The sequence below is a fragment of the Lactuca sativa genome, chromosome 9 (genome assembly GCF_002870075.4).
Source record: "Lactuca sativa cultivar Salinas chromosome 9, Lsat_Salinas_v11, whole genome shotgun sequence".
NCBI lineage: Eukaryota > Viridiplantae > Streptophyta > Magnoliopsida > Asterales > Asteraceae > Lactuca > Lactuca sativa.
Window position 1 is genome coordinate 87,237,540 of NC_056631.2, and position 60,948 is coordinate 87,298,487.

The window sequence follows — 60,948 nt, forward strand, 5'->3', positions numbered from 1 at the left end:
CTCATGTCAGTCACCTAACTGACTACTGTGTATCTGATTTACATCTTATGTCAATCACCTAACAGACTACTGTGTATCTGATTTACATCTTATGTCATTCACCTAACAGACTACTGTACATCTTATGTCATTCACCTAATAGACTACTGTGTATCTGATTTACATCTTATGTCAGCCACCTGGCAAACCATTATGTATCTGATTTACATCTTATGTCATTCACCTAACAGACTACTGTGTATCTGATTTACATCTTATGTCAGCCACCTGGCAAACCATTATGTATCTGATTTACATCTTATGTCATTCACCTAACAGACTACTGTGTATCTGATTTACATCTTATGTCATTCACCTAACAGACTACTGTGTATCTGATTTACATCTTATGTGAACTAACATGCCACTAAATATCTTATTTACATTAATTGGAAAAAGAAGGTAATTTACATTAATGTACCTTATCATCAGAGCTTGCAATTTCTCCACCCCAAGCTTCTGCATCTTTCTCCTTTGATTCATTTCCCTTTGGCTTAGTTTCCTTAGCTTTAAGGTACTCTTTTGGTGGTTTAGTAGATATAATAAACCTTTTCTTAAGAGATTCTGGTGAGGGGAATTCCTCTAAACATTCTTTTTCAGGAGTAAACAATGTGTCTCCATATATTTCATGAACCATCTACACTTTTATTCATACAAAGATTAAATTGAAATCAAGAGCATCATCACTTGAATTCTAATTTTTTTTTTTTTTAATTTTCCAACAAAATGATAAAATTACCTCTGCAACTTTAGCTTGAAGATCTGTGGTAAGGTGGTCTTCTAAAGTGATTACAACAGGGTACTCAGATGCAGAAAATGCATGATTTTTAATAGACTTTAAACATGTGCGAAGTTCAACAGGAGTTGTCAATGTCCTAAAGATCATAACAAAAACAGTTAATGAAAATAATACATTCACATCCAACATTATAAGAAAGAAATATTGTTAGTTTGTTACCCTCCATGAAGGACATCCACATCATCATTTGCTGAATTAGGCCATATATCTAACTCAATGACTCTTACACCTCTCTCCAAAGCTTGAATGATGGGAACATCACTACAGTCACTATTGAGTTGATTCCCAGTTAGATATGAGTTGTGGCCAGTGTAAATATAATAATGAGACAATGGAGCTGTCATATCTTGGTGAGCCTGAGATAAAAAGATGATCAAATATGCTTATTAACTAACTATCTTTCCCATGAAACTTGAAAGTTGATCGCAGAGGATCAAAAGATGATTTATGGTATAATGATATGTGGAATGCGTGTTTGAGCATTGATTCCATGGTAAAAGAAGCGAATACCATACTTTTACATATAAACTACTATGTTCTTATGCTGTTTATGTATTTGCAGATTTCTAGAGTATAGATTCTTTATGCAAAGAATTACTAATCATTGGATGGTTAGGTTTTAAAGCAAATTCATAAGCACAGAATGAAACTACGTTACTGCTATAACAAAGTTCTGATTTCTGAGGACTCGGGATACTCAATTAAGCAGAAGAGAAGCTAAAACTTCCATAGGAATCATTATTGAGTCGCATCATGACAATCACGGAAAAACTAGACACCAAATAATGCGTTTGAGGACTATATTCAAAGTCAATTGAGAGAAAAACAGCTCAATCTTAGAAATTCGAACAATAATCTAGCAATGTGCATAAACAAATGATGAAATAAGATGAAATTTGAATTAAAGTATGATTACCGAACCAGATGGAGATAAAACGGGATTAGAAGCGCCGAAGAGGTATTTGAAGAAGGCTTCGAGATTGAAACCCTTGCGATGGAAGATAGAAGGGGAATTCTGCGTAATAATTGTTTCAGCTTCCTCGATCGTAGCTTTGTCTTGTTTCTGAACCTCAATAAGGAAGCGTTGGAGGTGATCGGCGGTCATGAAATCGTTAGCTGAATACTTATTGAACAGGGACTTGATTCCGGTGGGAGGTTCGGCGGGGGGGATCTTGAAACGTCGTCTGAAACAGAGACATACTGTGAATGTTTGCTTGGACATGGGTGCATTGAATCACAGGGAATTGGGGAAAGGAATGGGAGATTTGGGGACGAAGGTTTTGCGTAAATGGAAAGTATATGCTAATTCTTCCGATGGGTATTGGAATTGACAGCAAAGCTATATTCCGGCAAGCTCACGAATATGGATTGTTTGGGGGTGGCACGTTGACGGTTGTGATCGTTGAAGAATGTGTCTTTCTCATTTCTCAACCGATTTTGCAGGACCCACGAATATATGTAGATACATATTTTGGTTTCGACGCATAAAATTGTTTTCGACTTTAGTAAATAATTTAGAAGTATCGTGTAGATGGGATTAAAAATGTTAAAATATACAAATATGAATCGACTAGTTTTAGAAACCACGGATGAAAAAAAAATTAGAAAGTAAAGATCACAAAAAAAAAAGGAATATGACTTGTTAAAATTAGTTTATATCTAGTTTTTTTGTTTTTTTAAGTGTTTATATATGATCATTATGACTTATTGTAGTAGCAGGTTATATCCAGTCATAATAGTCATATGTAAAAACTTTCAATAAGTTTGTTACATAGATGTATATAAAAAAATAGTTACCAGATATGAACAAAATGAAAAATAAGAGTAAATTATACGAATGGTTCCTATGGTTTGGGGAAATTTATAAAGGAGTTTGAATTATTCCTGGTCTATAGATAATGTCATTCGTATTTATCTTTTATGAGTGGTGTATATCCTTTATCTTTTAGTTTGTTATAGGTCGGATCTTAGACTATAAATCCGTCCATTATCCTCTGTATTTGACAGTAAGTGAGTTAATAAAAAAAACCCCAGTTCACTTTTTATCAGATTCTTTATGGTATCAGAGACTGGTTCGAGCCGTTAGGCTAATACAATCATGACGGGTGAAAAGACAGAGACAAGCAAGAAAGGTGAAGATGTCGTTGATGCTGATTCACCTTACTACGTCCATCCATTCGACTACCCAAAACAGATGCAAGTTAACGACATACTAAACGACAACAATTTTAATGAATGGAAGCAGGAGATGACGAATTTCCTATACGCCAAAAACAAGATTGGATTGGTCAATGGATCAATTCAGAAACCAGAATCAACATCACCCATGTACATGGCTTGGATGAGAGTCGATGCCATGGTCAAGGGATGGCTAACAACGGCCATGGAGAAGGACATTCGGACCAGTATCAGATATGCAAACACTGCGGCTGAGATCTGGAAGGACCTTGAAGAAAGATTCGAAAAAGAGGGGGCACCACGTGCCTATGAATTGAAACAATCCTTGAATGTTACCAGGCAGGATGGGGCTTCCATCTCGTCCTACTACACGAAACTGAAGGCGGTATGGGATGAGCTACAACTGGTTCTACCTATGCCTCGCTGCACCTGCAGTGGGTGTAGTTGTGCCCTTGGAAAAAGATTGAGCGAGCTTAAGGAGAAAGAAAAGATCTATGAATTTCTCATGGGTCTAGATGCCGAGTTTTCTATCATTCGTACTCAGATCCTAGCTATGAAACCCACTCCGTCTTTGACTGCAATATACCATCTCGTAGCTGAGGATGAACAGCAACGGGCTATATCTGGAGGTTCAAAAAGAATTAGCGACGAGGCAGTGGCTTTTCAAGTTGACCTCGCTGAGAAGAAAGTCACACGGGGACAAACAACTCATGCAGCAAACAAGACACTTCCAAGGGCATTCAAACAAAACAACGACAAAGCAGAAAAGTGTACTTTCTGCGGGAAGGATGGGCACAATAAAGATGGGTGTTTCAAGAAGATAGGATACCCGGATTGGTGGCCTGGAAAGAAAGACAAACCCAAACCGAAGGCAGCTTGTGTAGGGACTGGTCCGAGTCCCATACCAGGGATAACCAACGAACAATATGATCTCTTTGTGAAACACTTCAAGGAAGAATCGATTGGTGAAACAGGCCCCAAGGCTAATTTTACAGGTAGAGAAAGTACTTATGATGGATGGGTGGTTGACTCGGGCGCTACCGAACATGTCACCCACAGGGATGACTTTCTGACTAACAAAGTCATCCTTCAAAATCAAACACCTGTCACCATTCCTAATGGTGATAAGATTCCTGTCATGGGGGAGGGTGAACACACTCTTCCAGGAGGTCTTAAAATTGATGGTGTTTTGCATGTTCCAAATTTTAATTACAACTTATTATCTTTACATAAGCTTGCCAAGAAACTACATTGTGCAATAACCTTCTTTCCTGATTTCTTTGTAACGCAGAAATTAGTGACGAGGGACTTGATTGGTGTGGGTAATTGTGTTGGAGGACTTTATCGAATGGGTACAATGGAGAGGAAGGCTTTCGCTGCTACCTTTGAGGTTTGGCACAAGAGACTCGGTCATCCATCGTCCAAGAAGATATCTCATTTAGATTTTATTAAAAATGTTCCTAGTAGCAATAAAATTGAAGTGTGTGATGCTTGTTTTAAAGCTAAGCACACAAGACTCCCTTTTCCCATTAGTGAAATAAAAACTGCAAGTTGTTTTGATCTTATACATTGTGATGTGTGGGGGAAGTATAGAACCCCATCGCTTTCTAAAGCATTTTATTTTTTGACCATAGTATATGATTTTAGTAGGTCTGTATGGACTTTTCTTCTCAAACACAAGCATGAGGCAAGCACATGTCTCATAAACTTTCACAAGATGATCAAAACACAATTTGGAAAAGACATCAAACGTATAAGGTGTGACAATGGGGGTGAGTTCGTTTCACATAAAATGCATGATTTCTATGCAACAGAGGGAATAGTCTTAGAAACATCGTGTCCATACACACCCCAACAAAATGGGGTTGTGGAACGCAAACACCGACACCTACTTGAAACAGCACGTGCTCTACGGTTTCAGGGCAATCTTCCCAAAGCCTTTTGGGGAGAATGCATTTTGACAGCTACTTACGTGATAAATCGTCTTCCATCAAAGGTACTTCATGGTGTTACTCCTTATGAAGTTCTGTTCAAAAGGCCCCCAGTTTATGATCACATGAGGATTTTTGGGTGTCTAGCATATTATCGAAGTACAGAAACAGGTGGGGATAAGTTTGAGTTGCGAGGAAGACCTGGTATCTTCGTTGGGTATCCGCAGGGCACGAAGGGTTACAAAATTTATGACCTGGAATACAAGAAAATAATTGTCTCAAGAGACGTTCGGTTTGTTGAGCATGAATTTCCCATGACCCAGATACCGAATACTCAAAGATCACGAGAAGAAGATGAAGATATTTTTGTCTTCGCTGATAAGGAGGTCAACACGCATACTAATCAGCATGCAACCACCCTCGACAATCTTATCAATAATGATCACAACTCACTCTCATTGGATGACATGTTGCATGATGAAAACAGTGAGTCCTTACACGAAAATGATCATGTCAACAGTGAAGATAGCAGCACAAATAATCAACGAACAACTCGAATTCGGAGCCAACCAGCACGTTTTCAAGATTATGTTGTGCAGCTTCCCCCTTCGATAAGTCACCCACAATCCACCACTGATCATGTCTCCTCAACGGTACATCCTCTCACTAACTATGTCTCATACGATAAATTCACTACAGCTCACAAATCCTTTCTAGCTGCCATCATTACACACGATGAGCCAAATTTTTTTTCATCAGGCAGTTAAAGATGATCGATGGAAGAAGGCTATGCAAAGGGAAATAACTGCTCTTGAGGAAAATAACACTTGGGAACTCACACTATTGCCACCCGGAAAGAAAGCCATCGACTCCAAGTGGGTTTACAAGATCAAGTACAAGCCTAACGGAGAAGTAGAACGTTACAAAGCTTGTCTTGTCGCCAAGGGTTATACGCAAATGGAAGGCGTGGACTTCCATGACACCTTTGCTCCAGTGGCCAAGCTTGTCACGGTGCGAGTGTTACTCACTACAGCTGTCAAACGTGGCTGGATCATACATCAATTGGATGTTAATAACGCATTTCTGCATGGGGATTTAAATGAAGAGATTTATATGAAGATTCCACAGGGTTTCCGAAAAGAGAACGAGACACGAGTCTGTAAGCTCAAGAAATCCTTATATGGTCTAAAACAAGCTTCGAGAAATTGGTATCAAAATTTTACTACAACTCTTCAGAAGTTGGAATACCGACAGTCTCAAGTTGATCATTCTCTTTTTATTCATAAACATGGAGATGTCTTCGTTGCTGCCCTAATTTATGTGGATGATGTAATCATCGTTGGAAACAATCAAACAAAAATAGAAGACACTAAATCTAGCCTTGACACAAGTTTTAGCATTAAAGACCTTCGAGATTTAAAGTATTTCCTAGGCATCGAAGTAGCTCGTACGACCGAAGGACTGGTACTTAGCCAACGCAAATATACCATCGATATTCTCGAAGACTCAGGTTTGCTTGGCTGTCGACCCAGTCAATTTCCCATGGAACAGAACTTGAAGTTGGACAAAGGCGAAGATGAAGAAAGAGTTGATGTCAATGCGTATCGACGCCTTGTTGGCAGGCTTTTGTATCTTCAAGCAACAAGGCCCGACATCACTTATGTTGTAAACGTTCTTAGTCAGTTCGTATCTGATCCTCGACAAAACCATTGGAATGCTGCTCTGCGAGTTCTTCGATATCTCAAAGCTACCTTAGGACAAGGGATATTACTACCAAAAGGAAATGAGACAGATTTAATTGCCTATAGTGATTCAGATTGGTTAGGGTGTCCTTTCTCTCGCAGGTCACGAACTGGATATGTTTTGCTTTTGGGTGGTGCTCCAATTTCTTGGAAGTCCAATAAACAATCTGTGGTTTCCCGTTCTTCCGCTGAGGCTGAGTATCGTGCAATGGCCACCACCGTGAGTGAGATCCTCTGGACTCATTGGCTGCTGACCGAATTTGATGTTGAGTTTCATTCACCAATACCCCTTTTGTGTGACAATAATTCAGCCTGCCACATTGCACACAATCCGGTGTTTCATGAGCGCACCAAGCATGTAGAAATGGACTGCTATTTTGTACGAGAACGTGTCTTGTCCAAGGAAATTGTTCCCGTGAAGATCAACACTCAAGATCAGCTAGCTGATTTACTTACTAAACTGCTTGGTTCAGATCGTCTCAAGTTGCTATCAACCAAGCTGAGCATTCGGAACCTTCATGCGCCAGCTTGAGGGGGAGTAAAGGAGTTTGAATTATTCCTGGTCTATAGATAATGTCATTCGTATTTATCTTTTATGAGTGGTGTATATCCTTTATCTTTTAGTTTGTTATAGGTCGGATCTTAGACTATAAATCCGTTCATTATCCTCTGTATTTGACAGTAAGTGAGTTAATAAAAAAAAACCAGTTCACTTTTTATCAGATTCTTTAATTTATGCGTTTGGTTCATATTTTTTTTTTAACTCGGATGGTCTCTACTCTTTATTTTTGTTGCATGCTTGGCAAAAATCAACATAGTTTTTCAATGATCTCATTCATCCAATCATATTTGAATTCAACTTCTAAAGTAGTGTATTTTTATTTTGTAGTAGATTGTGTCATTATGTTTTGCTTGGACTTCATTCCAACAAAAATTATCATTCATTTTATAATGAAGTCAAAATTCAATTATAATTCATAATTATTAATATCTGTTTAGAAATTAACATCTTGTGTGGCTCTTTCCATAAAGATCATTTCTAAATTGATTGTCTCATATATACATTCTCTTAGTTCTTCTTAAGTACTCTTAGAATGTTTTCTTAGTCATCCAGTGACTTAACCATGTATTCAATTAGTATCCTATGAGATGCTTACAGCATGATCAAATACCATGTCATATGCATAATATGGCGTAAATGATGAATTTATTTGCCAAGCAAATAGAATATAAATCATTTCATCTAGTTCAAGCCTATGAGCTATGTACTTTTGAGGCTAACTCAAAATGGTGTCATATGACAATGCAAAGAATTCTCCAAAAGAATCTTGTGTCTTGATCCCTTTCAAGATATTGCCAATATATGTATAAGGACATGAAACTTTTAAAATTCATTTTATCTATACCTTATAGATTTTACATTCCAAGAATGTATATTCTCTTTCCTAAGTCTTTTATTTTAGAAACACTTTCTGAGTCAAGGTGAAAATGACCTTGCTTAATCAGAATGTGATTTCAAATGATTAAGTATGTCTCACTCATACAAGATTAGGAATGTCACTATGCTCCCACTAGTTCTTAGTAAACACACATGTTATATTCATTTTAATATAAAAACACACCTTGTGCTTTTATATAAAATGATGATTATAACATTTAGATGTTTTCTTTATATCCTCAAGTGGATCTCAAGCTCTACACATTTTGTTAGGATAACATGGATTAAGAAAACCTCAAGTCTAATATATATAGATATCTTCTAGTAGATGTCTATTAAGAAAAAGTGGTCTTTCTTGAAATCTATTTACTATATCTCATATTGAAAAATATGAATTTATAGTAAATTATATCCTTGTTGATCTAATCATAGTTACATGTGAAAAAGGTTTGATCACAGTCAGTGTCAAGAGTATGATGAGGACCATAGTCAATGCCATGAGTATGAGAAAATCCTTTTACTATAAGTCCTGCTTTAAATGTGTATGGTTATCCATGTAATTAATTCTTTCTAGAAGAATCATTTACTCTTTCTAGCCTTGCTATAGGGATAAATTTTAATCAAGCCCATACTTGATTCTCATACATGGATTACATCTCATTATCATGACTCTAAGTCATTTACCATATTTGAGATCTGACATAGCATCCTTATATTTAATGTATTTTCTAGAAAACATCAACAAAAGCTCATCAATGAGAGATTCCACATTTCTAAAGTCGTAGATGATTTCTACCATTAATGCGAATAATTTGTGTTTGTGAATAGCTATTATTCAATTTTAATAATCCTTGTTAAAACTAGTGCCAACTATTACTACATAAGGTTATGGTTCTTGAGTGCTTCAAGTTCCATGAACCTCCCACTTGCTTTATCATTAGAAGCTTGCTTTCTACTAACTTAGCTTCACAAGAATAAAAGAACTTATTCTTGGTGGGTTTGCATATGATAATCTAAGCCACATTTAGAGTATTACACAAATATGTATTTAGTAGATATTGGGTTTAGAAGCTTTATGTAACATCCCAAGTTTAGGAATATAAGTTCGGAATCTTATGTGAAAATAAAGGACTTGACTCGGCAAGTAGGTATCTTGACTCGTCGAGTCAGAACGGGTTTTTGGCCACGTGTTAAGTGACCAACTCGCCAAGTCGGCGGCGTGACTCGACGAGTTGGTGCTGGAAAGAGAAAACCCTAAAATTTAGGGTTTGCACCCTATTTAAAGGATCTTATGTTCTCACCTCAGCTTCTTTGTTACCCCTTGAGAGTCAGTAAACCCTAAAATTGTGTGTGAGCCATTGGTGAGAGTTTTTGAGCTTTGGAAGGTGACTCTAGTGAAGGAAACTTGTAGATCAAGAGGCTAGCATCAAGGAATTTGTGTAGATCCATAATCTACTTCATCTTGGGCACCTTTTGGAGGTAACAAGTCATTGCCTTAAGCTCTTTCCTTCTAGATCTATTCTTGGTTAATGATTTGGGGCTATTTAGCATGTTTGGGATCCCATTCGGGTTTTGGGACTAGATCTGGGGTTGCAACTTCAGATCTAGACGTATCTTGGTCCGTGGAGGCATAAAATTTCATCCTTTTAGCTTGTTTGTGAGCATTCTTGTCTTGAACCTTCTCTCTAACGTGTATTGAGCCAAATCACCTTGCATGCACGTAAAGTTGGAAAATTTACGTGTAAAACTAGACCTAGGAGTCCAGATCTATGAGTTGGAAGCAGTGGGATGGACTGAAATCATCTGAATAAGGATGACTTAAGTGAACTCGGCGAGTCTGTTCTTGGACTCGACGACTTGGGTCGCAAACCCTAACCCATCTAGTTATGATGTGGGTTAGTGAGTTGAGTGGAATCAGTGAGTTGGACAGGCTAGGGCTCGAATTGAAGGACTCGATGAGTCGAGTCGCGAATTGTGGGGTTTCTGAGTTCATGAACTCGGCGAGTCACTAGGCTGACTCGGCGAGTAGGGTCAACCAGGAAGGTTGACTTTGACCAGGACTTTGACTTTGACCAAGAGTTGACCAGTTTGACTTCCAAGGGTATTCTGATAATTTGGGCACTTATAGATATGGTTTCTTCAAAGTGTTAGGCGGTGGAGTTCGTGGCCGTGAGCAGAGGATTTGATCTTATCTCTTCAGTTCGACATTTCAAGGTGAGTTATCCTCACTATACTCAAGGGTATAAGGCACCAAGACCGGCCCTTTGATTTGTTATTTGAGATAATTACTATTGTGATATGATAGCTCGGTATCCTTGTAGATAGGATGGTTACATGCTAGTACGATCGGTTAGATTAGTATCCTGGTAGATCAGATGTTGTTATGCTAGTAACTTATAGTAGGTCTGACTATCTGTATGTTGGTAGGAGATTACCTGTTATATATGCACATGATCGATTGGTAGTGGAGGGTATTCCATCTCGAGGATGATAGAGCCCTAGTATGGTGTTTTGGTAGACTGTTATATGATTATCTGATATAGGTGCACATGTTTGTTTGATAGTATGTGGGCAATCCAACCCGATGATTATGGGCCGAGAGTATTCCATCCCGAGGATGATTGGAATTATAGTAGGGGGAATTCAAACCCGATGGTTATGGGCCGAGAGTATTCCATCCCGAGGATGACTGGACTCATAGTATGTTGGTATTCCAATGCGATGGTTGAGGGCTTGGGGTATTCCATCCCGATGGATGATTGGACCCATAATAGTTATTGTATGTGTAGGAGTGTAGGCATTCCAACCAGATGGTTGTGGGCCGGGAGTATTCCATCCCGAGGATGATTGGACTCGTCGTATGTTGGCATTCCAACCCGATGGTTGAGGGTCAGGGTATTCAAACCCGATGGTTGACTGGACCCATTGTATGTTGCTTGTTACTATGTGTGTATGGTTATGTGTGTATGGGTATTTTGGGGGTAACTCACTAAGCCTTCGAGCTTACATTTATCGGTTATTGTTTTAGGTACATCCGGAGATCGTGGCAAGGCAAAGGCATGATCGTACCGCTCCTCACTTTTTATGATTCTGTTTCTGGGATACTCTGATAATCAACTATTTAGAAACCCTTTTGTAATAACTAATGGAACTTGGGTTGCTTTTGAAAGTTTAAATTGGTTTGAAATTTTTGGGTGTTACAAGTTGGTATCAGAGCCTTGGTTTGAGTGAATTGGAGGAACATTCGTGTGACTCCAGTCTCAAATAAAGGAAAGGTTTTCAAAATGATTTCTAAAATGGTTTTCCAAAATAAGTAAAGGAGGATGAAGGGTGTACGATCAGTCGGATCCAGTAAGTAGACCCCAAAATACCATATAGTTATTTGATTTTGTGATATGATAGAACAGCATGCTAGTACTAGGCTAGGGATCTTCAAGAATTGCAAGATAGAATTGCTTGATTGTATGATGCCTGCTAGCCTAGGGTTTTCCTTATATGGAACTGACATCATTACTGTAGTTATTTAGTGTATGCATCACGGTTATACATAACTAAGATCTTATAGCCTGAGAATGTTTGATTTGACCTTATGTTCTATTCTTGTCTTATTGGGAGCTTAGGGTATGATTGGATATTCGAAAGTATATAGGACCCAACATTATGTATGGCTAGCATATACTAGTGCTACAGGGTTGGTGGAAGTTTCATGGATGGGTTGGGTTGTGTGGGACCGGTAGGTCTGAGATGAGGTATTTAGCTTTCCTCTAGTGCTACAGGGTTGGTGTATAGTTCTTTAATTATTTTCTCTACACATTAGTGAAAATATTATTAGGAATCCTTTACATATAAATAATGTTCACATATGTCAAATAAACTACATTATTTGCCTTCAAAGATCCCTTTCTTGAAGTTGGAATATGTGAATGTCATTTATATAGAAAACATAACAATGTCAAAGATGAGTTTGATTTAAAACAACTTTAAGTCAAAAGTGCTTGCATATAGAACTTAATTTTATTTATAAAAATGTTGATATTTACTTTGTAATTCTATTAAGAGATCCAGTCTCATAAATAAAAGTTAATCATTTCAGAATATGAATATTATCTTTATGAAAAACGATTAAGTAAATGAACAAACATTTGAATAAATTAATTGAGACATAAATTTAGACATGCTAAATTAAAACATACATTGCTCCAAAACAAATATTGTTTTACATTACAAGTAATTTATGTTCTAAGCATAAATAATAAACTAAACTCTGAGAGTGTAGTTCCAACTTGATTGTGCTCAGCTGGTACTCTTCAATAAACATTTGCAAGCCATTTACAAATATTAGATTAACATTTAAGTACCAAGTACCTAAGTGTTATATGAAAAAATATGAGTTCTATCTAGGAGATATTAGAGGTACTAGTCTCTTCCACACTTTCTTTCCGAATAAGAAGAGTAAATCCTCTTCCAGTGTCCAGTTTCTTCACAAAAGAAACAAGATTCATCTATGTGGGCTTTAGTAGATATTTTGGGCTTAAAGGTGTTCAGTCCATAAAACATGGGTCTCCTGGATCACACTAGGTGACTCTTTTAGCCTTGCATTATTCCAATGTTCAAACTAGCTTTAAATAAAATATCAACGTATATATTGGAATATTGCTTGACCTGTTGTATCATCAGATATATGTTTAAATTATCCAAGACTTCCTAGAAGTCATGAATAATTATTCCTAGCTTGATGTTAGAAGCATCTTAAGCATCACAGTGATGCCTTTACTAGGTATCATGTTCAAATTTAATTGCTCAAAGCAAATAGTTTAGGACTAGGACCTTTAAGTGTATACAATTTTATATCTCTTACAAGATTGTCTCTTAAGACATGAACCCATTCATTGAAGTTGTATCTAGTGAATGTTATTGTTTCATTAAGTCATTAAAGAAAATGACAATTCATGATAATGAGAATGGATTATTTAACTACAAAATTTTAACAAAATTCATTTAGTATTTTCAATATTTAATCTTCAATAATTAATACCATTTTAGTTTCCAAATACATTAATTATCAAAGTCTAGGATCCAAGTTGCAGAACAAATGAATGGTTAGGTATCCTTTATCTCATCCATTTGAATTCAACTCGGTAGATATCGATTATCAATTATATCTTGCTATATAATTCCTAAATTTATGGGATCGCTAATAACAAATTTAATTAGACATGTTTGATCTCATCTATGCATCGGATCTCTCTTGCTTAGGTATCGATTATCACAAAAGATTTCTGATCAAATCGTCCAATTTGAATAACTTGTGTAATCGTCCTATAACTTGGTTATAGAAATCGCGAAGACATTCTGGCCATCAAAAGACAACACTAAGTGGTTAGGTATCATTTATTCCACTAGTGCATACAAGATATGTGCGAGTGTTTTTCAAAAGGATTGCATAGATTTAAGGTATGTAAAAAGGGTCTTTAAATGGTTTATAATTGTAGTTTAAAAAAATATAATATCATGGTTATTACATGCATATAATAAACCATGGTATCAATTTTCAAAAGAAAATTACCTTTTTAAAGATTCTATATAAAAAGCTAGTTTTTACTTTTTATATAATTTGACGCAATTCAATTTTAATAACCGGTATTAAGTTTGAGTGCCTTTGAACCTTTTATATCTTTAATAAAACTTCATTTTATTACTTGTATATATATATATATATATATATATATATATATATATATATATATATATATATATACATACATATATATGGAGTTTGTATAACTTACAAAAATCACCATTTTAAAACTTATAATGGAATATTTCAAACTTTGCCGTTATTAACGATTTTATAAAACCGAGTTTTATTTTTAAAATAATAACTTGTTACATCTTATGTCCAATTTTGAAAAACCCAAACTCCATGTGATGTTTATTTTGTCCAAAATTATTTTAGCATGTGAAAAACTAATTTTATCAACCACACAAAATGATGCATAAAATAAACAACACAAACATGCATGAAAAGATATGTGCATAAACATAACCAACTAATGACATTTTTGTGAGCCGACACAAAAGATGCCTAGTCCATTCCTAAAGGGACATTTAAACGGATCAAAAATCTTCTTGTAATGTTGTTGTAGAAGCTCCCACTTAAGTAAATACCCATTGCTTGCAAAAGATTTGAAGATCTTCTTTAAAGGAAACATTCAGCCACATGCAACACTTTTCAGAAAAGGGTTGCAGAAAGTGTTGCATTAGGTCAACAGCACTTTAAAGAAAATGCTACTGTTGACAGCATTCATGACACTTTTCAGAATGTGTCAGGTTTCTGCTCAGCACTTTAGTAGACTTGAAAATTGTCTTTTTTGTCTTCAAAAATGGTTCAAACTTCATTTTCTTGTTACATTTTTGTACAAATAAATTATTTCTAAAAATAATCTATTACTTTACAAAAATAAACAAGAAAACTCAATATTATTCCCAAAGGAAATATACTCATGTTCCCGAAGGAATCTCAATCTCATTTTCGAAGGGAATATACTTATGTTCCTGAAGTAATCTCAATCTCATTCCCGAAGGAAAACATTGAGGCGTCATAGAGGGCTATTCTGGCGTTTTATAAGGCGTCATAGAAGGCATCATATTGGGCGTTCTAGATGCTTACCAGTCTTCCAATCCAATTTTAGTTATAAAAACACCAAACTTGCAGAAACACAAAACATGAAAGTTGTAGTAATTTTGTCGATTTTCTGAAACATCTTGACTCAAGTAAATCGAAGTTCTAGAACTTGAGATATGATCAAAACATCGAAGAGGTGTCAAATTTTCTAGCAATATGCTTCTTCACAACTTTACAAAATTTGTCCCTCATGCTTGGTAGCCTATTTTTGCTCAATTTTCTTGCATATTCCACCCAATTCCTTCAACTTTGATTGCCTACACATTTGTTTAACATTATATCAAAGTAGAGCCATTCTTGGGCTATCAAACATCAAAATAAACAAATTAGAACATATTATATTAAACCAAAATGACCCGATCAAACCTCCCTAACTTTATTCCAAACTAGTCCCAAGATTGGCCAAAAAATCACCAGTGTAGTCTTAACCTCCAATCCTAAGAAAAACTCAATGAAATCATGAATTTCGTATAATTTATCATAACGTTTCAAAGAACCACGATATATCGATTTTGTGTATCTAATTACTTATCCAGAACTTTTGAACATATTTAAAACCCTCTACTTTTTTAATCTTTTCCAACAATCAACCTCCTGAGTAATCAGTTGAACTCATTGTCAAAAGTTCTTTTCCAAGGTTCACTAACAAAGTGAGCATGACCGGTAACACTTAATGGACCAACCCATACACTCCTATTATTAAGGGGTCAGATACTGTTTCACACAGTGTCTTCCAATTAAGCTTTTCTTCATATTTGTTTTGATTGTGCATTCTTTGAGTTCTTTGATAACTTCTAGTATGGTAATGATTGAGTTACATCATATTTGATCAGATTCGTAAGATTGACATGAGCTAGAATCTTATTGAAAGTTTATTTTTTGATTAATAAAGTTTAAAGTATTCTGTTTTGTCTATGGTTTGGATTAGTTTTATAATTGCACGTACTCATTCTTTCTTTTTGACTATTCTAACACAGAGTTTAACCACAAACTCCTCGTGGACTCGACCCTTACTTGACCTAACTATCTAGTGGTTTTTGAGGTTATTTTTTATTAAGACAACCACCCCGAATACATGAGGAGTTTGCGGCGCCAAAATTTGATCGAGGTCGTTGTCTCAATAAAAAATAACTTCAAAAACCACCCGATAGCTTGGGTAAGTAAGGGTTGAATCCAAGAGGAGTTTGTGGTCAAACCTTGTGCTAAAATAGTCAAAATAAAAAAAAACAACTAATACTTTAAATTGTCATAAAATCACTTTTAATTAAGAACAAATCAAAACTATAAACTTTATCAACTATGAATTACTGAAATGAAACTCTCAATGAGAAAAGTAAGGCACTACCGGTTCAGTTATTGACAGGTTAGATTCACACACGTTCTTCCCTAAAATCCTAATTCAATTAATTAGATGCAATTCGGGTTTATTATCTTGTAACATATAATTTTGGGTACATGATATGTTCATTCAACTAGTTGTCTTACCCCCTACATCAGATTGGATTAGGAACAATTAGTGAATTGGCAATAAAGTGTCTTGCAACTACCTATTATCATATTAAGTACTTAATATCACAAGTTGTAAGGATATATGTGGATTCAACCAATTGTCTTTGTTCCTAAACTACTTGAACTTGGAACAATCGATGAATTGACTATATACTATTTTAGTTACGAAATCAAATAAATTCACACAACCCAATTTCAATTACCATTACCAAATATCATCACATGAAGCGTAAAACAACAATTGAAATTAACAGAATCAAGTAATAATCAATTGTGTTCATCCAAAAGTCTTAAACATACCCGGAAGTAACCCTAATGGTTTGGACTTCCATTGAGTTCATAAAATAAATAACTTGGAGAAAAACAATGAATTGCATACTAGAATCCAAAAACAAACTTAGAATTATCAAAAAAAAATAATTAGCCTAATGATTATCAAAGTATGAAACAAGTAAACCTTGGGGAAGAAATAATAATTTCTGGAAATGAATGGAATTGATGATGATCCACCAATTGAATGATCTTCAAACTTTACTTGATGAGGAATTCAATGAAATCTCACATTAAATCCGGATTGGAGTGATCACAAACATGTTTGGAGAATCTTTAAACGTGTTTGGAACCCTCAAATAACGAGGAAAGTTGTAGGGGAGAATTCCTCTTTTGATTAGGGTTGAATCCCCTTTAAATAAGTGCTAAAAAAAACTGATTTTCGGAGCTCTTTTCCCCTTGGGCGTCCTAGACGCCGACTAAAATGTCGGGGAGTCATAGAGGGCTATTATGGCGTTTTAGACGGCACCTTGGAAGTTGGGGCGTCATGTAGGGCGTCGTAGTGGGCGTCCTAGACGTTGACCGCTCTTCCAAGCCAATTTTAGTTATGAAAATCATCAAACTAGCAGAAACACAAAACACGAAAGTCGTTGGCAATTTTGTCTAGTTTCCGAATCATCTTGGTAAAAGGGTTAAAATTCTGTTTACTTTATATTGATTATTTGATATTTTTATTAATAACTAAAATATAAAATATAATTTTTAAGTAGTTAATGCAATATGGATTTTCGGTTTGGTTCAGTCTAAAGTTTTTGAGACCTTCAAAATTCGGTTTCGTCTCAAACCAAACCACAACCGAATTTGAATATGGTTTAGTCAGAAATTGATTTCGATTCGATTTAATTTTTGAGTTATTTGGTTCTGCACCAAATAATTCTCCTTGTTATTACTTTTCAAATGGGATGTTGATATGATTTATAGTCAAAACATTATATGAACTTTTGGAAAATCTCAAACCGACATCGTAAAAGTTTTAAACCACATTATAAAGTGTGTTTTGTGTGGTTTCATAAACGGACTTATATATCATCCTCGTAAAGCTTGTGTTTGCTTTTTTTTTTCGGATAATAACTTGTATTTGGATTTCTAGATCTATTAATAAAAGTTAGAAATTATACCTTTGGTTTCGTTGTTAAGTTGACTACGACAATCACTTATGAAAGATATCTTTTATAAGTAACTTATAACTTATTAGATCATTAATAATTGAGTTTTGTTTTTTTCAAAACAAACCATATATAATAACCACTTTTGTTTTGAAGAAAAAATAATTATAATAGAAGTTACAAATAATGACAATAGAAGTTAGTAACAAAAACCAACCCTAGATGAACCTAATGTATACAAAGAGGAACGGTGCTTACCCTCTCCATGGGATTCAACAATCAACCAATATGCTTTTGGCCCAATAATGATAAAGAGTGATTCTCTCGACTAAATAGGAGTTGGTGTTAGTTAGTCATTTCAAAATAATAATAATAATAATTTTTATATAAAATTGATAAAAACTCAACTAATTATTATTTGTTTAATGGATAGTCATCAATCTATTTAAAATCTTCAAACCATTTATTATAATTTAAAGAATGGAAAATTAAAAGTTATATATATATATATATATATATATATATATATATATATATATATATATATATATATATATATATATATATATATATATATATATAGGGTTAGGTTCATGTGTGACGGCCTAATTTTGTGAGACCGTGAGACGCATTTTTTTTTTTTTTTTTTAGTTAATTCCGAAAATAATATTTAAAAAAAGAATTTTTTGACTTTTCCATTTATTTTGCATTTTAAAATTATTTTTATAATATGTACAGTGTAATATTCTATTTAGAATATTTCATGTATTTTTCAAAAAAAATAGAATTTTTTTTTATTTTTTTTTTAGTTAATTCAAGTTCCGAAAATAATATTTAAAAAAAGAATTTTTAGATTTTTCCATTTATTTTGCATTTTAAAATTATTTTTTAGAATATGTCAGTATAATATTCTATTTAGAATATTTCACATATTTTTCAAAAAAAATGGGATTTTTTTTATTTTTTATAATTTTTTTTAGTTAATTCAAGTTCCGAAAATAATATTTAAAAAAAGAATTTTTGGATTTTTCCATTTATTTTGCATTTTAAAATTATTTTTAGATTTGGTCTCATGGTCTCACGAAATTAGAATGGTCTCAAATAAACTTGAACCTATATATATATATATATATATATATATATATATATATATATATATATATATATATGTGTGTGTGTGTGTGTGTGTATGTGGGTGTGGGTGTGTGTGTGTAGTGCGGTATGTTTGGAACTACAGATTTATAACTAGAAACTGTTAAAAGGGAGGCTCAATGAGATTAGCAAGATTGGTGACCAATCACATCATATCCCTTGCAATTAGGAGAACGTATATCTGCTTTCCATTCACCAAGAATTGACAACCAACAATAGTATTTCTTCCATATTTAGATCATTGTAATTTAGTATAAATTATGGTTTCTCTTCCTCATTGTAAGATACCTTTAAAAAAACGAATAATACAAAACAATTGGTTCCTATCAATTCTTCTCTGTTTTTTATCATGGTATCAGAGCAGGTTTGCTCATCATCTACCTCATAGCCAGCTCAAATCTCGATCCCAACTAAGTCGTCATGTCCGGAGATGACAACTCAGAACCCAGTTTATCATTACAGCTTGCCAATCTGTTAAAGAATGGCATCAATCCCCAACCTCAGAACCCAAAGCTATCCGATAATCTCCAAATAAACCTCAAACTCAATAGCCAAAACTATGCTTTATGGACTCGGATGATTCGAGTTGCCATAGGCGGAAAATCCAAGGCCCTATTATCTCACTTGACCTCTGATCCTCCAAGCCAAGACAAAGAATCTTACGAGCAATGGGAACAAGAAGATCTAATTATTTTCTCATGGCTCATCCAAAATATTGAACCTACTATTGCAGGTAACCTAACAGAGTACCCCACTGCAAAAATGTTATGGGATGCTTTAGTGGTCACATACAGTAGTGGCAGAGACAAACTTCAAACCTTCAACCTCCATGTCAAGGCTAATGACATCAAGCAAAATGACAGCACCCTTGAAGAATTTTTGTAACACCCGAGATCAGGAAGGATAAGAAAAGAAGGGAAAAACCCTAAGTGGTAGAGGGTTGACTCGTCGAGTCCAGGGAGGAACTCGGCGAGTCGGAGCGGGATCCGGGTGTAAAGCAATTGACCGACTCGGCGAGTCGGCAAGTGGACTCGGCGAGTCAGGTCTGGGTTTGGAAACCCTAATTTCGGGACTTGGTACCCTATTTAAGCATCTTATTCTCTTTCCTAGGGCTCAGTTGCGGCCCTATAGTCCAGAACCAGAAACCCTAAGCCTCCATTGTTGTTTATTCAAGCTTTCTTGCCTTTTTGGGTGATTTGAAGGAAGAAGGAAGAAGGCACACATTGGGGATTCAAGAATTGGCAGTAGATCTAGAGTTTGTGAGGTCTTCCAGAGCATTTGAAGGTAATGAGTCGTCACCTTCCCTCTTTTGCATATAGATCAACCTTTATCATGGAATTTGGGGCTTTTAGGACAAGTTCATGAACCATTTCGAGTTAGAAGCCCATATCTGAAGTTGCTACTTCAGATCTATGTGTATCTTGGCCTAGAGAATCATAAAGCATTAGTCTATGGGTTGTTTGTTGAGCCCCTTTGTCTCAAACCCTAGTTTATGGAGGGGACAAGGTCCCAGTCAGTTAGCTTCGGACTTCGGTCCGATAGAGGGGACAAGGTCCCAGTCAGTAGCTTCGGACTTCGTTCTGATGGAGGGGACAAGGTCCCAGTCAGTTAGCTTCGGACTTCGGTCCGATGGAAGGGACAAGGTCCCAGACAGTCAGCTTCGGATTTCGGTCCGATGTAGGGGACAAGGTCCCAGTCAGTCAGCTTCGGACTTCGGTCTGATGGAGGGGGCAAGGCCCCAGTATGTGCTTTATATGTTATTGCATGGTATGTGGTAGTTTGGGGGAGCTCACTAAGCTTCGTGCTTACGATTTTCAGTTTTGGTTTCAGGTACTCAGTTTTTCAAAGGAGGAGCTCGGGAAGATTGCAGTGCACACACCATAGACAGTTAGCCTGGGAATGTTTGACTCTGATAATTGTATTATGTTTTGAATCAATACTCGAGAAATTATGTTATGACTTATGATACAGTTTTTATAAACGTGATTTTAGTAATGTTTTTAAAGAAATTTTCGAGTCGTATTTTCGGGTCGTTTCAAGTTGGTATCAGAGCCTTGGTTTGAGGGATTCGGATACACTTCCGGGTGTGTCTGAACTCAAACTAAGGAAAAATAAAAAGACTTTTAAAAGGAAAATGTTTTCTAAAGAATTTTGAAAGCACTTAGAAAGAAAGAAAATTTTTAAACGAGATAAGGGTGTGGTGCATGCGATCAACCGAGCTCAAGTAAGTACTCCCAAATTACCCATACAAGTTTATTAGCTCAGTTCCAGTTTCAGTTCCAGTTTCAGTTTCAGTAGAACAGCATGCTAGTATAGGACTAAGGATCTAGGAGGATGCCTTATGTGCCTGCTATATGTGTTTTTTAGCTTGATGAGAATTGCATGCTAGTATTGAGTAGACAGCAGTAGGATAGCCTATGTAGGTTATGCCTGATAGTATGAGCTTAGCATTGTATGCTAGTGCAGTTTATTGTTATGAGAATAGTTTTGCCTGAGTATGTTTCCTTGATCCGAATGCTGCTTGCTTTGTGCTTTGTGGGAATCTGAGTGATGGGAGTTGGCCATTAGGTGAATACGTCACATCACATGTGATCAGGGTTGAATAATCTCAGAGTGTTGGATTTGACCCTACTGCGTAGCTCTCGTCTGAGTCTAACCGTTGTAGGGGCGAGTCTTTTACTTGAAGGATTATCTGAGCCTCGTCAGATGTGATGGTATTCAGGTGGTGGCTAATTGGCATTACAAGGAGGCCTTCAGCAGCTGAGGACTGTTTGGGTAGAGTCAGAAGTTCCCTAGGGCAAGCCTAGGAGGAGAGTAGCAGAGATCAGTAGTAGAGAAAAGGGGATTTGGTGGAGTTGAGGTAACTCTTGAGGAAAGTACGGATAGATGTGGAAGGTAGTAGGGGCCCATACTACTAAAAGCAGAGGATCCGTACTCGATTCAAGAGGGGCCAAGGCAAAACCAGGGAACTAGTAGAGTGTGTGAGAGATCCCTCAGCAGTAGTGTATAGACTGATCAAGAATTGTTATATTTTCAGCATGGTGATATTGCGCGAATTATCAGTTAGCAGATCAGGCATCGAGGAGGGATCTGGCTCGGGCATTAGAGCCGGACAGCTTGATGATCAGATGAGGGATTTCATTTCCGCAGAGATCACGCGCAACATCATTGATCAGACTCCAGTGATTTTCGGTTCGGTTAGGGAGGCCATTGTGGAGCTCATGGACAGTCATCTTGAGGCCTTTAAGGCCGGGACAGTTTCAGGACAGATTGGGGCTCATCTAGGTCCCGATTCTTATGGAGTTCAGGGATCCATCAGGGAGGGAGATCCCATTTCTAGTTTTTGCCATCAGGGGACAGGAGTGAGTGGGGCACCCTGTCTCCAAGAGAGACCTTTACATGATTGGATAGCTGAGGAGATTACGCGAGCCATTCGTGAGGATCTTCCCGACATGGTTGTGAGGATCACTGATAGATTGATCGCGAGGCTCCAGGATCAGACAGCTATTGTTCAGTCGACGGGCATTACCGATGGGGTAACGCAGGAGCAAGAGTCGGGCAGGGAGTCGGAAAGAAAGAGGAAAATGGATGAGACTCAGGTAACCACAGGTTCGGGTAAGAGGCTCAAGGGTACGGATTTGAGGACGAGGAACTATCAGAGCCGCAGTCGATGCGGGAAGTGCGGAAGGACGCACATGGGTGTGTGCAGGCGTAGAAGCGGTGGCGATGCTGGATGTTTCAAGTGCGGCCAGATTGGTCATTTTAGCAGAGACTGTGTTGTTACCATCGCCCAGGGACTTGACCCGATGTGTTTCCATTGCGGTCAGAGAGGCCACAAGAAGGCCCACTGTCCGAGTTTGTATACAGCCGGGCAGGTGCCAGCTCCTGCCCCTGGAACTTCGAGAGACCAACGGACTTCAGGGCCGGGCAAGGACGCCTACGGCTCGGAGCCGAGTTTTCCGGTAGATTTCAGCAGGGATTCGAGCAACACTGAGTGATGGAGGTATGTATCTTTGCTTTTCTGTCATCTATTATTGTGGTATTATTGTTATGTTGCTGCATTGTTATCAGTAAGATGGAGTGTTGAGGTATTATAATACCTGCTTGTGGTCGAGTTTTATGCCATCTGCATACCTTGGAATTCGAATGGTGGATTGGAGGTCGTTCCCTCTAGATTAGGTTACTTCGGATACAGTAACTGTAGCATGTATGTGTAAGATGCAGTAGTGCCTTACTACTTGCGGAAGGCGTTAGTCAGGTAATGATCAGTTATATTCTCCGTAGTGATAGCCCAGAGTTTTTAGTGGAGTAGCTAGCGGTCAGTAAGGAAGTGGGTTGGGGATGTGCACCCCAAACACAGGTTCTCGGGATGTAGTCCCTAAAGCAAATACAGTTAAGGATCGAAGGGTGCTCAGTCAGATAGCAAGAAGGGTGAGGATCTGGTGAGAGTTAGTTGGAGCGCTGGCAAGGGTAAACGTCGGTGCACAGCATACCACCCTTTTAATGGAAGGAAGGTTGGAAATCCTTTCGACCAGTGAGCAGTAAGGAGTTAGCCGAATCCAAGTGGGGGAGAACCCTCCGAGTACACAAGGATAAGAGCCACGTAGAACCAGAATGAGTGTGCGGCCTCTGAGAAGAATGGTAGTAGCACAGTGATGGATGGATTGAGAAGTCCGGAATTGGAAGTTCGAGGACCTTTCCAGCGGTTAGTTCATGAAATCGAGATGGCTAGAAGTTGGTTGGGAATCCAGGATTGGAGGACCACCGTAGGGCTCAAGTGAGTCGGAATGAGGATCCTGAGAACGGTTAGCAAGAGATGTTTTCGTATTGGTAGCCAGTGACAGAGTCAGCATGCAGGATTGTGTAGATTCAGGAGTTGGGAGTTTGAAAACTTCCCAACAATAGCTTCTTGTATCTGGATTAGTAGACGGTTGGTTTGGGAACCAAGCCGAAGAGCTCCTCGACGAAGCGCTAAGTATATCAAGGATATAATATCTCGAGGATGATGCAGTATTCAAAGATTGAGGACTGGTTTTGAGAAATCCGGATGGGGAATCATTAGCGAGACTAGGGATAGTCAGGATGTCTTCGAGATAGTAGTAGGGTGATGTAAGTCTGCGGGGGTAGCCGTAGCATTCACTAGCAGTCAGATAGTAGTAGGGTGTTGTAAGTCTGCGGGGGTAGCCGTAGCATTCACTAGCATTCAGATAGTAGTAGAGTGTTGTAAGTCTGCGGGGATAGACGTAGCATTCACTAGCAGTCAGATAATAGTAGTGGTGTTGTAAGCCTACGGGGGTAGCCGTAGCATTCATTAGCAGCCAGATAGTATTGGAGAGTTGTAAGTCCGCGGGTGTAGCCGTGGCTTTTGTCAGATTGGTAGGCAGCATGAGCGCGTCGTTGGACGCGGGAAAGTGGTAGTACCCACCAGTTTGGGTGCAGTAGTGAGGTTATGGGAATCCACGAGTTAGATTCTGGATTTCCCAAATGGTTCAGTTATGGTTAAGTCGGCGATTTGTCAGTAGATCGTCGCCTCAGTTATGAGATCAGAGTAGTAGTGGACCGTTGGGGTTCGGGTATATTAAGGGCTATCGTCAGTCTGGGAGTCATTATGTTGTTAGCCGTGGAATTGATGATGTCAGGATGTGGCGTATGGACCCGATCGGTTGGATCGGAAGGTTGCTTGAGCCACAGTGACAGGATAACTAGTGGAAACTAGTTCCAGAGAAAGATTTCAAACAGAAGTCGTGGAAGCGACTAAGTAAGGAGTCCTTTGACTCCACGGTTGAGTTGGAGCTCAGTGTTTCAGTCAGTTCAGTGTTTCAGGCAGCTCAGTGTTTCAGCCAGTTCAGTGTTTCAGGCAGCTCAGTGTGCTCAGTGTTTCAGTCAGTTCAGTGTTTCAGGCAGCTCAGTGTTTCAGTCAGTTTGGTGTTTCAGGCCGTTCAGCGTTTCAGTCGGTTCAGCGTTTCAGGCAGTTTAGAGTTTCAAGCATGTTCAGTATTGCAAGCAGTTCAGTGTTTGGAAAGTTTCAGAGTTTTGGACAGTATTAGTAGTTGTGTTGGAAGGCAAGTTCTGGCAGTATAGTTGGTTGATTTGGAAATGGCAAGTCCCTCTCAGCAGGATCAGTCGAGCCTTCCGCCAAGTATAAGTGATCTGTAAGGATAGCTAGGCAGGTAGCTTTTCTTTCAGGATGGAAGGCTCGAGTTACTAGGAGTTGAGTAATCAGAAGGAATATAAACAAGCTGGTTTCAGCAGCTTCGTTTCAGTAGTGACCGGCACTGTGAGTGGCTGGAGTGATGGACAAAAGAGTGTTAGTTTTTCCAGATAGAAAGTTGGAGGCAATTCGTGGGATAGTTGGCCATAGCAAACTTCGAGGACGAAGTTTAGTTTAAGTGGGGGAGAGTTGTAACACCCGAGATCAGGAAGGTCAAGAAAAGAAGGGAAAAACCCTAAGTGGTAGAGGGTTGACTCGTCGAGTCCAAGGAGGAACTCGGCGAGTCGGAGCGGGATCCGGGTGTAAAGCAATTGACCGACTCGGCGAGTCGGCAAGTGGACTCGGCGAGTCAGGTCTGGGTTTGGAAACCCTAATTTCGGGACTTGGTACCCTATTTAAGCATCTTATTCTCTTTCCTAGGGCTCAGTTGCGGCCCTATAGTCCAGAACCAGAAACCCTAAGCCTTCATTGTTGTTTATTCAAGCTTTCTTGCCTTTTTGGGTGATTTGAAGGAAGAAGGAAGAAGGCACACATTGGGGATTCAAGAATTGGCAGTAGATCCAGAGTTTGTGAGGTCTTCCAGAGCATTTGAAGGTAATGAGTCGTCACCTTCCCTCTTTTGCATATAGATCAACCTTTATCATGGAATTTGGGGCTTTTAGGACAAGTTCATGAACCATTTCGAGTTAGAAGCCCATATCTGAAGTTGCTACTTCAGATCTATGTGTATCTTGGCCTAGAGAATCATAAAGCATCAGTCTATGGGTTGTTTGTTGAGCCCCTTTGTCTCAAACCCTAGTTTATAGTGATTTGAGCCTAGATCTCGTTAGCTACACGTAAAGTTTGCCACTTTACGTAAGGAATAGGCTTTAAAAGGGTGGATCTACAGTTTGGAGCCCATGCATGACTCAAAAGTCCTCTGCATGTATGTAGATCTGAATGGACTCGGCGAGTCCTTCGAGTGGACTCGGCGAGTAGCTTGAAGATGAGGAGGAACTCGGCGAGTGGGATGAGCAGCTCGTCGAGTCGGATGAAGTTAAACATGAACTCGGCGAGTTGGATGAACAACTCGACGAGTTGGTTGAAGATTGCCTTGGACTCGGTGAGTCTATTTGTGGACTCGGCGAGTCGGGTCGCGAAACCTCAAACCCTTTGAGTTGAGACTCGAATCAGTGAGTCGGGTGGTGACTCAGCGAGTTGGACAGGACAGGACTTGGAACTAGTTGGACTCGGCGAGTCATAGAATGACTCGGCGAGTTGAGTCGTGAATAAAAAGACCCTGAGCTTATGAACTCGGCGAGTCATTAGGAGGACTCGGCGAGTAGGGTTGACCTGGAAGGTTGACTTGGACCAAAGTTGACTTAGTTGACTGTTAGACTAAGTGTTATATGTATATTGATAGCTCGGAGAGCTAGAGGAGCAGCGGTTCAGGGGATTGTCGAGTAGCAGCCGGAGGTTTATCAGCAGAGCTCAGCAGTTCAGGTGAGTTTCCTTCCAGTAGGAACGGGTCTAAGGCCACAATGTCGGCCCGTTCAGTTAGCAGTAGTTTCAGGACTTCGGTCCAATGCAGTAGTTAGTATGTTTGACGCCTCCGTGGCTCAGACAGGATTTATGTGTTATGTGTTCCGGGCTACGGCCCGATGTAGTATGCAGTATATGTGAGTTTGTGCCAGTTGATATGTTATGATATGATGTGTTCAGTTAGCTTCAGACTTCGGTCCGATGGAGGGGACAAGGTCCCAGTCAGTTAGCTTCGGACTTTGGTCCGATGGAGGGGACAAGGTCCCAGTCAGTAGCTTCGGACTTCGGTCCGATGGAAGGGACAAGGTCCCAGACAGTTAGCTTCGAATTTCGGTCCGATGTAGGGGACAAGGTCCCAGTCAGTCAGCTTCAGACTTCGGTCTGATGGAGGGGGCAAGGCCCCAGTATGTGCTTTATATGTTATTGTATGGTATGTGGTAGTTTGGGAGAGCTCACTAAGCTTCGTGCTTACGGTTTTCAGTTTTGGTTTCAGGTACTCAGTTTTTCAAAGGAGGAGCTCGGGAAGATTGCAGTGCACACACCATAGACAGTTAGCCTGGGAATGTTTGACTCTGATAATGATATTATGTTTTGAATCAATACTCGAGAAATTATGTTATGACTTATGATACAGTTTTTATAAACGTGATTTTAGTAATGTTTTTAAAGAAATTTTCGAATCGTATTTTTGGGTCGTTTCAATTTTGGATCACACTCTAAGGTGTCTGAGGAGAAATCGACAGGATCGATCAACCGGCTTCTCACCCAAATCCTAAAATCTAAAACCCCTCTTCAAACCCTCACTGAATACACTAAACTCCCGTATGTTCTTACCCTTGAACCACGAATATTTGGGTGCACTGTATTCGTCCATATACCTAAAGCCAACAGATCTAAATTTGACCGTGTGCTGAGAGATGTGTCTTTGTTGGGTACGGAATAACTCAAAAGGGATACCGGTGTTATAATCCAAAAACCCGACACATGTTCACTACAATGAACCGTGATTTTCTTGAAACTGAGTATTATTATGCCTCCCAATACAGTGGTCAGGGGGAGACAGAATGTATTGACACGCTGAATTGGTTGAGATATGCTACATCTGAAGAAGGAAGAAGCCACAGTCTACAAAATGAGACTCCTCTTCCCACACAACTAACTAACATCAGTGCCACCCAAGCAACTGCTCCTGAACTGATACCCGAGGTAAGTAACACTCACCCTAGTCACCCTGATCTTTCTGAGACTCTTAACACATCTGGACAAAGTGAGAATAGACAGGAACAAGAAAATACATTAGTCGAGCATGTAGAGGAACAAGAACATGTGGAGGAACAAGAGACCGTTGAGATGCCAGCAGAAGGATATGTGCTGCCACCAAGATCAAATCGGGGAGTTCCACTAAAAAGATATTCACCAGAAAAAGAGTCTAGAGGGCGTAGATACCCTGTGGCTAACATAGCCAAAGGAAATCTATCCAAAGGAGCCAAGGCCTTTTGTTTCGTCTCTGTATTCCAATGAAATACCAGCTACCATAGAACAAGCCTTAACATCAAAACAATGGAGAGATGCAATGGAAGAAGAAATGAAAGCTCTTACAAAAAATAACACCTGGTAAAATCGTGTCTTACCACCGGGAAAGAAACTTATCGGGTGTCGGTGGGTGTTTATAATTCAATATAAACCCGATGGTATAGTTGAAAGATACAAGGCGAGGTTGGTAGCTAAGGGCTATACACAAACTTACGGTATTGACTACTCTGAAACCTTATCTCTGATTGCAAAGATCAATACAATTAGGGTTCTTTTTTCTATAGCAGCAAATAAAGGATGGCCCCTATACCAGTTTGATGTGAAGAATGCTTTCCTACATGGAGAGCTAAAAGTGGAAGTTTATATGGAAACGCCACATGGATTTACAGACAGGTTTAGAGAGAAAGAGGTGTGCCTTCTAAAGAAATCCATTTATGGATCGATTAAAACAGTCCCCGAGAGCATGGTTCGGGAAGTTCACCTTAGCCATGAAAAAGTATGGATTTAAGCAAAGTAACTCAGACCATACGTTGTTTCTTAAACGGAGAGGCAAACTCATAACATATTTAATAATCTATGTGGATGATATGATTATCATAGGAGATGACAAAGAAGAAATAACCAAACTCAGGAGGAGATTGTTCAAAGAATTTGAAATGAAAGATCTTGGCGAACTTAAATACTTCCTTGGGATTGAAGTCCTGAGATCAAAACGGGGGGATCTTCATGTGTCAAAATAAGTATGTCTTGGACTTACTTGCAGAAACTGGTATGATTGATTGTAAACCAGCTGACACTCCGATGATTGCGAATCAGAAGCTCTATATGGAGGAGAAAGCAAAGCCGGCTGAGAAAGAAAGATACCAAAGAATGGTAGGAAAACTAATATACCTTTCATACACTCGGCCAAACACAGCATATGCTGTGGGAGTTGTAAGCCAGTTTATGCATCAACCCCAGAAGGCTCACATGGAAGCAGTCTTAAGAATTATAAGATATCTCAAGGGAACAGTCGGGCATGGAGTCTTGTTTCAGTCAAATGGTCATCTTGAAACGCTACTATATACCGATGCAGATTGGGCTGGCGATAAAGGTGACCGAAGATCTACCTCAGGGTACTTTACCCTAGTTGGTGGGAATCTTGTTACATGGAGAAGTAAGAAACAAAAGGTGGTGGCTCTTTCAAGTGCAGAAGCAGAATTTCGAGGAATTGCAAGGGGATTAACCAAAGTTTTATGGGTACGGAAGCTTCTAACAGAAATAGGGTATCCTCCACAAGAAACTAGCAAAATTATGAGTGACAACAAGGCAGCCATCCAAATTTCATAGAATCCAGTTCAGCATGATTAAACGAAACACATAGAAGTAGATCGACACTTCATCAAGGAGAAGTTGGAAGCAAAGATCATCACACTCCCGTTTGTTCGATCAGATGACCAACTTGCTGATATCTTGACAAAAGATGTTAATGAAAAAAATCTAAACGAATGTCTGGGCAAGTTGAATTTTGGAAATCCCATTATTCAACTTGAGGGGGAGTGTTAAAAGGAAGGCTCAATGAGATCAGCGAGATTGGTGACCAATCACATCATATCCCTTGCAATTAGGAGAACGTATCTGCTTTCCATTCACCAAGAATTAACAGCCAACAATAGTATTTCTTCCATATTTAGATCATTGTAATTTAGTATAAATTATGGTTTCTCTTCCTCATTGTAAGATACCTTTAAAAAAACGAATAATACAAAACAATTGGTTCCTATCAATTCTTCTTTGTTTTTTATCAGAAACAACAAAATTATATTGAATAGTGCGGTTTAACAAAATTGCAAACCACAGTACGTATGTTCTAACCCACATTATTCATGCAGTATGGATGATTTGCAAACCACAGTACATATCTTCTTTTGATAGTTTACTTGATAAGACATGTAGACGATGTGGCTCACTAACCCATTTACACATGTTCAAACCATGGGAGTTACATTCATGGCTAACAAGGAGAAGGATTTGCGACACAGTTCGTTACGATGTGGAAAAACCGTTATATACGCAACCCTAATTTCCAATCTTTTTTCAAAGAAGCCTTTATTTCCAAACAAAACCCTTCGAGCTAGTTCATCATTTCACAAAATGTTAGATTGTGATAATAATAAAACTTTTGAATTTAGGGGTCTTCGCAAAATTTCATAGTACATGAAATTTTAGTAGTGTCATGATGATGAAAAAAAAAATCAAAATTTTTTGAGATTTTTTACACTGCGTCCGAAAAATCAAAAGTTGTCAGTACCATTCAAGGTTCTAAATAACGTAAGGCGTGACTTGGCGGCAATGTCAAGCCTCAAGCTTTTCTGAGCCTTGGCGAGTTACGACGTTTGTAAGGCGTGACTTAAGGCGGCAATTTTCTATATAATTAATATTTTTATATGTATTTTCAACTATTATTCATTTTTATACACATATATGAGTTAAGGCGGTGTTTTGACAAAGTTTGACGGCAGGTGCAAACCTTGGAGTCGTGGTGCGCCATGACGAGCTTTTTAGCTTGGTACCAATGGAGCATCATAGTAAAACCATGGTCCTTTTGATGGTGGTGATGAAATGATGATTTGACATTATTCGGTCTATATCCATAATTTTCAAAGTGTAAACTCGGCTTTTGTTTTTGGGTACCGCAGTTAACTCTATTATTTTATATTATTTTTCCATTTCACATTATATTGGTTTTAGGGCTTAAAGTTATTAAATATTTAAATTCCATTTCACTCACTCTATAGTCTTTCACTCTTAAAGGCCCAATGGTACATACCCATTACATCAAATTTGAAGTCTTGCTGTTAGATTCTTTCAGATATTTATTTATGACCTTTTAACCCCACAAATTTTCAAGTGTAACACAAGTACACAACATGCTCATAGGTCCTATTTGAATCTTAGGTATCATTTTTTTAGAACGACTTTTTAGGTCACATGTCTTATAGTACTCTGCTTAAATAAAAAAAAAACAATATAATTGCGTTGCTAAAGCTAAATTTATTTCAGATATTTCCAAATCAAAATTATTGCAATTCTCATGATCACGAAGAGACTATATGTGTAGTCTTGTTTCTAAAATCCAAGACAGTGAATAGTACATGAAACCAAATATCTCTGTCGTCCTGACTAAAGACAAAACACACGAGACTCACTGATCAAACACGGACTCTAAGCTATATCGAATTATAAGTAAAATTTTAGTGCAAATAAAAAAAAAACAGTTTGATTCTTGTTTATTTTAATTTCACAAAATTATTAATATTAATATATTAAATAAAATTATACAAACTATACTTGTAGAACAATTATATAACTTTTTTATTAAGCGATTTTCGAAGTCATGGATATTTAAATACCAGCTTATGTTTTTCTGTACAAGTGCTTATTAGATTAAGACAATTTAAGAAAAAGTTTTGTTGATTAACTTATGTGATACAAACATTTAAATTAGCGTATTACGCTATGTTTTGCGTACTAGTTGAAAAACTAGCTGTCAGCTAAAAAACTAATTGTTAAATAAAAAACTAGCTCATAGCTGAAAAACTAGTTGATAAAAAACAACGTTTGGTAAACTAACTGAAAAACTAGCTGAAATATATAAACTACATAAAAGGACATATAAGAGTATGTTTTTTATAATTAAATAAGGGGTGTGTTTGAAAATTTTAAAAAAACTCCTAAAAAACTAGTCTAAGTAGCTTTTCAAAAAGCTAGCTTATAAGCTACTTTTTGACTTACCAAACACGACAACATAAAAAAGCTCAAAAAATAAGATAGTTTATCAGCTAGCTGTGGCGCGCCAAACACAACCTTAATGATTCCAAACAATAATAACCTAAAAGTAGGATTATATAAGCAATCTCATACACTCCCTTAACCAAATTAAAATAAAATATAACTCAAATCAACCCAATTTTAGGTGAATTGGTCGAAATTACACGAGAAGCGACCAATGAACTCAACAATATACACAATTTACATAACATGGCCATCAATTGAATGGCCATCAATTGAAGCAGTTAAAACTTAAAACTTAAAATAAAATTCATAGAGGAAAAGTCTTTTTTTTTTTTTTGCATTTGAACTCGTCTTGCCCTTTGATTCTTGAACAAGTGGCATGTAAATGCATCAAGAACTCTTGCAAGTATTTTTTTTTTAATACTGCAATCGAGTTCATGGTCATTGCCATTGGAGTAGGATGATATACAAAAAGGCTTTGCTCATCATCATTGATTATATCTGGGAAAGAAAGGGACCAATTATAAATACTTGTATTGTTAGGGTAAAGAAATGTAAATACATTGAGATAAATGATTTGCTATAATGAAAACATGGGTGGCGCTCTTAATTGCATCTAACCCCACTTCTTGTTTTGTCTAGGAATTAGGATAGTGACACATTATAAGAGATCTTTTCCAAGAGGTATTGTACCTTTTTACCCTCTTGTTAGGTATGGAATCAATTCAGATTTTATTTTTTTTTACTTAATCACAAACTCACCACCTATTTCACAAATTGATTTCGGAAAATACCTTTTTTTTTCATGCTTTATCAGTGGTCCCCACTACAAAAATCATCACGATTTTTGTAGAAGTTTTAAGTTGGGACCACTGAAAAAGCAATTTCGTAAAAAATGGTATTTCCCGAAATCAATTTTTGAAATCGGGTGTCAAGTTTGTGAAAATGTTGAAAATGTGGTTATTTGGTGATATTATATTTTCCCAATTTTGGTAACCTTTTGTAATATAAATTAATTTTTTTTTTAAAAAAAAAGTATATATGAATTTTGACTAACTTGTCTTCTTCTTTGCCTTAAAATCATCAACCATGAACGGCTAACCACATAACATGGAAGAAGAAACCCCGCCAGCTGAAGAACAGAAACCTGAAACTACATTCATAAATAGTCAACCAAAGAAGTCAAACTATATGTTATAGATCAAATTTAGCACTATTTATTATTTAATTCCAAATAAAAAAAATTACATAAAAACTTACTTTAAAGATTTTGGATGACTCCGGCACCATTCCCAAGTCTCTTGTGATTAACAAAGCTTGGCGTACGAGTAATATTAACATCAACTGCATGTGTTATAATAAGTAAACAATTATACAAATATTTTGAAATATAAACTTTTACACAATTTTATTATTTTGAGTTTTGAACTTTTGACACTTTTTTATTACTTACAATGAGAGCCATAAAACGGAGGTAAGCAATGCTTGTATTACTTGATACATCATACTCTTCATAATCGTGTTCAAGAAACTGGTGCTCCGAAGCAAAAGCTAAAAAGTGAGTATCCCGAAGGTCAATTTGTGGGCCCCATGCATGCCTAAAAGAAAAGTTTTAAACATATAAATTTAACTTTATATTGGAAAAAAAAAAAGAATATAAAACGTGATGTTTTGGGAAGAAAAATAAAATGTAACCTGATATCAATAGTCATAACATCAGGATTAATTCTTGCAGGTGGAAGAGCATAATTTGGTGAATAAACCTATAAATTTAGTCATAAAATATATTACAGTTTTAATAAATAAAAAAATAATTACTGAATTTTATAAATGGGAGTGAAATAAGTTATTAAAAAGAATAAAACCTGATTGCATATCTCACACGTTATATCCCCTTTCTTGTTGCACCATTTTTGAATACATTTCCTATGAGCAAACTATATAAAAAAATTACAATAAAAACTCTCATGTCAAATCTGTTTGGGAAAATGTTCTCAAAGATCCCCAACAATCAGCCCAATTAACAATGACAGAAAAATTTGAACACAAGAATATACGTGGAAACTCCAAAACCGAAGATAAACCACGAGAAAAAAAAATCCAATATATAACAAATTAGTACAATCACATAGACTAATCTCTCAAGCCACCCCAATAAAACCCCCCACTTTCCAAAAGTTGAACACACTTTTTTATACACAAGAAGAAATAGAAAAGATTGGAATACTTAAAAGTGTATTTGGTTGGGGTACATTGACACCCACCTTTTCTTTTGCCATCAACGCAAGAAAAGACAACCATTTGTGTTGTTTTAGTCAATTCACGAATACTAAAATAGAATACTTTAGGCATAAAGATGTTACAATGTTTGTATACAAGAATTCCACTTTGATTATTGTGGTTAAAGTGGATACTTTTATTTAGATTTAAGTTAAGTTTGTGTTTAAACTTTAAAACATACTCCATAACCCATAACCCATAATCCATAACCCATAATCCATGATCCATAATCAAATTAGATATATGGAAACAAGAGGGCCCCTATCAAGTAGATATAACATAGAGAAGGAGCTATCAGCTGTGCCCTCATTAAATTAGCTCTACTGTCCAAGTACACAATAGAACCACTTAGCATCATAAAGCTTTAACAAGATAAGATATTAGAATCAAACATGGACCCATTACCCATTGTGGGACCCATCAAACTACTTCCAACTTTTGCAATTGTAAAACATAAGATCAGAGTTCAAATCCCTAATTTTGGAAAAAGTTAGATTAAACTAAGAATAAGAATAAGAAAAAGAAATAGAAATAAACCTTGAGGGTGCCATTACAGGAACAAGGAGATTCCAGTTCGTGTTCTCCGTCTTCTTCTTGACATATTCTACACTCTCTGATCACCATCTTTGAGAAACCTTCTTCTTCTTCTTCTATGTTGCGATTTAAATCATCACCATCGCCATCATTTCTGGTGTTGTTTTGAAACAATTGTACTACGGTTTTAAGTTCGTCTCCTGTCGTGATGTGGGAGGAGGAGTCTAAGCAAGATGATGCTGTCATTCGTTCGACACAGACCATTGATTGTTCATAAAACACGCACTCACTCACACACTTCGTATGAAGCAGAAGTATGGAGAAGAAGGGGGAAGTGTGAAGTCTGAAAATTAGGAGAGAGAGAGAGAGAGAGAGAGAGAGAGAGAGAGAGGAAGAAGAAGAAGAAATGGGCCGAGAAAGGCGAGTGTTTTAAAAAGGTGGAGGTGTGCACTGGGAAAGTTACTAAAATGGACGTATCCTCTTTTCGAAATGACAATATTGACCTCTCTATTTACCTTAATTCACTCTTTTACCATATATGTATTTATTTTAGACCAAATGTCAACCTTAACGGCTTAACACTAAAAATTATATTAAAATCAATTTATTTCTAAAAAATAGTACTAAAAATATATTTTAATAAATATTAATATAATAAATATAATAATTATAAAAGTAAAAACTAATTAAAAAATATTATTTTTATGAAAATAGGTTTTTATATAGATAATACCACCAACTGTTTTTTATAACATAAAATTGATTTTGTGTTGGTCGGTTAGAATAGATAACAGTGTTTCTATATAAAATAAAGGTTAGTTGGAGTTGCTTTAATTCATATGACTTGATCTACCATTTTAATCATTATTCCAAAGAGTTATATTTAGATTTTTAAGAATTGTGTATTTATATGTTTAAAAATCTATAGAACATATAAGAAGTTACATGAACTTAGATTTGAGATGAATCAAGATATTTCTTTGAAGAATTTTAGGAAAAATTGTTAATATGTATTCTTGTATGTTTTATGAGATAAAAAAAAATTGTACAAAATGTAAGAGAGAATTGATCGTCTATAAAAACCAAAAAACCTATAAATATATATGTACAATTAATTTTGGGTTAGTTTTTGGCATGAAGAAACATATTTTTTGTTAAAAGACATTGTTGTTGCTAGTAAAAACAAATTTAGTCTTTAAAACAAGTACACAGTTTCGAGCGGAGTTGACCATAGCCGACAAGAGCGACTCATATTGACTCCGAACGTTGACCGACTAATGGGCACCGCCAAGGACTGTTCTATGGACCTTGTTACAACCTTACTAACGGAGTGCATGCTCAAATGAACTTATATGAGTGTGCATCTCGTACTTCTTTAACTTACAATAAACAAAAAAAAAAATCAACATGTCTCGAATTAATTTCGATCACACTAACGTGTTGTTTGTTTTTTTGAGTAAATTACACGAATGGTCCTTATGGTTTGGGGTAATTTGCACGTTTGGTCCCTAACTTATTTTTTTAACCCCAAAGGTCCTTACTGTTTTTTTTTGTTATGCATTTGGTCCCTTCTATTTATTTTTGTTACGCACTTGGTCCCTGTCTTACCTAAAGAGACTATTATTTGAATAGGGAAAAATGATGAGATATGTAGGATAAGGTAAGGGAAGTGGGGTTGAGAGTGTGTTTATTTAAATAAATTAAAAAAAATCAATGGCAAAATAGTCTTTTTAGGTAATACAGGGACCAAGCGTGTAACAAAAACAAACAGTAGGGATCTTCCGAGTTAAAAAAATAAGTTATGGACTAAACGTGCAAATTACCCTAAACCATAGGGATCATTCGTGTAATTTACTCTTGTTTTTTTTTTTGTAAAAAAACTCTTCTGACCACTTTTTGTTGCGTCGTGCAGCACTTGTCATCTCGTAGTAGTTTATTTTTTAAAAGACTTCAGACTAAAAAACATGTGTGCGTGTTTTGCACCACACAACATTTGACTTGCCTCTTAAAACCACTTCTAGCCTACAAACTAAAAAAGAGAACGAATTACACTAAAAAAAGTGTCGCTCACTTTCTTCCTTCCCCCATCGAATCCTCTACCTTCTCTGGCAGCAGATCGTCGCAGCCTTACATCCTCACAACGTCGTCGCCTGCCTCAACCCCTCCTTCATCGGCGCCTTGCTCAAACCCTTCTTCGACATGTTCTTTTCTTCTCACATTCTGAAAATCATTTTTCTTTAATTTATTTTTGTTTTGTAACCGGAATAGATATTCCTTAGCCCTCCTTCGATTTTCCTGTTTTGCTATGTTTTTGTTTTTCTAATTTGCTTAAATCGAAATTCCTTAGCCCCTCCTTCGATTTTATGAAGATATATTGATTTTTTTGTTTTATGATGTTGTGATGTTTGCTGAAATCAGTTTCTAATTTGATTTATATGTTGATTTTCTTTATTTCTGATATGATCGATGTTGTTATGCTAGTTTCTGATGTTGTTTCATATAGATTTTCTAATTTCTGATTTGATTCATATATGATTTCTGATTTGTGTGTTTCTGATTCATAAGTCTAATTTGCTGAAATGTCATAGATTATAGATTAATTTCATCAATTGAAATTCTTGTTGTGCTAAAATGTCATAGATTATAGATTATAGTTTGCTCATTCTTGTGTTGATTGTTAAAATGTCATGATTCTAGTTTGTTGAGTATTGGTTAATGTTATGATTTTCCTAGTTGAGTTTTGGTTAATGTTATTTTTAAATTTCTATTTTTTTTTATTGCAGCAGTCTGCAGACGTTAAAAAACAAACAAACTTTTTATTACGGGTTGCAGCCGTTTGGTCCACTTCTTCTGTTGCAGAGGGTTGCAGATGTAGTCTACAGACTTCAACAATTTTCCCTTCTAAAAAACAAACAACACCTAAATGGATTGGTCATACTAAATTCGCCAACATTTATCTTCTATGTCAAAATAGTTGTATTGTTGACAAATATTCGAATATGCAAATGCAAGATGAATGTTTTTTTCTAGATTTGTCTAATGCAATGTTTTATGAAAAGTAATACTAAATATAGTCGTTATAAAAGCATCATATAATGATAGTTTTTAGGGAGTTTTTTCAAGAGCCTCTACATTCCAAAAAAGCTTGTTGAAAGTGAAAAAACTATTGAATGAATTTTTTTTCAATAAGTATCTTAATTAACAAACTCTTCCATTGTGTTTTTTCAGCCATTTGGTAGGTCTTATACACTTTCAACCTAATATAAATAAACAACTTTTTGAGGATCTCACAAAAAACAAAAGTAAAAAAGAGCTCTCTTATTATGAATATTTTATAGAAATATTACACATTCAAGCGTTTGAAATATTTTTCACACAAATAATAAATTAAAGCATTTGTATATATCGAAGTGGGTTTTTTTTTTTTTTTGGTGAGCGTCTATCAAAAGAAAAATTATTGAAATCGTATATCTACGTGAGTTTCTTTGTCTTTGATGTATTTATAACGAGCAACAATAAACGACACATTTGAAATTCGACAAAACATTCCATCATTATATAATGGATTCATTGAAAAATAATCATTATATAATTTACAATTTGCATTTACTCGATCACGAACCAATGAAAGAACATTCTTATGTGTGTTTGTGACAATTTGAAGTTTTATTAATTATAAATTATAAGAAAAATGTTATATTTAAATGAACTTAAGCCGGTTATCACGTTTTAAAATATATTATATAACAATAAAATTAATTCAAAATATGTAAACTCAAAATTGAAATAAATTAAACATATAAAATCAAAGTTAATAATCAAATATGACAAATGAAAGTCCCAACACTTTATTTATAGAGAAAATGACAAAAATAGCCAATTATACTAATTGCATTACAAAAATAGCCAAAAAAAATCGGGATTACAAAAATAGCCACCCATTTCGCAGGTGAGAAGGCCCCATCTGCGAAATGGGCATCTCATCTGCGAATGTACAAGTGCCTGAAGCACAGTTGTGCTTCAGGCACTTGTACATTCGCAGGTGAGAATTTTTTTTTTTTTTAATAAATTTCGGTATAAATAGGGGTAATTTCGCAGATGGAATAGGTCCCATCTGCGAAAACCTCTGATCCTATCTGCGAAATGCTGATATTTTTTTTTTTTTTTTTTTTTTTTTTTTTTTTTTTAAGGTTGACTACGAAATGAATTGGTTTGACTGCGAAATGGGCTTTGCTATATAAAAATTTTTGTAGAAAAAATATCATTTTGGTTGTTATTTGGTTTGTGATATACTCTCTATCTCTACAATTTGCTCAAAAAATGATTGAATATTTGGTTTGTCTTGTAACCGGTGGGAGATGGCAAGTTAATGGAACTAATCTGGAATACATATGTCCACAGGGAGGTATTTCTGAATTTGCTTTGATATTTTCTGAGTATATTAGTTATAGTGATTTTGTATCTATGGTAAGAAGCAAAATTGGTTTGTTAGACAAATATAGAATTAGTCTTCGTTTCCACCATCCTGAATTAAATTATTATATAGCTATAGTTGAAGACGTGGATGTTAGAATGTTGATAAACGTAATCAAATGTAGTGGAGGAAGGGCTGTGAAAGTGTTTGTGGTGGTTGATGAAGTTGAGGAGGTTAATGGGGGCGGTGAAATTGGAAACGAACTTGTTGGTAATTTATGCAGTTTTAAAGGGAGCAACGATCCGATAGGTACTTTCAATACTCCTAGTGTACCTCAGTTTCACAGTGTTGCTGAAAATGTTAATGTTAGTTATTCACCTATTCAATATGTGGATCCCGAGAATTACAAGTATGTTGGTGATGATGATGTTGGTACATATCTTAATCATGTTGGTGGTCGTTGTGATGATGTTGCCGAACAAGAAGTTAAACTTATGAATAGGCGTGTGGTAGATAAAACTAAAAAGAAAAAAAATTCAACTCAAAAAAATGAAAAAAATCATGTTTACGGGCATTATGTTGATGTTGGTGATGTATGTTTAGATATAACCGAGCTACAAAGTAATTCCGATAGAGATGAGTTGGGTGATGAAGTTAAAACTAAGTATCCCGATAACCTTTTTTACGGTATGCCCCCTGTACCAACATGGCCAGTTGATAATAATGAAGATATCCCAACACAGATGGTAGACATTAATCTTCAAAAGATTCAATGTGAGAGTATATTTAAAAACAAAGAACTTTTAAAGCGGTGTATTGGTAAAAAATGTCTTCGAGAAGGTTTCCAGACGAGGACAAGTAGATCCACCAAATCAAGGTATGAAGCTGTGTGTGTTTCGAAAAATTGTTCTTGGTTACTAAGAGCAAAAGCAATTAAAAATACTGATGGACTTTTCCAAGTGAATAAATTTGTTGATGTACACACATGTTCTTCAACATTGTTGCAACCTAATCATCGACAAGCAAACAAATATGTTTTGGGTGAATATGTTGCTGATGTTTTGGCTGAAGACTATAGTAGAGTTTATCGGGGAAAAGAAATTGTTAATGATATGAATGCTCAATTGAATATCAATATCTCATACCATCAGGCATGGCGTGCGAAACAATATGCATTGTTGTCGTTAAGGGGTACGAAAGAGGATTCTTTTACCAAACTTCCGGCGTATTGTCACAACTTGGCCAAACATAATCCGGGTACTGTCACACATATTAAAACAGATGCTGATGATCGGTTTGAGTTTTTGTACGTCGCACTCGGTTGCTCGGTTAGTATTATCATGTTCTAATTTTTTTTTAATATTTATTTTGGTGTATTTGAATAGATATACAATGTATTGTAGGTACGAGCTTTTGTCAATTTTTGTAAGCCGACCCTAGTAGTAGATGGAGCTCACCTAAAGGGCGAGTTCAAAGGTACCATGCTACTTGCAGTTACTAAGGACGGACAAAATCAAATATTACCGGTTGCATATGGTATATGCAAAAATGAGTGTACTGATTCTTGGACATGGTTTTTTCAAAAACTACGTGATTGCATAGGAAATATGCAGGAGCTTACAATTATATCTGATAGGTCTCCATCTATAGCAACATCCGTTGCCAACATTTTTCCTCACGCTCATCATGGAATATGTGGTGTCCATTTGTATTTCAACATAGTATCTAGATTCGGCAAGAGTAAGACGGTTAAAGGAATTTTTTGGGAGGCGTGTAGGGCGTACACAGTTGATGCTTTTGATGCTGCCATGGATGTTATGAAAAAGACAAAAGAACCAGTATGGGAGTACTTAAAAAGTATAAATCCAGAAACCTGGTCAAGGGCACATTTTAAAGGGAACCGATACAATCTTATGTCGTCCAACAGTGCGGAGTCTATAAATGCATTATCTAGACACGCACGTAAGGTGCCAATACTTATGTTGATTGATTTTTTTCGTGCTACAATGCAACAATGGTGGTTTCAAAGACGTAACTTTGCAGGTATTACGTAAATTTGTAATATTAATGTTTTATTAGTTTCGATGTTATTGATTTTAACTTCTTCATTTTGGCTGTTTTTTTAGCGGAAGCAACAACAACCCTTACCCCTTGGGCGGATGAAGTTGTAAAAGAAAACAAGAAAAATTTTACCAAATGGGATGTTCGCATGATCTCAAATACGAAATGCGAGGTCAAAAAGGGGGCACAAAATGTGATTGTTGATTTTCAACATATGACATGTACATGTACGCATTGGCAACTTGATGGGATACCTTGTGGTCATGTCATAAGATGTTTAACAGTGAACAATTACCAAGACTGCTCGAGGTTTGCATTAAATGCTTACTTTACCGAAACACTGAGGAAAACATATGAGGAATCAATAAACCCTCTGCCGAAGCCATCCGAATGGGAGATCCCCGATGATTTGATGATTGTTAAGCCACCTATAATGGATAAACGTCAGCCAGGCAGGCCAAGAAACACAGACCGCATTCCATCCCAAGGCGAGGGTCCAATTATAAAAGAGTGTTCTACATGTGGTCAACTAGGACACACGAGAAATAATTGTACTGGAAGGGCGTCTGGTAGCAGAGCAGGTCACATAATTTCTACTGCAGAAATGGCATATAATATTGGTGGTTCAGCGGGTTGCTCACAAACCCATAACGCTGATTTTGATATAAAACAACCTTGAAATTAAGAGTAATGACGAGTTGTTAGCTTATTATGTATTGTAATATTTTTATTAACTCTTACAAGACATTGCTATGCTTTCATATTTTAGTTAAGTTTGTTGATTATAACAATGAATGAAGCCTTTATATTATAAAATATAGTTTGCAGATTTATTTTAACAGTTACAACATGTTATTTAAAAAAAAACAACAAACGATCCTTTGGCAAGCTAATCTGTTTCATGATAATATTACAACAACTTTATAACTAATTTTTAAACTCAGGGAACTGCAACGGGTACTTCTCTTTCTCCATCGTTATATAGTCATCCCTAATTCTCATTTTGTCTTCGAAACGATCCTTTTTTACCATAATGTGTATCAACTGCTCATCCTTCTCAGCAAGCCGTTTTTCAGTCGTTTTGATTGCCTTCTTACTCTTTTTTATCCAATCTTTATGCTCTTTGATTTTGTTTTTATTGAGGTCAATCCATTCTTCAGCTTGTTTGCATTCCGAACCTATATCATTAGCAAGTTGAGTGAGAAGTCGGGATGACTCTTTGTCCTCTTCTTGTTGTGCTTCAGCCTTCTTTAATTCTTCAAAATTTTCATGTGACATATATGACCCGGCTGAAGAGGGTGTAAAAAAAGGGTCTACCGAATCACAGTAGTAACAATCTACTTCGTTGCATGAGCAAATTTCGAATTTGTGTGAGGAACTCATAATAAAATCGATGTTGTATTAAACTGGAGCAATAAGTGGTATTTATACATACTAGACAGTAATGAGAAGTCCAAGTTTGAAATGACTAGACAGTAATGACAAGTCACTGTAGTAACCTGCACATCCCAGTGGGTCCCTTAAGTGACAAGAGATCAATGACAGTTTGACATGACAAAACACTGCATAAAGCTGAAATTCGTAGTCCAAATATAACCATTTCGCAGTCAAAGTATTATTTCATAGTCTATTTATTTATATAAATAGATGTTTAAGATCTATAAACCAAACACCCAAATCACCTAAACGAAACGAATTCCCATTATTAGAAATGTCGTCGAATGCAGCAAGTTCTTCGAATGAATTACCTGGTTCCAATTCTGAAAGGCCATGGACGACAAACGAGGTGTTACTTCTAACACGGTGCTGGCTAAGTGTTAAGGATGGTGAACCGTTACTTGCTCCCCCGCATTGCCTAATTGGTGATGAATGGAGTCGCATCACATCTTTGTTTAACCATGAGATGGGAGAAGGGCAAAAAAGAGAAAAATCAGATGTTGTTACTAAGTGGACGGATGTAAAGGAGGAAGTGACATGGTTCAATCGAGCATGTAGTTATGCGAAACGTAACAATGTTCGTTGTCGTGACGAAGAAGAGTTCTTGGAAGTTGTTACAGAGTTTTACATCTTTGAGCATGAAGGCAGAGACTTCGAATATGAGGAAGTTTGGAAGGTTGTTAGAGATAAACAGTATTTCAAGTAGACCGCTCTAATTTGTGTTAAGAATAAGCCATGGACTTGTGTTTTACGTTAATGCTTTGTTCGTATTATGTTGTTTTTTTCATGTAATTGTTGTGATGTTTTAATGGTTCATGGAATCTTGTTACTAATGTATTCTAATATATTTTGATAACTAATGCAATGGCCATTTATTAACTCAAGTTAATCATACGAGTTTCTCACATAATAAACTAAAATATATATATATATATATATATATATATATATATATATATATATATATATATATATATATATATATATTAACTCAACTTAATCATACGAGTTTCTCACATACTAAACTAAAATATATTTTAAACATATGAAACACATACGAATTACATACGAAATACATGAAAATAACCTAGTACTCACATAATAAACTAAAATAGATTTTAAACAAACGAAATACATACGAAATACATAAGAAATACATGAAAATAACCTAGTACATGAAAATAACCTAGTACTGAAATAATAAACTAAAATAGATTTTAAACAAACGGGATATATTTCAAAATATTCCAAGGGGCTTCAAACTGGAATTCCAACCCGTTACTTAATGACTTGTATTCCTCCTTAGCAGCTTCCAAGATGACATCCTCAGTAGCATTTAGACGGGCGTCGTCAATTTTGGTATAAAGATCGTTGAATAATAGAACTTCGGTTTTCATTTCATACCATCTTGCTAAGATGTCTAGTTCGTCACGATCGTTTCTTGTAGCCATTCGGTTTGCAGCATTGAAAATATTTGTTAGACGGCTCCAAAACATTGGATCATTCAACTTGCTTGTCTCGTACACATGAATATAAGCATGTGTAAGAACCAAGAACTCTTCATTGCTCCATGATATAGAAGTCATTTGGATTGAAACAAAGAGGGTAGAATCTAAAAAACAATATTTGAACAACTATATTGGTTAATTTAATAACGTTTTGCGTGTAACTTAGGGTCAATTTATAGTAGTTTCTACACAAAATCGCAGTCCAAACTTCTAATATGTCTGCAATTCATAGTCAAAATTAACTGACGAATGCAGTGTACTATACTTATAACACAACAGATCACTGTTCGAGTTGACAATTCATCCCCGGTTGAATGACAACACAATACATTGCTGTTTGAGTTGACAACTCATTGCACCAGGAAAAGTAAGGAGTCGTTATAAATAGATTTCAATATCCGTTGTAATTGTATTCTATTACTTCCCTCCTTGCAATTATGGACTCACCACGTATATGGAGGAACGCAGAGGAGGTCGCTTTGGTTCAAGCTTGGATTACAACTGTAGAGGTGGATTTTCCACCGGGTCCCCCACAAGTTCGTGCCGGATCATTTTGGTCTCGTGTCTGTCATTTGTTTCACCATTTAATGAACCGCACTCAATATCGAAGAAGAAGAGATGTCAAAGCGAAGTTTCTGGATATGAAAATGAAGGTGAAACAATTTCAACGTATTTATAACGAGTTGGATAACGAACATGCAAATACGGATGAAGACATTCTACGACAGGTGGCTTTGGAACTATACCGCTTTCAATACGATGGTAGCGAGTTTACCCACTTAGATGCATGGAATGTTTTAAAGAATGTCCCTTATTTTTAATATGCATGTTGGTTAAGTTAATTGTTTTTCGTTATTTAAGTTGCTTGTTGTTGTATGTGTCTAGTCGTTACTATTTAATAAACGTCCATTTCTTTTAATGTATGTTGTTCCCTCAATAGCCAATATTTAGAAAGCAATAAAATAAAATCGGGGTACATAAATAACTAACACATAATACGACATAAAAAATAAACTGGGTACATGGATAACTAATACGTAACACAGCAGTAAAATAAAAACAGAGTACATAAAAAACTAATACATAATACTACATAAAACATAAATGTGCTACATGAATAACTACTGCATTGAGGGAGGTAACAGGACCACCGTTTCATTTGGTATTTCCCAATGCTCATATGATGGTATACCATTCACCAACTCAGATCCATATGCAACTCGATACACATAATTAGTGAACTTGTATTCAACCATTCTCTGAATGGACTCAGATGTACGGGTTCTTAGACATGCTATAGCGTGGCCACATGGTATACCGCTTTTTTGCCATTTACCACAACTACATACCCTTCGTTCAAGTTGTACGTTGTTGGTGGCAAAAGTGTCATGGACTTCAAATGTATCCCCATACAAACGTTTTGCATTACAATTGTAAGACTTGCTGAGACTTTTTTGAACCTTACTCTCAACGTAAGGGGTCAATCCACCAGACAACCTCCCTGTAAAATTTGATATTTTAATAAAAATAGCAGCACAATAAAAAAAACAAAACATAACAATCTCCCTTACCAGCCAGTTCGGCCCGCTCAGCATACTTTGATTTTATCGACGTGGTGGTTAACTCAATTATCGTTGTTATAGGAAACTCACGTGAGGATATAATTTGCAAAATTTCAGGGACGTCAATCGATTTAACATTGTAACGTATTTTTGGGAAAAATGCTCTTGTCCATTTTGAAATCGGTATATCGTCAAGCCAATAAATTGGACTCATAAGCAAGGTGCAGAAAGGTGGTTGCCTACATGTACTTTGCAACCTTTCGAAACACAAGTAAAAATCATCAACGCTATATGCATTGCATGACTTCCAAAACAACGATTCGACTTCCGTATTGTTATGTCCGATAGACTCACGTATCTTTCGAGCTATATCTTTAGGACAATATCCATGATAGGAATCCGGGTAGGCACTGTCAACACCAAAGTCTATGTTATCACACATGTTGCTTATGAAACCAACCTCTGTGTCCTCACCTAAACAATCTCTTAACCTCATCATGAACCATCTCCATGATTCTTCACACTGTAAGGTTCCCAAACCAAGTGCTAAGAGTAGTGGCTCATGATTTCCATCTAAAGCCACTGCGAAGTACATTGTTGTCAGAAAGCTCCCAAGAAGGGGTAAATAACCTACATATATCAGCGGTATCATGCACCTAAGGAAGGTACGAATCTACATAAAAACGAAGACATATTAGTGTTATGTAAGAACTAATCGACATAGATTACCATGAAATATTGTATAACTCAATAAAAGAAGTATGTTATACCACGCAACCTAAAGCCACAAAACAGAATTGAAAGCGGTTGTTATCGGTTTTCTTAATGGCTGTGAAGGTATTAGGATTTGTTCTTTGAAGGTTATGCAAGAAAATTGGTAGTTGAGAAAAGGTTCTTTGGCTGTGACTACTCATTTTCAATACCGATAATTGTGCTCTACAATGATCACACAAATGGAATTATAAATAGAAGATATTGTATCTCTACTGATCAAAATTCATAGTTTAACCCTTTAAATTCGTAGTTGAACTTTTATGAATTCATAGTCAAACCAGTTCATTTCATAGTCAAATTTCACTGACCGACATGACAATACTACAGAATGTACTTGTCTGCATTTCATAGTTGAACTTTTATGAATTCATAGTCAAACCAGTTCATTTCATAGTCAAATTTCACTGACCGACATGACAATACTACAGAATGTACTTGTCTGCATTTCATAGTTGAACTTTTATGAATTCATAGTCAAACCAGTTCATTTCATAGTCAAATTTCACTGACCGACATGACAATACTACAGAATGTACTTGTCTGCATTTCATAGTTGAACTTTTATGAATTCATAGTCAAACCAGTTCATTTCATAGTCAAAAAGAATTGTCCGTTATATGATTTATTCTATAAATGGGTGTCACTCATTATGAAAAAATTTAACTGAGAAAGTAACTCCGATTTAAAAGAATAAGAAGGCTAATGGCATACTGCAATTGTGGAGGAGAACGTATCGTTAGGATTTCGGGTACAGCTAAAAACCCAGGAAGATTGTTCTACGCTTGCCCGTATTTGGTATCATGTTCTTACCGTCATTCAAATTTAAACCCTTGTGTTTACATGACACAAATTTATTTTCTTACTGTGGATATTAAATTTAACAGGGACCAAAATGCGGGTTTATCAGTTGGGTTGATGAAGAGAAGGACCAATCTTCTATGGTAATAGCTAAAGTAGCTAACTCTAATAAGCTCTTTCAATCAGAAAATAAGAAGTTAAAGATAGCGTTGGTTTGTAGTTGGGTGTTGTTCTTGGCAGTTCTTGTTTACAAGTTGTAAGTTTTTCAATATTGTTTTTATGGTTTTGAAGTTGTTTGGTCAATAAATTGTTGTATTTGTAACGTTAAAACAAAAGTTGTGGTCGTTCTTATGTTGAATTTATTGATAAGTAATTAGTAGGTCATTAAATTGTTGTAATTGTCGTAACGTTATATTTTTTGTCATCCGTTGAGTAAACTCTAAAGATAAACTAATAATGAAATCCAACATTAATTTGTATATACATTTAATATAATCCAACTACAGAGGAGCAAGACTAGACCCCCAAATAATTTTTGCCATCCGGAGACGGAACTCTAAAGCTGCGTTCTTTGGGTCAATAAGAACACGTATTGGTTGACCTGAAACCAATTGCTCCATAAACATACAAAGAAAAACACCGCAATCTCCCAAATGACTACTTTGTTGGGGAACATTTTCTTCATAAATGAATTGCATATTCAATGGAATCCTTGGGATGTTCCTCCGCGCCCAATACTTAATCTTGTCCAAATAATTTGCCACCCGACGTTCAAATTTGGAAAAGATTCCTTCGGATTGGAATTTTTCATAAGCACCTCTACCAAGACTGTCATAAATATGCACTTCCATTGACGCTAATCGTAGTTCCCCAAATAGCCAATGATTAGGGGATGAATGAATCGGCAATAAGACCTGTATAAGGATCAGAAAATAAAATTATGTTTATTTACATCACAATACAAAAACATCACAATACAAAAACATAACAAAAAAACGATATTATTTTCAATATAAACTATTAAGTTTACCGTATCAACATCCCACCAAGCAACCATGAAGTTAGGGTATGTAGCAATACCAGCCATAAACGCCCTCCAGTCCTGTCCTTCTTCCAAAGCATGAGAAACAAAAAAATTTGGAGGCATTATTGTATGTCGGTCGCTCTCAAACCGTCTCTCCATCAAAAGTCGGTACCAAATGGTTATATGCTGCACACATGATACTTTTGTTATTGACTAAAAAACAATTAACTTTTAAAAGAATTAATTAACAATTTATTTACCGCTGACTCCAACCATCCGTCGTGTGTATGCCCAAACAATGAGCTCCAAAAATCTCTATCTAACACGAAATTAAACAAACGATGCTGCACATCGTATGAATGCAATACATAATTTTGGATGACATCCTCACCGCCTGCTACGTAAGGTTGCAGGCGCAACATGGAGAAGTCATGAGCAACACCAAAAACTGGAGGAGGAACGGGGCATGTTGATTTCGTACCAACCTTCTTTTTTGTTCTTCTTTTTTGTTTCGGTGTCGTGTGCAACTAAAAACAATATTCATATGTTTAAATGTATATCTTTCAGATAATTCACATAAAGATAGATAATTCACATAAACATAAAATCATCAGTTTATAAATAAAACGAATACCTCGGTGTAAGGAGTGCATAAAAATTGTGATGGTTTTCGACTCCTAGGTTTATCGGGTGTAACTTCTTTGTCATCATCATCATCATGAAAATAATCTACATTTCCCGTTATTATTAGTTCGTCTTCATCCGGCACATCATCATCAAATTTGTTCCCTGCATTGTCATTCCTCTCCTCCCACTCCTACATTAAAGATAATACTTTATACTTAATAACGAAATACACATAATTTAATAAGCAATAATATCTAAATAAACAAAATATTAATATAATATTAATGTAACTATAATAACCTCTTTAACTTCACTATAATCGTTTACATCAAACACATCATCATCAAATTTGTTCCCCGCATACTGATTACTCTCCTCCAACACCTACATTAAAAATATAACTTTTTACTTAATAACGAAAGACACTTTATTAAAAAGTAATTATTAAAATCGTAAAGGTAACATCTATAACAACCTTGTCGTCTTGAGTATCACCAAAAACATTTTGAGTTGTATTGTTTTTATTCATCTCTTCATCTTGCACAACCTATATTTTCAAATATAAAATATGAACACAGGTATTCATATATGTTAATAAAATTTAATAAATAATGTAGCGTGTAACTAACCTGTTCATCATAATTTCTTTGTGACACTGTCGGGTCCTCAAAAAAAATGTCGTTCCAAAATTGGTCATTATTCACTTCTTCAACAAAAACCTCTGTAGGTTTTTGTTGATTCATAAACACATGCTGCTCCAGTGCATGTACCCGTTTCAACAACTCGTCTAGCTTGTGTTTCCCACTGCCCCGACCTCTACCATGAGAGCGACCACTGGACGACATACTAGACGAAGATTCGTCTTGTCTCCTAAAATGGTCCCGTACTGGGGATGGAACTGCTTTCCCTTCACCATATACATACTCTTGAAATGACATATAATAAAAAGATGTCATCTCACCATCACCCGGTAACATGTTTTGTCTTGGTGGTAGCCCCTCCTAAAAAATTAAACATATTAAAAATGCATATAAAACTATAATAATCAACTTTATTAATAATAAACGAATTATTTTTAAACCTGCATCTTTGACCAAATCTTGTTCACGTCAACCCATTTCAATTTTTTTGTTCCGCTCCATCTTTTCATCCGAGGCAAGTCTTTATTTTTTCTCAATGCAAATCCACATGCACGAACAGCCGGAATCATCTCATATATCCATATCTACAATTTTGTACAATAACAGTAATAAAAGTTAAAATTAAAATAAAAAATATAACAATAAAACAATTTAAATAAAATAAAATTTTTATACCCTAATTGGAGCCGTAAATCCTGAGACGGAATACTTTAAAGTTTGACCACGCTCAGGAAGTGATAAATAATGATGTATCTTATTCCACGTATCCTCAAGGTCAACATAAGTAAAATCCCATAGATAGCTACCCCAAGCGAAGCTAACAAAACAAAAAAAAAAAACAAAATTGATTATTATATAAATTATAACTTTAATAAAATAGAACTTTTAACGTAAAGAAAATATACCTATTCCAGAGATCCAAATTCTCAGCCAAAAAAAACCAATCTTGTGGCACCCGATCGTTAACTTCTTTGCCCAAAAAACCTTCACACAAAATGTATATCAAACATACTCTAACTGCATCAAGGTCGTCAAGTGCTAAGAATGTTTGATTTAAAATTAAACTTTTCAAGTCGCCGATTTTCACCGAACTATTAGTATGGTCCGGAAATAGCCGTTCACGCAGTAAACATCTTTTTTTACTGCTTATTAATTTTTCCGACCCTTTTCTCCCAATGTTTTTTGGATACTCCCCAAAATTGAAGCCGGTAATCAAACAAAACTCTTCCGGCCCATAAACCATTTTGGTATTGCCTACTCGAAAATATAAACGTTTTATTCCATCTGGAGATAAAACAGGGTCCGGCCGGATCTGATGAAGGAACATTTTATGAAACAATAAAGCGTCCCCTTGTAAACGAGGGACATCAATAAAATAGCCAAAGACGGTATTTCTGAAAATAGCACGTCGGGCATCATCTAAAACTTCAAAGACTTCCCATATGTTACCGCCAGAGCCTTTTAGGTTCGCAAAGGCTTTCGTATTCATTAAACTAAAATCATGCTGCAAAAAAAAAACACAAAAACAAATTAGATAACTAAAAAATATTTTTTTTTTTAAATATATGATTACGAACTGCAAATACTTTCTTAATTACTAATATATATATATTTCCCCGATAAAAAACAATAACATACACATATATAAACAATTTTCCAAGTTATACAACAAATATATTTACGATAGAAAACAATATCATATATAAATATTTTCAACTTAAACATATTTTCAACTTAAACAAATTTTCAACTTAAACGATAAATATATAAACAATTTTTATCTTTCTAATTAAAACTAACATTATATAACCATATAAACAAAAAAATTTAAAAATAAAACGACAACCAAACTAACAATTTTCCAAGTTATACGACTACTTTATACAAAATTTTCAACTTATACGACAAATAAAAACAATTTCTAACAATATATATACGACAAATTTTCAACTTATACAAACAACTATTTTGCAGTTTCTACTAAAAAAACTTACAAGATTTCAAGTTATACAATAACTAAAAAAACTACAAAAACAAATTGTAAACATTATCTACGCAGTCTCTACTTGTCTCTACTTGCATTTAAACTTCAAGTATACTAAAAATATACTAAAACTATCAATCAAACACAACAAAATTACCATTTTTTAACACTAAATAATACAAAAATTGATAAAAAAAAAAAAAAACTTTAAACATTAAAAGAGTTAAAATCTAACCATATTTGCGGGATTGTTGACATAATCTTCCATTTTCTTCAAAAACTAGCCAAAATTCCGAGAGAAGCCCAAAGTTAGAGAGAGTTTTTGTGTAGAGAATGGTGAAAATGAAAAAAAAAAAAACGTTTTTATACCTAAAAATCACCCATTTCGCAGATGAGAAGGCCCCATCTGCGAAATGGGCATCTCATCTGCGAATGTACAAGTGCCTGAAGCACAACTGTGCTTCAGGCACTTGTACATTCGCAGATGAGATGCCCATTTCGCAGATGGGGCCTTCTCACCTGCGAAATGGGTGGCTATTTTTGTAATCCCGATTTTTTTTGGCTATTTTTGTAATGCAATTAGTATAATTGGCTATTTTTGTCATTTTCTCTTATTTATAAACTTAATGAATAATGTAACTCTAAATTTGGAGTTCATTTTTAATAATAACTTTATAATTAATCTAAAAATAATAAAGTGGTATCGAACATGAAATAATTCGACTTTTTATATGAAAATAAAATAACTATATTTATATAGATATATTGAGGGATAATGACTTAAAAGGTTAATATATTTTTCAATTTGTATACATTTGGTCACTGAGTTTTTTTTTTTTCGTCCACATTTACCCCTTAAATTTGTTGAACTATACACTCTCAGTCTTTATGACCGGTTACTCCAGGTTAGCCGGGAAAAATGATTTAATAGGGTAATATATTTTTCATTTTGTACACGTTTAGTCCTTAATATTTTTGTACACATTTAGTCCTTAATATTTTTTTGTTTCAAAATAAGTTATTTTTGTTTTTGTACACATTCAGTACTTATGAATGTTTTCTTTAGGTTTTTCTCACGACATCTTACATGGGACAATCATTGATGAAGTGTGTGAGGCTGTTGATGTTTATGTGTAATGTCTCATTTTCACAACCAAAAAATTTCATTTTTAAATAAGGCAAAACTCCCTAATTATAAATCCATTATTAAGAAAAAAACGTTTATTCCAAAATACATTTATCGAAAATCAGAGTGATATAAGAAAATGTGTAATCCTCATAATGTTGATGAGTGTGTATAGCCATGCATTCGCCTTCCCACGCCCAACGATAGAACCTAAAAACATAAACAACTGGGTAACCACAAAGTTTAGTGAGTTTCCCCCAAAATACCCAACACAACAAACGTATTATTATGCATAACGGACCCACACTCATTAGATTGGTACACCTTGGCCCAACCAGTCATCAAACTGGAATGCCAACATGCAACAAGGCCAATCAGTAATCGGACTGGAATATTCAGGGTTTGTTGGTATGACGCCTTAATCCAACCGCTCTTCTTGAGTCTTCGTGCCTACAGCTTATAGTCGGCCTGCACCAGGTATCTTGGCCTACAACATATAGCAGAACCACTTGAAACTATCCCACCACCATATGGCTATCCCACATAAAATGTCGTGAGAAAAACCTAAAGAAATCATTCATAAGTACTGGATGAATAAACAAACAAAAATGACTTATTTTGCAATAAAAAAAATATTAAGGACTAAATGTGTACAAAAATATTAAGAACTAAATGTGTATAAAATGATAAATATATTACCCTATTAAGTCATTTTTACCGGCTAACATGGAGTAGCCGATCATAATGACTAAATGTGTACAATTTAACAAGTTGAAGGGGTAAATATGGACGAAAAAAAAACTCAGTGACTAAATGTGTACAAATCAAAAAATATATTACCTTTTTAAGTCATTATCCCATATATTGAAGATGCACTAAGTATTTATATTTTGTTTGTATATGATAATTTCAAAATTCTTTTCTACGACAATAATCGTTCACAAATAAATGTTTGGATATCATAAATATTATAATAAGTAATTTTTATGGTTTCAAAAGTATATAAACATTAACATATACATATATGAACAAATTATTTTTTATTGAGAAGCAAAGTGAATATCTTAATTATAGATTATTCAGATAATATAATATATTTGGATTAACAGTACATGTTTACTATCTATACTAAAAAAAAGTAACTACTCGTTACTATTGCTTAAGTTGTTACTGCCAATATGTTTGTCGCTAGGGTAAGCATTTGGACCGGTGAACTGGACTGGACCGTTTTTTTGGATCACCGGACCGGCTCTCAGTTCTAGGAATCCATCAAAACCGGTTTGGTTTTTTTCCCGGTCCGGTCCGGTTTTTACTGGATTTAGAACCGGTTGGACCCGATTTAAAAAAAAATTGTAATCTGTGAAAATTTTTAAACAACCATAACTTATTCGTTTTAAGTCGGATTAACACGCGGTTTTTTCCAACGTTTAATATACAGTTTGTAAATGAATTTAGACTATAATTTTGTTGATTTTGGTATTATATTCAATGAGTTACAGTCTTTCAAAGTTTAACTATCAAAGTTGAAAATTTTCAGCTTTTCAACAACATTTTTAAAATTTTGTAATTTGTGAAAATTTTTAAATAACCATAACTCATTCGTTTTAAGTCGGATTGACACGCGGCTTTTTCCAACGTTTAATTTACAGTTTGTAGATGAATTTAGACTATAATGTTATTGATTTTGGTATTATATTGAATGAGTTACAATTTTTCAAAGTTAAGTTATCAAAGCTGAAAATTTTCAGCTTTTCAGCAAGATTTTTAAAAATTTTGTAATCTGTAAATTTTTTTAAACGACCACAACTCATTCATTTTAAGTCGGATTTGATGGGTTTTGGTCATAAGACATCCTATGTGCTCATACAAACCCTAATGCTTGGATCTAGGTTTCTCTATTGTACATGCTTTGAATCCAAGACTGTAAACCCTAATTCTAGCATATAGAAATCAATATTAACATATAATTAGGTTTAAGATATGACCTTGATTGTTATGTAGCAATAACAATCCCAATTCCTCCTTGAATTGAGTTTGGAAGGCTTAGAGTCACACGTGTCGCTCCTCTAATGGCTCACAAACACCATAAGCAAGAGGATGAAGAGGAGAGAGGTTAGAGGCTGCCCAAAACGTGTGAAAACCCTAGCAAGAAGCTTAGCCACGTTTTTGGTCCTTAAGGTATCTATATATAGTGAGGCTATTAGGGTTATCTAACAAGGAAACCCTAATTTGGTTGCTTAAGCCCTAAGTAACCCATAGACTCCTTTAATCAAGCCCTTGGACAATTTCCTTATGGGCTTCCCATAAGAATTCGTCCACCTCTTGATTTAAGACAATCCATGGCCCAAATTGCAATTATCTTATAATTACAATTTCAGTCCCTTAAGTTTAATTAATCTCTTTTAGTCACAAAACTAATTACCAATTAATTATTGACTAATATTAATTAAACAATATGATTTCTCCTTTAATATATTATTCCCATAATATATTAATAAATCATATTTAATCCTTTCTCTCCATAATTCATCCTATCAAGTTGCTTTGGTGAAGGCAACCCAAAAGGACCATGCACCATCGGGTCAAGTACATACCAAAATAGTTATGGACTTAGACACTAATCCAACAGTCTCCCACTTGGATAAGTCTAATAACTATTCTGCGTATGACTTCAGATCCTGATCTGCAATCGTAGCTTTCCAAAGCCGCTGTCAACTCTGATCCTATCAGATACGCGTGTCCTTAGATAAGGGATCATATATTCCTCCATTCTAGATATCGTATGAGATATGATTTCAAATCATTCTCTTTGTACTATATCTCGATTCCCGATTTATGATGACTGACTAATCGAACAAATCAAATTAGCCCTAGCCCGGCCGAGCATTTACGTTTGTCATCACTAAATCATCGAGGGGCCCAAAGATATTGCTTTTATCCTACTTTGGATAAAAGGAACGGATAAACTTTGATACAATGCTTTCTTGCACTCACTCACCGAATCACACACAACAATATGTTTTATGACACCAAGTTACTAGTGCGTTTACATATTATCAATGTGCAACCGATTTGCAAGATACAACTCACACATCTCAGTTTCAAGAATATAAGATGTTATCGTCTCACCAATCTCTCGTGATACAATCCATGGAGTGATCCAAGTGAGCGTGGGTTTAATCCAATGCTCAAATCATACTCATAAGCACTCATGAACGTTGCAGAAAACATTTGCTTATGTCTAATACTCTTTTAGACAATCCACACACCAATTCACGACAGTCTTCTTTCATATCTACTTCCAACATATGAACGACTGTGGCCCGTTCGAATAATTCGATTATTCTTAATAAATTCAATTATTCTGGAAGTCAAAACATGCAAATGTGAAACACAAGAATAATACTAATCTCATATGGCCTCAAACCTTTGAGTATAAATAAAACACCTTTTATTTATCACCATATCGATTACTCAGTATTTGTCGTTTTGGGTAATCAACTTCTTACTTGAATTATTACACTTGTCCCATGCTCCTAGCATGCACACAATGTTTACCTATGATTCTTACTTTGTGAAATAGACCAAATTGAGCACATTTCCAATCATTCTCATTTCACAACTCCAAATCCTTTTTCATAAGTGAAAGAATATCAAATTCTTGCTACTTATAGAATATGCTAGGTTCTAACACTTTATGCAATGATCCTTTCGTAATGTCACTGCACCAAAGTCACAAAGACTATTGTCAATGATATTACAAAGTCTTCTATCGGGGATTGTTACAAGACAATTCCTTATATATGATGTTTCTCACTCAAAGTACATTCCTTTGAACATCCTTTTGCATAAAAGTTTCTAATCTAGTCATAGATTTTTCAATATTCAATTCCCAATATGGATACATTTCCATATTTTCCATATGACAACTTATTCTTAATAGAATCTTTTCTATTCATAATAATGTCGATATGGTCCATCCAATACCATGCTTCCAACAACTCATAAGCAACCAATCCTCGTCGAACTTTTGATTGTTCTTTGATAGTTGTTTAATTATTTTAGTCAAAACCAATTCTAGTCCCTTTTCCCTCTAAATGCGCTCGACATTTGGAAAATGTTAGAATGGTCAAACATTAAAGCATTTGCAATCGATCCTATACCGGAAGCATATGGGACACAACGCATAATGTTTTATTTGCTATGTTCTCAAAATTCGAATTGTGAAGAGGAATGCCGTACTCATAATCGAAATTTTAAGAACACACTATGTACCCTTGACTAAATTTATTAACATTTCTCAACCTAATCCTTTAGATTTGAAATGAGACATAATATTCTCTCCCTTAATTATAGCAAAACAACTTTACAACCCTTACGACTTTGCAAGGTATAACTCTTGTTTTCTATAACTAATACTGCTAACCTTGCAATACTTTCCTTAATAATCCTACAATCATAACTTTTATGCTCCCACTATCATGATGATTACTATAAAACATAACACTTATGCTCCCACTAGCTTCGACATGTCTTTAGAAACAGCTTAACTTTCAGAAAAACAATGCTTATTGAATTTCTTAAGTTCATGTTTCTAATACTTAGTGCTTTGATAATCTTTTATCAAGGCTTCTTGAACTTATACACCTTTGCCTTTAGATAGTTCATATGTGTGTCTAAACAATTAAGACTAATTGTCAAACCTCACAATTCAAATTATGGAAAGGGATACCGTAACCATAATCGAATTCGAGAATGCAATTTTACAATCACTATCTTAAAATCTCTCTTAGTGAAAGCATTTCCTCACAATCATTTTCATGAAGGAGGAAATCTTATGACACTTAGATTTAAATGGTGTATTTGTTCCTATCCATGTGAATTTGTCAAAACCAAAGTTTACGACAAATTCAAACTCATATGGATCGAACTCTCTTGATCTTGATTTCTTGCCTTCATGGTAGCACAGCAGCCCACCATGTCTTCCAAGTAGTTAAGCAGCTCACCTTTTCTCATCAATGTACTTTCCATTGATCAAGGTCCTTGCCTTTTATGCATTCAAATGAGAACTTATAGGACTCACATGCATAATTAACTCGATTGGATTGGCACAGAAACAAAATAATGTCAACACGATAGGTTGTAAACCTCAACTCGTGTGCTAGTGATGATCGATAAGGTTTATTTGATTTGTTCTTGAAGCCTTTCAAGACCATTAAGACTCCCACTGACTCCTTGACATATAATATTCTCTTGTCAAAACATTTCTTGACAAACAAATATTCAAGAGTTAGTGTAGCTTTTATCAAAACACTTCATATATTAGTCCTAGTTGGTCTTTGTCTTATCCAAGACATCACAACTTTCCACATTTGATGAATGTTATAAACCTTTTTAATACTTTTTACTCAGTGTCACAATCTTAACTTTAAGACTTGTTATTGGAACGAAGTATGATTGACTTCTTGATTTAACCATTTCTTCAATCTTTGATTCCTCTTCTTAAACATACAATTGTACTAAGACTCACTTTGAGGATCAATTGAGATATGGTTCTTAATCATTAAGACTTATCATAAAGCATAAAAGGTACTCTCCCTTCTTCTTAGAATGGAGAAACTTTTATCTTTCTGCCTACTTGATTCTTCTTATTTGTTCTGCTATTGATCTAAACCCTTTAATCAATTCAGAATTACACTTAATCTTGTAAGTATAATCACATTTACTAAACCTTTAGTAAATCATGACGAATATCTTTGTTACTCTTATGGCGGACTTAATCAACACACAACTTTGTGTACTCGATCTCCTAGTCCTTCACTTGACACTTTTTCAATGAATTAGTCTAATTTCCAAATATGAAATTTCTCATTCATCGTGCAACCAAGTTGCATGATTCCAAATTTCTGTCCAATTGAAACTTAGGCGATGAGAAACTCTCCCTATTTGGTAAATTCTCGATTTTCCATAAATAAGAACCAAATCCATTATTGCTAGTAATAGAAACATTTCAACATCAATTTTTCATACACGTCATTGCAAGGATAAATAAATAATATAAAATCAAAATTTATTTTATTGCGGAAAAATTTTGTCCTTACAATGCAATTCATCGAAAAACTATGCTAATACATCTTTCTTAGCAATCTAATTCTAACTCTAAGTAGTAGCTCAAGAATCTAATCTTCGAGAAATGCGATCGAAATCCATTCCTTCACGGTTAGATTCTGCTCACTTCTTCCTTTAAGCTTCCTTTCTTTTCTTCGATCCTACAAAACATCAATTGCAATCTTATCACATTATGTATTAAGAATCTAGAATAGAAGCTTAAAAGAGTTAGTTAATGGATTTTACCTTTATTAGATCCATACGTTTCGACTCTCCCATCTCTTAGATCTCTTAGGTAAATGGGGCAGTTTCGTCTCCAATGCCCTTTCTCTTGGCAATAAAAGCAAATTGACTCCTTTGGAACTTGACATGGAACTACTTCAGACATTGCCTTTCTTTTATGATCAAAATTTTCGATCATAGCATGTCTTTCGTTGCCATTGTCTACATCCATAGAGGTATCGAAGACAGATTCACCAATCAACTTTGCTTTTCTTTTGCGCCAAACCATTGCTGATTCAGCAGCAATAAGCATATAAGTGAGATCTATAAGGGTCACGTCGCGGTTCATCATATAGTACTCTCTTATGAACTCACTATATGAGTTAGGAAGTGACTGAAGAACCAATGGCTCACAAACACCATAAGCAAGAGGATGAAGAGGAGAGAGGTTAGAGGCTGCCCAAAATGTGTGAAAACCATAGCAAGAAGCTTAGCCACGTTTTTGGTCCTTAAGGGATCTATATATAGTGAGACTATTAGGGTTATCTAACAAGGAAACCCTAATTTGGTTGCTTAAGCCCTAAGCAACCCATAGACTCCTTTAATCAAGCCCTTGGACGATTTCCTTATGGGTTTCCCATAAGAATTCGTCCACCTCTTGATTTAAGACAATCCATGGCCCAAATTGCAATTATCTTATAATTACAATTCCAGTCCCTTAAGTTTAATTAATCTCTTTTAGTCACAAAACTAATTACCAATTAATTATTGACTAATATTAATTAAACAATATGATTTCTCCTTTAATATATTATTCCCATAATATATTAATAAATCATATTTAATCCTTTCTCTCCATAATTCATCCTATCAAGTTGCTTCGGTGAAGGCAACCCAAAAGGACCATGCACCATCGGGTCAAGTACATACCAAAATAGTTATGGACTTAGACACTAATCCAACAGGATTGACCTGCGATTTTTTTCCAACATTTAGTTTACAGTTTGTAGATGAATTTAGACTATAATTTTCTTGATTTTGGTATTATTTTCAGTGAGTTACAATCCTTCAAAGTTGAGTTATCAAAGCTGAAATATTTCAGCTTTTAACTATTATTTTAGACTATAATTCTGAATTCTATGCATCTTTGACAAATAAATCATATGAAACGGATCTTGGTGAACTTGATTTATATGTTAGTTGTTTTATTTGGAAAATTAATTTTACAAGTTATAATATGATAACATAAAGGTAGATTAGTTATGCATGAAACGGAAACGTAATCATTTTTACAAGTTGTATCGTATCAAATCCAACAACATATTCGTTTTAACGAGTTCTATCAAGCCAAAAAACTTATTTTAACGACTTATACTCTATGCAATTAAAGTTGTACCAGTCCAAATGGGTCCAAGAACCAGAAAACCCGGACCCGGACACGGACACGGACACGACTCATCCGGTCCGGTCCACGGTCCAGAATATTCTCCATAACTGGTCCGGTCCAAGAGTCGGTCCGGTCCGGTTCGGTCCAAACGCTCACCCCTATTTGTCGCCACTAAAAAACGTCATTAATGTGTTTGTCGTTGCTAAAAGAGTAAAACTGTCGTCGCTAATACGTCTTTTTTTGTTAAACAACACCAACAAGATGCAAATAAATCCATATGAAATATTGAAAATTTATATGAAACAATAATTGCACAAAAACTTATCCACACATTAAACTTAATAATACGGCATAACAAATTAAGTAATGAATATGTTATGTTGTTATATATTACAGAAAATCTAACAAAATATTAAATAAAACCTAAAACTAGTTAGACATGTCATTATCTTTGTTCCTCTCGTTGTGGTGTTTGTTTTTTCGAAGCTAAAATGTTTGTAGTCCGTGGACCAC

At 35.6% G+C, this 60,948-nt stretch overlaps 4 protein-coding genes across 5 annotated transcripts in view; all 4 read right to left on the bottom strand.

Annotated features, from left to right (window-relative positions):
* The window catches only part of LOC111896815 (phosphoinositide phospholipase C 2), a 3,814-nt gene extending 1,382 nt beyond the window's left edge, over nt 1-2,432 (bottom strand). The window contains exons 1-4 of one of the 2 annotated variants that reach the window (XM_023892801.3): nt 1,755-2,431; nt 998-1,194; nt 779-914; nt 461-676 (exon numbers count right to left, since the gene is read on the bottom strand). In XM_023892801.3, the coding sequence (XP_023748569.1) occupies nt 461-676; nt 779-914; nt 998-1,194; nt 1,755-2,060 (855 nt within the window). In that variant the 5' untranslated portion in view covers nt 2,061-2,431. Of the gene's footprint in view, nt 1-460; nt 677-778; nt 915-997; nt 1,195-1,754 lie in introns of both variants that reach the window. The other variant, XM_042898314.2, reaches the window with a different exon arrangement.
* Nucleotides 2,433-32,025: 29,593 nt separating this feature from the next.
* LOC111896817 (uncharacterized) lies at nt 32,026-35,184 on the bottom strand. The gene is made up of 7 exons (XM_023892804.3): nt 34,766-35,184; nt 33,814-33,885; nt 33,644-33,711; nt 33,402-33,546; nt 33,209-33,292; nt 33,006-33,101; nt 32,026-32,449 (listed from the first exon to the last, which is right to left on the bottom strand). The coding sequence occupies exons 1-7, from the start codon at nt 35,024-35,026 to the stop codon at nt 32,444-32,446; spliced, it is 732 nt and encodes a 243-aa protein (XP_023748572.1). The 5' UTR covers nt 35,027-35,184; the 3' UTR covers nt 32,026-32,443.
* Nucleotides 35,185-47,408: 12,224 nt separating this feature from the next.
* Nucleotides 47,409-48,743, bottom strand: LOC128129194 (uncharacterized). Its single transcript, XM_052767850.1, has 2 exons — nt 48,347-48,743; nt 47,409-48,230 (listed from the first exon to the last, which is right to left on the bottom strand). Exons 1-2 carry the CDS (start codon nt 48,497-48,499, stop codon nt 47,817-47,819), a joined length of 567 nt encoding a protein of 188 aa, XP_052623810.1. The 5' UTR covers nt 48,500-48,743; the 3' UTR covers nt 47,409-47,816.
* Nucleotides 48,744-49,203: 460 nt separating this feature from the next.
* On the bottom strand, nt 49,204-51,917 carry LOC128129193 (uncharacterized). Its single transcript, XM_052767849.1, has 7 exons — nt 51,828-51,917; nt 50,514-51,112; nt 50,284-50,425; nt 50,049-50,192; nt 49,597-49,968; nt 49,443-49,514; nt 49,204-49,351 (listed from the first exon to the last, which is right to left on the bottom strand). Exons 1-7 carry the CDS (start codon nt 51,858-51,860, stop codon nt 49,238-49,240), a joined length of 1,476 nt encoding a protein of 491 aa, XP_052623809.1. The 5' UTR covers nt 51,861-51,917; the 3' UTR covers nt 49,204-49,237.
* Nucleotides 51,918-60,948: the final 9,031 nt, after the last annotated feature.

Excerpts from the sequence above, each read along its gene's own strand:
- LOC128129194 (XM_052767850.1), bottom strand. The coding sequence starts at position 48,499 with ATGGAGAGACGGTTTGAGAGCGACCGACATACAATAATGCCTCCAAAT. Across the intron at positions 48,231-48,346 it reads CTTGGTGGGATGTTGATACG|GTCTTATTGCCGATTCATTC; the intron begins GTAAACTTAATA and ends ATCCTTATACAG.
- LOC111896817 (XM_023892804.3), bottom strand. The coding sequence starts at position 35,026 with ATGGTCTGTGTCGAACGAATGACAGCATCATCTTGCTTAGACTCCTCC. Across the intron at positions 33,712-33,813 it reads CGTGTGAGATATGCAATCAG|GTTTATTCACCAAATTATGC; the intron begins GTTTTATTCTTT and ends CTAAATTTATAG. Across the intron at positions 33,547-33,643 it reads GTTATGACTATTGATATCAG|GCATGCATGGGGCCCACAAA; the intron begins GTTACATTTTAT and ends CTTTTCTTTTAG.
- LOC128129193 (XM_052767849.1), bottom strand. The coding sequence starts at position 51,860 with ATGGAAGATTATGTCAACAATCCCGCAAATATG. Across the intron at positions 51,113-51,827 it reads TCAACAATCCCGCAAATATG|CATGATTTTAGTTTAATGAA; the intron begins GTTAGATTTTAA and ends TTTTTTTTGCAG. Across the intron at positions 49,515-49,596 it reads AAAGAAATTATGATGAACAG|GTTGTGCAAGATGAAGAGAT; the intron begins GTTAGTTACACG and ends TTGAAAATATAG.